Genomic DNA, 60,948 nt, shown 5'->3' with positions numbered 1-60,948 from the left:
ATAAATAAATAATGAAGACCAATTGAAAAGTTGCTTAGAATTAGCCATTCTACATACGAAGTGCAGATTCGAGGAGATTGTCGCCCAGTGACAAATCTCCTCTTCTTCGGGCAACTAATCTCCCCGAACTGCCTCCCACCGGCTAGAATGTAAATCACTGGCGGGATGGCAATCGGTGGGTTTCGTTTTCCAAAGTTGCCTCACAAGAAAACTTCAGAAAACTTCAAAGAAGTGCTCTGAGTTCCAGTGATTTACATTCTATCCGGCGGGAGGCAGTTCAGGGAGATTAATCGCCCAAAGAAGAGGCAATTTATTGATGGGTGACTAATCTCCCCGAATCTAAGCGTGTGTCTCTGCCCTAAAAATTAACTTTAAAGGTGAACCACCTCTTTAAGATTCACCACACACACACACATTAGACAGGGTTATTGTTTCAAATGACGCCTGTGTGGCAAAAATTATCTCAGAAATGCCCGAACCCTATAAGAAGCCTATTTGTTGTGTAATGTAATTGTGAGAAACAGATAAAGTTTTTTTCTTTTTTTTTTTAAGAAAAAAGAAGCAGTGACGTAGGAAATCGGGGCGGAGCGAGGTGAGGCAGGGCTGAGCCTGCGCGCCAGGAGGCAGGAAAGGCTGGGCTGCGCGTGCGCCCACGGATGAGTCGTTCGGGATAGCGTCGCCGCGCGTGCCCGGAGAATCCGCGCTCCCGCTGGTTGCGTCGTGCCGTCTGTGTGTGCGGGGGGGAGATGTATCGCGGGCGCTCGCCCCATTAAACACATCGAACCCCCTGTATAAAGTCTTTAAATCTTCTCCCGAGCCTTTCCGAATACAAACCACCCACTTGTCGGACACCTCCGTAGGTTTCCGAGTCCCGCCGCCTCCCGGTGGTCGGGTTTATTATTATTATCTCCTCTTGTCTCTCTCTCGCCTCCACATCCCACTCACACACGGCATTGATGGTAATGTATGCAAGGAAACAAGCGAGACTCAGTGATGGGTAATGCACCGCTTTCTCGTTACCTCACCCCCTTCTCCCTCTTTCCTCCCCTCTGACGGAGTCGCCATTTTTGTTGCGAACCCCCCGAGAAGTGGAGGCAGGAGGGAGCCCCCGACCTCTCTCTTTATCCACCTCATCGTCTCTAACAGGCCTTCTCTCTTCTTCTTTTTTTGCAGCTGTCACGACCGAAGGGACTCCCAACCCTACCAGGTATCGTCTCGCGAGCGCCGCCGCTACTCTAGCTCAGGCTTCGGCCTGTACACTAGGCCCCGGATCATAGATTTGGCTCTAGCACTGCAGCAAAGGGGTAGTAGTCTGTGAGACACCAACTTGTCAGTATTCTCTCCAGCAGACCCAGGCACCTTGTTAACCCAGGCCTGTCTAACCTGTGCCTTTCCATCTACAGCTACATGGAACTCTCTGGGCAGCTGCAGATGAAAGGGCTAGTTTCCTTATTATGAACTGTTACTATCCTGACAAATCATCAAAAGTTGGCCTTTTTTTTTTTAATTATTTAGCACTTTTGTTGGTTTTTTTTTCCAGTTTGGAAGTCAGCCCCTGAATTACAAACTAGTATGATTTTTAGGGGTTCATTTACCCTAACAGTTGGGCAGTGCTTTGTATGACACACCTGGACATGGATAGAAGGGTGTCTGATTAGACGGAGAAGTAATTCTAATAAACCTGTACCCTTAAAGAGATACTGACACCACAAAGTAACGTATCATAATATTGTCTTTGCCATAACAATATTTACAGATGCTTTTACATTACCCATCTGATCCCCCATGCTCCTCTATGAGGGGGCTGCCTTATTTGAGCTTCAGCAATCCGTTAGCATTAGAAACTTTAATGGACTTGTTGAGTAGGTTGGCAAAACGGTCAGGTTTAGGAACTTCAAGTAACAATTACTTGCAAAAACACAACTATCAGTAAAAAAAAAGATCAACCTGAGCTATAGGTAACGTTTTTTTTTTTAAATTCAAATCTGCTTTTATTTAGATACATCGTGCAAGGACCTTTACACATCTTACATGCATTTGAAAAAATACAAATCCTGTTGTGAGCTATAGGGAACGATGTACATTCATATTTTGAATAGCTTTTTAGTGTCGGTATCACTTTAAGCTGGCCATAGACGCAAAGATTTGATCACACGAATCTCTGTTTCGTACGATTTTGGAGACATGTGTGGAGTGTCCCGACATTTTTCGCGAGATGGTAATCGGTCATTCAGTTGATCGGAGAGGTTAGAACATTTTTGTCAGCTACCGATAATATCTCTGCATGTATTGCCGATCTGACAATATCAGTGGGAGACTGTCACCAGCTTTTGTCGGAAATAACTTTTGTAGGAGTGCTGTCGGTCAGAACATCGTCTGATCTGTTCTTTTTGTACTTTAAATTGATCTGAATGGTTGTGGCAGGTTTGGAGATGGCGCCAAACGATCTACATACGGTATGAAGGTAAATATGTACGTCTATGGCCACCATAAAGCTGACCATAGACATGCAGATATAGCCTTCATATCGGATGAACGATCGTTTGGTGCCATCTCCGACCTGCCACTAACCATTCAGATCAAATAAAGTAGTAAAAATAACAGATCAGACTATGTTCTACCCCTGACAGCAATCGTACCAAAGTTATTTCCGACAAAATCTGCTGACAGTCTCCCACTGATATTGTCAGATCAGCAATACATGCAGAGATATTATCGTTAGCCCGAAAATCATATGAAACAGATTTGTGTGATCAAAACTTTGCGTCTATGGCCTGCTTTACAGTGTAACATGTTTTCATGGGACAATCACCTCCCCTGCACACTGCCGCCAGTAAGAATTTTAGTTGTAAAGCTGGAAAGAGGCAGAATATCACCCAGTAAAAAAAAAAAAAATGAATACCAAATAAAAAGTTGTAAAGAACAGGCAGTTCTGAAACTTACTAAGTTAAGTGTATGATGAACTACCACCTTTATTGATTTTGTTTAGGACCAGATTTAGATTATTTGCCATGGGTCTGTATGAGAGACAAAGGGTATATTGTGTTTAATTTGTTAGATGTTTTCAGTGTTTACATCAGGCATAACATTAATATGAAGCTCCAGCTTGAACCGTAACTACCAGCTGCTATTTTTGTTAAAACTGTAAATGGCACAGTTTCTAAAGTTTTATTTTGAATACTGGCCATTATTTTCCAAAACATTGCTAGTGGATATTTTATCTCCAGTTTGTATCTTTCTAGACGTTCAGTGGCAGTTCGAAGAATTAAAAGTAAGGCAGCAGTTAGTTAACCCAGGCAAGACAGACGAGAATGTATTTTTCTATGTACACCTCTGAGCGTTATGGGAACCCCTAAAAATTTATCCTAAACTCTATGGAGATGCCTAAATACTAATCATAATATCTGTTGTAAACAGGCAGAATGAGAAATCAAATACTTAAATGTAGATTTTTATAAAGCTTGATTGAGCCTTCACCACATTTGCTTTGCCAGGGAAAACTGCAGAGAATTTAGACTAGCTGGGGGACCACAATTTGGGTTTGGTTCTCACTTATAAGCTAGAGGGGAGGAAAGGGCAGTATAAGTGGTGTATTGACTTGCATTTCAATTGGTTATTGAACTAACAATACAGAAAAGTGGAAGCTTTATGGGAAAACAATTAGAATTTGGTAGACAAAGATTGCTTAGAATGGCAGATTGTGAATGGAGTTAAATATCTCTAAATTGAAAATAGAACATTATTTTACATATGTAAATGCTTGAAGGGATTTAGGCTGCATGTTCATTTCGCAAAGGAAAAAGCTTTCTTTGCACTCCTTATTTCCTGGTCATGAGGTTGTTCACATTACTGAGCAGGAGAGGAAAAATGCAAGTGAAATGTGTTGGCAAAGGAAGGTGGTGCACACTTAAAGGTCTGTCAGTGTACTGACTAACCATTTGTAATATTAATGTAGTAAGCTGGTTTACTGGTTACACATGATTAGTATGGTAACTCCATATAAATTGTAATTATTTGTCCAACTGGTTGAATTAGACCACATATGCATTATAATGTAGCACATGCACTATATTTGCTTTGTGCTCCTGATTCATGAGTTTTCCGCTGGAATGCATCATGTAGTTTCTGAGCCATGTAAATCAGATTAAGACTGCTAATGTGCACGTTTATAAAAACATATGAGACATTACACTAAAAAATGCATATTTTTTAGTGTAATGTCTCATATGTTTTTATAAACGTGTCCTCTAATTCTTCATATAGTTAACAATTACAAAGTACAAGGAATACAGTTCCTGGAAGAACAAATAAAAGTTAATTCAAGAGAAAAGGATCTCTTCCAAAAGCTTTTAATGTAGCCTCTTCATAACAATGCAGGTTTTTTAGCTTGACTCGTTTGTTGTGTGCTTCATAATTTTCCCCCCAATAAGCTAAAATGTTTGTTTTAATTTATGAAGAATGATTTCATTCACACTAAACCAAAGTTATTGGTTGCAAATCTTGTTTATTTTCCACTTATAGGAAAGCTGAAGGAAAGGCAGCAATACATAAGCACACTGATTGGTTGCTCTCATGATTGCAGACTGAGCTGCTATATTTTTTTTAAAGTGTGCCCTTACTTTAGTTATTGAGATTATAAGCGCTGCTTTTATTTCTCCATTACGGTTGCATTACTGTGCAGGCTTTAAATTTGTCAGGGCACTCCAATTGGACTTTCGAGACAGGGCTTATAGGATCAGGAAGAATTCTCGCAGTTAGCAGATGACCAATGTGTCCCAAAAATACAGGTATGGGACTTGATATTCAGAATGCTCGGGACCTGGAGTTTTCCAGATAAATGTAAAAAAAAATAAAAATAAACCCAACAGGCTGGTTTTGCTTCCAATGAGGATTAATTCTATCTTAGTTGCTATCAAGTACAATCTACTGTTTTAGTATTACAGAGAAAAAGGAAAATATTTTACAATATTTGGATAAACGGAGGGCTTTCCTTAATTTGGAGTTTTCTGGATAACTGGTTTCTGAATAACTGATCCTATACCTTTATTATACAAATTAAAGAGGGGGAAAAAAGGAATCTTAGGACTACTCTGGACTGCAATACACACACAGTAGCCCTTGCCCAGAAGAGCAGAGGAGGCAGCACTTATTGAATACATGTAGTTAGTTGTACTATTATATTATCCAAATAATTCAAAATTTTAAAAATTAGGGTCAAAATGACCATAACAACCATGCATTGATTTGAATAAGAGACTGTAATATGAATAGGAGATGGCCTGACTAAAAAAAAGTATCAAAAATAGCTATAACTATAATGTGTAGCCTTAAAGAGCATTTGTTTTTAGATGTGGTCAGTGACCACCCCCCCCCCCCCTATTCGAAAGCTGGAAGGCCAAATAATTAAAAACCTGCACAAAATAAACAATGAAGACCAATTGAAACATTGCTTAGAATTAGCCATTGTATAACATATTAAAAGTTGACTTAAAGTTGAACAACCCCTTTAAGGTATAAAGATCTAAATTATGGCTGGATAACATGTCCTGTACCTGTACTTGGTGCCACAATTCTAAGCTATTTAGTTTCACACCCATTTTTAATGAAGCTTTACAGTAAGCTTTAAAACAGTACATATTTTTTACAATCTTCTATTCCTTCCTTTGTAATAGTAAACAACTCTTGGGCTTCTGGCTGATGAAGATGGTGATTACCCTTAAATTGTACTCCAAACTTTCATAACTACAGCAATACCTTATTTTTTCTGTCCAAAAAATTCTGTTTTGAGAGCGTGATATTTTCTGGAGAAGGTGCCACATTTAGGGCTTCATGCCTTCAGCTTTGTACCCGTGTGATAAGATAAATTTCCATCTTCACGGTGTACAAATGTTTGTGTGAATGAGGAGTCTCTACATACAACTGCCAGTCTCACTCAATAGCACCTTTGAGGACAAATGTACTTTAACGACTGGATTCGTCAGTTATTTCAATTCAAGATCGGGAGTCCATATCGTTAATCAGCCAGGCCCAAGGGACTCGCCCCAGTTCAGAAAGGCATTCAACTACAAAAAGGTTTAGATCAAAAACCCCACCTGGGGTATGTGGGGGTTGTATGTACTAGCTACTGTTTTAATGTGAATTACAATAAATTAATATTTTTTATTTGAAGAGGCCTTGGGACTTATATCGTTTTTGATATAAACCTTTTTGTGGATTCGTCAGTTGCCACTATCTGCTGGTGTTGTGTACATTTAAAACACATTTAACACTTTTGTGGAATGCTCTTTTGTGCAGCACTATTGATCGTAAATGCAACTTGCAAAATAAGTGTATAAGCAGAATTATATAACACTTTGGTGTGCATCAGGCAGACATTATTCACATATGGTTAACTGTAGCCTTTTAAAATGAATCCCATGTAGAACACTGTCTTCATTTTCTCCATATTGGATGTGTTGGTATTATTTCCTAAAGTTATACCTCTATGAACTCATCATTTTTCCAGACTCTTAAGTATTCATCCAAGAGTCATCCCAGCAGCAGTGATCACCGTCATGACAAGATGCGAGACTCCACCGATCCTTCTCCACCAAACAAAATGCGAAGATCAAACAGTCCTGAAAATAAGTATATTGATGGTGCAGGACATGGGAAAGCCAAAAGTGTGCACCTTCACAGAGTCCGTGAGAGAGATGGAGGTATGTTTAGGCACATTCCACTAACTAGTTATGGATTTTGACATCAAAGAAAGCAGTATGTGTTTCCCTTTTAAAGGGCTTGTTAAGGCAAAAAAATAAAATCCCATTTTTACTTTCTTTAATGAAAAAGAAACCTATCTCTAATATACTTTCATTAAAAAATGTTTTTTTAACATGTTTTTGTAAGTAACTGTTTTTGTAAGTAACCTTACTGTATGCAGTGAAATCCTCCCTTCATTTACTGTTGTGGATAGGAATTGTCAGACGGTCCCTAACTGCTCTGCAGGGAAACAATCATACTTATGAACAGCAGGGGGAGCCCCCGCCTTACTTCCGAGCCATGCAGAACTCAAGCAGCTTTGTTTGTTTCCCTGTAGAGCAGTCGACGGCTGTGTAGACATTTGTATTGGATTTTATTTTTGCCTTTACATCTCCTTTACTGTTTCCAACTCCAGCTGCAGGGACAAGGACCATGGAGCCAGATTTAAACATATAAACTGGGATTCTATTTGGAGGATTATTTTGCTGCAGCCACTGGTTTTGCAGAGTTGGAGAAAGTTTGTATTAAACAATACAAAAACTATAGTGCAGACCCAGTGCAGTCTGTATATTCTGATTATTAATCAGTCTTGCTGTATCGGCTTCTGGCAGATATTATTGGACTTGTGCAGTTTTGATAATTTATGACTATCCCTAAGCAGTCCAGACCACACTGAGCATGTGCTTGGTCTTGCAAATATGTTTACAAAGTTACAAGATGGTGACCCCCATATGGCCAACTTTGAAAGCATGAATCATTTGTTTGATTAGACTTGTGGTGCAGCAAGTTCATGTTTATGTTTAGTATACAAACTACAGCATTTCTAGCCTTATTCTATTTAAGACTATAGTTGCCCTTTAAATAGATTAAATGAGTTGTTCCAAACACTTTTTTTTCAGTTTTTGAGTTATCAGCTTGATCACCAAAAATAAATGCTTTTTTTTTCCAATTGCTTTCGATTTTTTATTGTTTTTCCAGAATTTAAAGTTTAATGTGCCTATTTCTGGCATCTGTCTGGCAGCTCAGTGATCCAGGTGCATATTCTGAGATGTTACATTTTGATACATTTACTGGCTACATTAATACATTTCTCAGAAATATCTGTGAAATATTGGCAACTATTGTATCAATTCTAACAGCTGAAACTCAGGGATTCTGCTTAGCTGGTAGAAAGATGAAAAAAAAAGTATCAACTAAATGAATCAATTTAGAACAATTAGTCTGTGATCCCCTTTCCCAGAGTTGCTTTAGAAGGTGAAAATAGAAACGTACACGTCAATATTAGAAAAAACAATCCCAAATAGAAAGTAATTGCAAAAATAATATTTTTTTCTGGTGAACTATCTGAAACCATGCAAACTGAAAATGTTTGAAGGTGAGCAATACCCTTTAATTGTACTTTCGTTTTAAAGGCCGTTTTTTTTTAAAGGGCATTGCTTGAAAAAGCAGAGCAAACCTGCAAATTTTCATAATAAATTGAATGTGTCCACACATTTTTATAGATAAAAACAGACGTTTTAAACCAATTTTAAGAAAAGTTCTTGTAGGCCATGTCAGAATATCATGTTATATTACTGGTTCCTGCTGTGAATCCTGTTTTCTTTTCTTTTTTATCTCGTAATTTACAGTGATCTCACAACTGGGTTTATTTGCAGCAGAATAATGCTAGACACAAATATCAAAATTTCATCTCTACAGTACGAGTACTCTAGAGATCAAGGTGCCATAAATGAAATGTACTTGTAGAATATGTTGAGTTCTTTCAGGTAGTTATGGCACTAGTCTCTAGTTAGGTCAAAGAGAGCCCAAGAGATTTGCCATAGATGTAATGTAGACAACAGTCATACAATACAGCTGTCAGTCCAGCTTTGTTGGAGACAAATAAACTCTTAGACACCATTCCAGTTTTTTTTCTGGAGAAGCTGTGGGAGAAGCTGTCTGTCTCCCCATCTTGAGTTTTGGAGAGTAGTCACCACTATTTGACTTTGCTAAAACAAGAATCCTGGGGGCAGATTTACTAAAGTACGAAGTGACTAATGCTTTCGAAAATTCGCCAGAGTTACCACTTTCAGGCACTTCGCCAATTTACTAAGAGGTGCAGGCGTAACTTTGCTAGCGAAAGAGACAGATCCTAGCGATCATTCGCACTCTTATCGCCAGGCGAATTTTCGGTCTGGCGAAAGTCCCAAAAAATGCTGGCGTCTTTTCCTTTTTTCAGAGTGAGCCTGCAAAAAAGTCTGTAAAATTTTTTTTTGGGTAACCGGGTTCCCTCATACATTTTCTTACATATGGAACATTAACTATACACTGGGCTCATGTGTAGGGCATTATAAAAACTCTATTTTCTTAAGGTTCCCTGTACTTGTGTAATGTATTTGCTGCAACATATATGTCCATTTAACTTTATAATTTCTCGTCACATGCAAATTAGCCAGCTATAGCGCATCTTTGCTTTGTTTTCCGAAAGAAACGCTAGCGAAACAGGACACAACTTTGCATTTTAGCAAATTAGCGTTGTCTAAGCGAATTTTTCACCTGGCGAAGTGTTGGGATGGCTGCGAAGCCATCGCTGGCTTATTTTCGCCGCTTAGTAAATTTGCCCCCATGGTGTTTTGTTACCATATTTTCATAGTCCTAAAGACACTTCTCATTATTTGACTTCAGCTTTAATAAGATATAGAGATGTGAGCAGTAGTCTTTAAAGCCAAAATGAGAGGTTGCAGCTGAGCTGACTTTTAACGTGTGCTTTGGTTTCTTAAGGTGGCCATACACAGAGAGATCCGCTCACCCCGATATGCCCACCTTGAGGTGGGCAATATCGGGCTGATCCGATCGTGGGCCCTAGGGCGCACGATCGGATCTTAATGATGGGTAACGGGCGGTCGGATCGCGGGACCTCATCAACGAACAGATGCGGCCGTGATCTGACGGGATTTTTAGTCCCGTCTGATCGACATCTGCCCGACACGGCCCAGTAAGTCCATACACGGGCCATTAAGCTGCCAACTCAGTCCGTCAGCATCTTTTATCGGCCTGTGTATGGCCACCTTTACATGTGTGCTCTAATAAGCCACATAACACGTCTACTTTTGAACTTTAAGGCCAGTTGCATACTGGGCATTTTGGCTACCTCTGTTCTCAAGGTAAACACAGCAGTCAAATGTCATAGCAGTGACTGGCTAATGAACGATTTGGGCTTTTCCAATGTATCACCTAGGGATGCACCGAATCCAGGATTTGGTTCGGGATTCTGCCTTTTTCCGCAGGATTCGGCGGAATCCTTCTGCCCTGCCGAACCGAATCCTAATTTGCATATGCAAATTAGGGTCAGGGAGGGAAATGGCGTTTTGTCACAAAACAAGGAAGTAAAAAAAGTTTCCTCCTTCCTAACCCTAATTTGGATATGCAAATTAGGATTCGGTTCGGTATTCGGCCGAATCTTTCATGAAGGATTCGAGGGTTCGTCCAAATCCAAAATAGTGGATTCGGTGCATCCCTATAGTATCGCCATTCCCAATCAGTTCTGCCATAGACACTACAGTTACTATGTTTCTTTATCAAAACCAGTGACAAACAGAATATTTGACTGCTAATGTTTTTAACCGAGCACAGCCTCTGTCAGTATGTCCTCGTTACATTAAGCATTTAAATGGGTTGCTCGCTTTTATTATGTTATAGAATGGCAAATTCTTAGAAACTTTTCAACTTGTCTTCATTTTTTATTTATTTTTTTAATTATTTGGCTTTTTCTTCTGACTCTTTCCAGCTTTCAAATGGGGGTCACTGACCCCTTTTAAAAACAAATACTCTGTAAAGCTACACCTTTTTTGTTATTGGTACTTTTTATTGCTCCTCTTTCTATTCAAGCCCTCTCCTATTTATATTATTATTCAAATCAGTGCATGGTTGCTAGGGTAATTGGACCTTAGCAACCAGTTTGCTGAAACTGCAAACTGGAGAGCTGCTGAATAAAAAGCTAAATAACTCAAAAACCATAAATAATAAAAAATTAAAACCAATTGCAAATTGTCTCAGAATATCAATATCTACATCATATTAAAATTAATTAAAAGCTGAACAATGCCTTTAAGGAAAAATTCTCTGCTAAAACACATTTAAATGTAAATGACCTTGTGTGATAAATGTAATAATGGGTTGATTTGTGAAAATTCATTATCTTTCCACTGCAGTGTCTTATGCTTTTGGAAAGGCGCTTCATGTGGAATACTGCTGGCATACAGCCACTATCCTCAGCTGTGATGTATAAAAATGTTTAATAGCATTTAAATGCTGTTGCAAAACGAAAATATTAACTGCTCATTTTCTATCGCCTAATTGGACAGTGCCGTGGGTCACATGTCCAAAATGAGTTCTTGAAAAAACGGGCTGGCCTGTTTCCAACTGCAAATACTAGTGCAGTCAAAACAATGCATGTGCCATAGTTCTGCATATAGCCATCACCATGCCCGTGAACTTCTGCCAGCAATGTCTTTGTTTACTAATTTCTTCACTATTTTGTAAGGCACTTTAATAGACTTCTTTAGGATTCAAAATATGCCCCTAATTTAAAGTGGACCTGTCACCCAGACACACAAATCTGTATAATAAAAGTCCTTTTCAAATTAAACATGAAATCCAATTTCTATTTTTTATTAAAGCATTCATAGCTGTTGTAAGCTCATTTAAAAATCTCAGCTGTCAATCAAATATTTTCTGCCCCTCCTCTATGCCTTAGGCATAGAGGCGGGGCAGACAATTACTTTCACTTTCCATTCAGCACTTCCTATATGTCACTGCTCTCTACACACACCCCCCTCTCTCTTCACCATTTAATTGTGTAGCCAGGGCATGGGGATGGACATCAGGTCCCCCTTTCTGATGCACAAACAAGATTATGAGATGATGCAAAGCTTTCCTTAAAACAGTGTCCACAAAATGGCTGCGGCCTGCTTGCTATCATTTTGAATTCCCAGACTGAAGGAAACAAGATTCAAATAATTTATATAGTGTAATTAAAGTTCATTTTGCTTGACTACTGTGATAGAATAGGATTTTGAATACATTTTTTTGGGTGACTGGTCCTCTTTAAAGGGGTTGTTCACCTTTAAATTAACTTTTAGTATGATGTAAAGAGGGATATTCTAAGACAATTTGCAGAGCATTTGTTTTTAGATGGGGTCATTGACCCCCCGTTTGAAAGCTCGAAAGAGTCAGAAGATGATGGCAAATAAATACAAAACTATAAAAAAGAAAATATGAAGGTTTATTGAAAAGTTGCTTAGAATTAGCAGTTCTATTACATACTAAAATTTATATTAAAGGTGAACCACCCTTTTAACAGGCATATTTTGAGCTCAGGAAGCTGACAGTTTGTTCATTCTGCTTTTTGTTCTGAAAATGTAGTTTTTTTATTTATTTTTTTTATAGCTGTGTCCAGACTGAAGTTCCCTTTGCTTAGTGTACATACTAATCTATATAAATTTCATGGTATTGGATTAATTCTCATTGTGCTCAGCCAAACCGTCTGTATTTCCTGATCAAAACAATAGTGTTCAGCATTCAAGCCCTGGGCATTGAATTAATGATAGGCGTGCACTGTCCCTTTATTGTTTTGGGCAGGGGCACACGGGCAGATTCGGGGAGAATTAATCACCTGGCGACTAATTGGCCTCTTTTTTGGGGTGTCAATCTCCCCAAACTGCCTTCCACCTGCTATAATGCGTAAACGCCTGCGCCAATGCACTCACGACGATTCGATTTCCGAAGTTACCTCATGAGGAAACTTCTGCCAGTGTGCCCCTGCCCTTATTTTCACTCCTCTTTATTGCCAGCTATTTTCTACCTGTCATGGGACTACTAGCTGTATGGCAAGTGCTTGTTTCTGCGTTGGATTTAAATGCTTTGCTTTCTTCCCACTTACATCTTCCAGTACTCCCTTGTCTAAGCAGCAGCCCTTGAGCAGCTTATTATCAGAGACTTCTCAGTGGACTGCCAATTAGTTTTATCAGCTCCTTTGAAGTTCTGTTTGATCAGCAGTGAAAGGAAATACTAAAGTGGAACAGGCTTAAAGCAACAGTAACTTTAAAAAATTAATGTGTTAAAGTAATGATAATATCATGTAGTGTTGCCCTGCACTGGTAAAACTGATGTGTTTGCTTCAGAAACACTACTATAGATCATATAAACAAGCTGCTGTGTAGCAATGGCGGAAATTGAAAAAAGTTTATATGGCACAGGTTAAATAGGGGATAACACCATTATGTTCTACAGAGCTTATCTGCTGTGTAACCTGAGCTTTTTCTCCTTTGAATGGCTGCCCCCATTGCTACACAGCAGCTTATTTATATAAATAACTAGTTTTTTTTAAGCAAACACAGCAGTTTTACCAGTGCAGGGCAACACTGCATTATATTCGTATTACATTAAAGGAAAACTATACCCCTCAAACAATGTACGTCTCTATAAATAACCGCTCATGTGTAAAACCATGCTGCATGTAAATAAACCATTTTCATAATATACTTTTATAGTAGTATGTGCCACTTAATAATCGTAAATAGAAAATTGTCATTTTAAAAAATGAGGGCTGCCCTCTGTGATCCTACGATTCACGGTGCACACAAGCAAACCATACATGTTAGGTCACATGAGCCAATCAACAGAGAGTTCTGTGTTTTGCTTCAACGCTTCTTCCTGTTAGTTAGATTTGTAGTATTTCTGGTCAGGTGATCTCTGAGGCAGCACACAGACCATCACAAAATGGTGATTCAAGGCAAGAGATGTAAAAGGGCAATATTTACTTAAAGAGATGGAAACCCCCCACCCCATGTAGACCCCCCCCCAGACGAAGTGCCCCATACTTTATACTTACCCCTCGTCGCAGATTCTGGCTGCGGACTTCACGGCATTCTTTAATAAAGATTCTTTAATATGCCATTTAATTTGATATAAACTATCTGTTGCTCAAGTAATTCATTTTCGGGGTATAGGTTACCTTTAAAACACTTCAATTTTTTGATGTTACTGTTCCTTTAATATTCTTGTTTAGTGCCAGAAATAAAAAATAAAAACCCCAACAGCTAAAAAGTATGTTCAGCGCAAGTCCTTTTGATTTATGCAGGCTTGTTTTCATAAGGGAGTGTGTACTTTCCCTTCAATTTAAATCGGAACCATAGGTTAGCACAAGCCTTCTTTTAATGCATAGTACCCAGCTATACAATGCTCTTGCCCTTTGTGTAAAATCAACACTGAGTGACCCGCTCTGTAATGTTGTAAATGTCTCTGCTGTGCTATGCAGTCTCCTTTCAATGAATTCTGTACAAATCAGCTGTTCAGTATATAGAGTGGCTATCAGCAGTATTCATTTATGGGCATATTTATTAAGGGTCGAATAGTAAATTCAAATTAGAATTTTCCCCAATGTGAATGTAAATTCAAATGTGAGATTGATCACACCTCTACCATGGAAATCGTTCGCCACCTCAAACCTGAGTTAATTTACAAGTCAATGGAAGAGGTCCGTTGAACTATTTGAATATGTTAATTGCCTTTCTGACATTCAAGGTTTTTTTTTTTTTTTTTTCAGAGGAAAACTCGATTTAATTAGAATTTCGTGTCCGGACTATTCCATCGGATATTAGTCATTCACATTTTTTCTTAAATAACCTCCCAATCGAGTATATTTGAATATATTAGAGTTAAAAAAAAAAGAAGACATTAATTCTACCTTTGATACATCAGACTTTAGACTTGTACACACTGATTTCATTGTAAATAACTATTGTGACGTTTTTGTATTTTATTCCCATCTGCAGGGACCAGTTTTTCTCCACAAGAAAATTCACATAACCACAGTGCTATTCATAGTTCAAATTCACATTCTTCTACTCCAAGCAAAACATCTGATTCTGTAAGTTCACACTAATCTACCATAGTTTTTATTTTATTTAATTTTTATTGGGTATTTCCTTTCATACATAACCTGCGTCTCGAGTTGCTTTGTTTATTTTACTTCCTGTCACCTTTCTTGATCTGCTTCTCAGTTCTTATTAGTTATAAGCACACTGTACGGTGGTCCATAACGGTTTACCTCCAGTCATAGTATCAAAAGACTTGTTCCTCCCTGCATGGTAGCATTTCTTCTCCTGACCTTGGCATTGATTTCAGTCTGAAGGCTTGGTCCTCCTCCACTAGAGTCCTGCGCGGAACCAATTTGTTAAACCCGACCTGCAACCAGGACCCCGCATACTTACCCACTTGGACCCGCATGTACCTTTTCGGCAACCCGATCCGCAACCCACTGACCATCAAGAAACCGGAAGTGATATAATTGGAACTTGGTGTGATCAGAAATAAAGGAGTAAAACTCGCTATTGCAGAACGGCGACCCGGAGAACTGCCGACCCGCGTCTATACTCGCTCCCGAAACTTCTACCTGCAACTGAATAACCCGCGGGTACCAGACCTGCTGCAGGACTCTATCCCCCGCCACTCGCTTTTGCGGCTTTAAAGAGTGAGAGAGAGACTGCCCAGACCAACACCCATTTTTTAAAAGCATAGGACCACCATTTGTTTAAAGGGGCGGGTTTGAGGTTGCTACAAACCACATGAAGCTTAGCCTACAGCTTCTGGCTACAATACAAAATACAAAAGTGGAGGGTTATGTACTCCAAGGCTAAGTAAACGTGTTTAAATACAATGGAAGTGCTACTGATTTGGCCAGTAAATCAATGCACATTCCCTGGTCCATTGTCTCATAAGTAATTCAGTATATATTCAAGTATTTACAAAACGGGTTTTTAGTTACAAATTTATGATCATTAAATTGATAATCTGAGATTCAACCTCAAATTATTGCAAGAATTAAAGTTTATGAAGGTTTGCCCCTGCAGCATTTTTTTCCATGTCAGACTAACATGGTTGCTCCAGATTATACTTGGGTTAAACAAGTATAGATAAATCAGGTCTGTTTGTGGATGATTTTTAAGACTGCAGTTGTACATAGAAATATGGTCATAAGGAGCTTCATATGTGAAATACAATCAACCTGATTTTTTATTTTTTTATTTTGAAGGCATATGATCCTGCAGATGACTGGTCTGAGCATATTAGTTCTTCTGGAAAAAAATACTATTATAACTGCCGAACTGAAGTTTCCCAGTGGGAAAAACCCAAAGAGTGGCTTGAAAGGTGAGAAGTGTTTACTGTACAAACTTATCATTTCTTTTCCCTCTTTCTACTTACATTGAATTGATATGTTTTGCAGAGAGCAAAGACCAAAAGAGTCTAGCAAAGTGGCAGTTAACAGTTTCCCCAAGGATAGAGATTACAGAAGAGAAGCAATGCAAGCTGCTGCAGCTGGTGAGTGTTTTCACAGAAGTTCAAATTCTGTTAAAAAAAAAAAAAGAAAAAATCTTATCCTATTCCAGCTTTAAGATGTTTATCCTGTTTATTACTTATTATTCTCTTCAGGCCCTCTCCTATTTATCTTCCAGTCTTTTATTGAAACATCTTTCTTGCTTCTAGGGTAGAATTCTCATTGTACAACATAATAAAGGTTATTTTAAAGGTCAACTAACCCTTTATTTTCCTAGATTAGCAGAACTCAATGCAGTCAATTTTCAATATGCTTAATGACTTAATTGATGGTGTACATCTTTGGTCAACCTGTGAATAGAGCACTTTTTTGAAAATGCAGAATCTTTGTTTTTAACAGTGGACTTGGAACTTGAACTCTGCTCCACTTGCAAGGAGAGAGACTGTATTTCTCTCCTCCTGAGCTGCTCGTGTGTCTTTGAGGAGCTAATGTTGTCCTCTATTTTATAACAAGTGTAGGCATTCTAGTGTCTTTAGATTTTATATAGTGACAAAAGTAAAATATTGTAAAATATATGGCTTATATAAGTTGTCATGGAACTCCAAGGAGACTTCTAATATCCTCATATTTTGCAACAAGGGGTATTTTATGTATTATAATACACGGAAGTTTTAGTGAGGCATATGACAAAAATGACATCACTACTCACAGTTTATAACTGATGACATCACTAGTCACCATTTATAAGGATATCATTTACAAGATCTATATGGCTTTTGTGTATTATATACACTAAATATTAATAATTAGTAATTATAATTTCAGGACAACCTATAATTCCTTGTATACAGTGTTTGTACTTAATTTGATAGAGGAATTTATAAATCTGGTTTTGTATTCTGCCTTGCATGTGGAATCCTCTTTCTTTCTGTCAGTGTGAATTTTCATTTTGTCCAGTCTTGATGTACTTATCCGAGCAAGAGGAGTTGGTAAGTTCAAAGTATGTCTGAGACACCGGGTCTCATGCTCATAGGATGAGACTTCCCACAGTATTTGTTTGTGCCCCCTTCAACAATAATTAACTGAGAATGTATTATATTGTAGTAAGCATACTCGAGTATCCGTAGTATTTCTTGTATTTCAAGGGGACGTTACTACAATAAAATGTTGCAAAAATAGAGATTGCTTATATCATTTATAGCTACTTGGCACTGTAAATGTTATGTAGATGTTAAAAAAGTAATTTATTTATGCTTTATTTATTTTTTTTCTTCACTCTGTCAACTAACCAGTGGAGGAGAAACATTCCAGTGACAACAACACGATGCTGCCACAGAATATCTTGTCCCAAACAAGCCGGCACAATGACAGAGACTACAGACTCCCAAGAACAGACTCTCACAGTAGTGCTGCCACAGTGCAACACTCAAACACTAAAACAGTGGTTCACCCAGCTTCTGCTCCAAGTACAGTCCCTTCTAGTCCTTTTACAGTACAGCCTGATCATCATCCTCCTCCTAAGAAATCTACTGATGCAAATGGAGCTGCTTTATCCAAACTGCCTACACCCACATCTTCTGTACCAGTGCTCAAATCTGAAAGGAAAGGTATGTTATAAATGGGTCAGTTAGAGGTTGTTCACCTTTGAGTTAACTTTTAGTATCATGTTGAGAGTGATATTCGGAGACTATTTACAATTGGTTTTCATTTTTTATTATTTGTGGTTTTTAAGTTATTTAGCTTTTTTTTTTTATGCAGCAGCTATCCAGTTTGCAGTTTCAGCAATCTGGTTGCTTAGCTCCAGATTACCCTAGCAACCATGCATTGATTTGAATAAAAGACTGGAATATGAATAGGAAAATACATAAATAGAAAATTTAGTAATGAAAAGTAGCAATAATAATTTGTAGCCTTACAGAGTATTTGTTTTAGACGGGTCAGTGACCCCCATTTGAAACCCAGAAAGTCAGAAAACTAAGGCAAATAATTCAAAAACGATAAAAATAAAGACCAATTGAAACGTTGTTTATAATTGGCCATTCTGTAACATACTAAAAGTTAACTTAAAATTGAACCACAGCTTTAAAAGATGTACAGGTTTTAGTTGTAATCATTTGCAAATGTTAACTGCTGTTTGCCATTACAATATACAGATTCTAATATCTAGATGTGTGGATTTGGGGGAGCTGAGGGCCGGATATAATTGGGGAACCAGTGGTATAACTGACCGGCCACCAGAACATTGCTATACATAATGACAGTATGCACTAGTAATGTACGGGCCGACCCGGGACCTGCGGGTCAGATGGTTTTGGGCCGACCTTGGCTGCTTCTTTGTGGTTGTGGGTTGAGCTCTTCTCCTGCTCTCTCTCCCCCGATTTATTTTTTTCACTGTAATAATAAAACGTTACCTTGTACTTGATCCAAACTAAGATATAATTAATCCTTATTGGAAGCAAAATCAGCCTATTGGGTTTATTTAATGTTTATATGATTTTCTAGTAGACATTCAGTATGAAGATCCAAATTATGGAAAGATCTGTTAACTGGAAAACCCCTGACCCCGAGCATTCTGAATAACAGGACCCATACCTGTAATTTGATAAAATTCACCGGTCATAAAATGTTGATTATTTTACCTTGCACTACACTTCTCACTGGAAGTTATTGGATTTAACTAGGTCTGATCAGGCAAACAAAGCTTGGTTATCATACATTATTGGCTGTATGCAAGTTTCAACATTTTATTTTATAAAAAACCTCAGTGTTGTCTTAGCAGATGTTTTCTCCTTTTGTGTTTTGTCTCCCACCACGGAGCCACAAAATAGAGTGATGTAGCACTTGATATTGCCCCATGTACTCTTGTTCTTCTGGTGTGTCAGCCAGTCAAAATGTTACTGTAACGTGGGAAAGGGCACAGAATTTGTATTAAAGGCGCAATTATTATGATAAACCAGACCCGCACCTGCCGATACCTGCCGATTTTTATAGGAATGTGTCAGTATCACTTTACGGTTGGTTGCTGTGGGTTACTACTAGACATGTAGCCTTTACTGAAAATAAACATCTGGGTGTTATGGGTTACTAGAAGTGGCAAAATTATTACATTACACTGTATATTATATAGTTTGTCCCATCTCTCCAGTTGGGATACTCTTCACCATAGCTTTCTCTTAATTGCCATTTAAGTACCATAAAGCAATGTTGCTGAGATTTTATTCGAACCACTTGTCAAGTCTGAATGTGGCCAGAAGAGAGCTTTTTCTGCCTTTGCATGGGCGGGTGCAATTCACTAGAACAATGTGTGCAGTCATTACATATTTAAATATTTTAATTTATACTAGGGATGCACCAATCTAGGATTCGGTTTTGGCCAGGACTTGGCCTTTTTCAGCAGGGTTCGGATTTGGCTGAATCCTTCTGCCCAGCCGAACCAAATTCAAATCCTAATTTGCATATGCAAATTAGGGGCAGGGAGGGACATCACGTGACTTTTTGTCACAAAACAAGGAAGTAAAACAAGTTATCCCCTTCCCACCCCTAATTTGCATATGCAAATTAAGCTATGTTTCAGTATTCGGCTGATTCTTTCGCGAAGGATTTATTGGTGCACCCTAATTTATACGTGTGCATATTTACACATTTCTCTCTGAATTGAATATATCTAATTCATATGTTCTTCTCTCTTGTAGAAACTGCATCCTCTGATAAATCATCCTGTACAACTCCTTCTACATCATCTGCACCTGGATTAAACCCCTCTGCTGCTCCTCCCTCTTCCTCCTCCACAGTCCCAGTCTCTCCTGTGACGCAGTCCCCAATCCCCCCAATTCTGCAGGATCCAAACCTTCTGCGGCAGCTTCTTCCTGCTCTGCAAGCCACTCTACAGTTAAATAATTCCAACGTGGATATATCCAAAATTAATGAAGGTAGGCTTCCACTCTAGGATTGGTCTTAAGTTAAACTGTATAATGTGACTTTAAAGTTCTGGAAAACTGAAAGCGTATATTTTTTTGTTCACTGTTGATTTAAAGGATAACTAAATCCTAAAAATTAATAAGGATGAAAATGCCATATTTTATATAGTGAATTTATTGCATCAGCCTAAAGTTTCAGCTTGTCAATAGCAGCAATGATCCAGGACTTCAAATTTGTCACAGGGGGTCACCATCTTGGAAAGTATCTGCGACACTCACATGCTCACTGGGCTCTGAGCAGATGTTGAGAAGCTCAGCTTAGGGGTCGTAGCAAATTTTCAAGCAGAAAATGAGGTTGGACTGTAATATAAGCTGATGCTACAGGGCTGATTATTAAATTCTGATACTAGTTGCACTGCTTTCTGTGCTGCCATGTAGTAATTATCTGTATTAATTACTAATCAGCCTTATATTGTGACATTTCTATTCTATGTGTACTGTATATTGTGAGTGGGTCCCTAAGCTCAGCAAGTGACATCAGCACGGAGCATGTGCAGTGAATCAGCAGAAAAGAAGATGGGGAGCTACTGGGGCATCTTTGGAGACACAGATCTTAACTGCTAAATGGCTGTATTTGCCTTGGGCTGGTACAGAAGCACAAAACGTAATGTACAACATTTCTAGCTGCTTCTTTAGTTAGGGCTTAGTTCTCCTTTAAATGTGCCAATATAGGTTTGCTCTTTGGCTAAACCTTGTGGAGAATTTGGTGTTAAAGGAACAGTTCAGTGTAAAAATAAAAACTGGCTAAATAGACAGACTGCAAAATAAAAAAAATGCATCTGATATAATTAGCCAAAAATGTGATGTATACAGGCTGTAGTGACTGGATGTGTAACACAACAGAACACAACTTCCTGCTTTTCAGTTAGTCAGCGTCTTGAAGGGGGGCCACATGCAGGGCCGCCATCAGGGGGGGACAGGGGGGACAAGCGTACCGGGCCCGGGCATGAAGGGGGGCCCGGCAGCGCTGCATTTTTTTGAAGATCCGGGCCCCCCTTACGAGCGCCCGAGCCGTACGTCATTCCTCTTGAGTGCCGAATGCGGAAGTGCCGAAAAGCCGAAGCCGATGCGCCGAAAAGACCCGAAGTCACGGAAAAAGCCGAAGTCACGAAGCGCCGAAAAGACCCGAAGTCACGAAAACAGCCGAAGTCCTGAAGCAGCGCAAAGACCCGAAGTCACGAAAACAGCCGAAGCCGAAGTCCTGAAGCGGTGAAAAGACCCGAAGTCACGAAAGGAGGCGAAGTTGAAGTACTGAAGCCATGAGTTCAATTCTACTGAACACCAGTTTGTGTTTTTTTTTTTTTTAATCCCCTGGCCACCAATGTATTATTTTAATATTCTATAGGCCCCTGCCACCAATCTTTTTTTTAAAACTTTTTTTTGGGGCCCCAATTTTTTTTTAACTCGTAAGGGGCCCCTTGCCACCATTGTTTTTTTTTGTTTTTTTTTAAAAAAAAAAAATTAATTTTCTTTTTGGTGGTCCCAAATTTTTTTAACTTGTAAGGGGGCCCCTGCCGCCAATGTTTTTTTTTTTTTTCAAAAAAAAATTAATTTTTTTTCAAATTTTTTTTTTGGGGCCCCAATTTGTTTTTAACTTATAAGGGGGGCCCCTGCCACCAATGTTTGTTTATTTTTTAGTTTTTTTTACATTTTTTTTTGTTGGGGCCCCAAGTTTTTTTTAACTTATAAGGGGGCCCCTGCCACCAATGTTTTAAAAAAAAAAAATTTACATTTTTTTTTTTGGGGCCCCAATTTTTTTTATAAGGGGGCCCTGACCATCAATAGCTTTTTACAACTTGTGTGGGGGGGGTTACTTTTTTAGCGCTGATGTCTGTGTGGTCTTTTAACTGCGATGTGGGCGGGATATGGGGCGGAGCTTGGTCGTCAGTGTGGGCGGGGCCCCTGATTTTGTTGTACGGGGCCCCTGATTTCTAATGGCGGCCCTGGCCACATGGGACATAACTGTTCAGTGAGTTTTCAATTGATCCTTAACATTCAGCTCAAATTCAAAAGCAACAGTTGTGACCCAAGTCACTGGTTACTGCCTGGTAACCAATCAGTGGAAACCAAGAGAGCTGCAAAGCAGGAAGTAGTGTTCTGGCTATTATGTTACACATCCAGTCACTCCAGCCTTTATACATTACTGTTTTGGTTAACTATAATAGAAACATTCTTTTTATTTTGCACAGCATATCTATTATTTTATATTTATACTAAACATTTCCTGTAAGCCAAAAATTATGTATTTGATACGTGGCATAGAAAATTTGTACTTGCCCACAGTCTGTGTAACCTGTCCAGTGGGGTCTGTATAAATAGCCTGATTTAGTCATTGTCCAAACCTAATTTTTTTTAACCCTCTGTTGGACAGGGAGAAGCTATGGCCCAGCTTAAATTTCTAAGCAGAAATGACAACTGTATTTGAGAAGCTAGAACAGTGTATTCTGTTGGCAGCCTATAATATGACTGATCTGGTTTCTGGGTCCTTAGTCCTTGCCCTACAGGAATTTCATTTGTGACCAATCCGCAATCGGATATTGTTTGAACTGGTTGTAATTTTGGAGTGGTACTCAAGAAGCCAGTGTCTGCTTGTGTATGGCTAGCATTTACTGCTGTGTGGGCCTGGTCAGCACCCACAGGATTTGCTAGTTTACCCATAGATTGGACTGGTAGTGGCTTGCAAATTATCCCCAGGGTCTGGGTCGACAGCAATGTGTTGTATGCTTTGCCCCACCAATCCGTGACATTATCGAAAGGCTGAGACGAGCACAGGTTTAAATCTGTCATTGGATGACAGTTTGCGTTTCAGCCTGGTCGGCAGAGGTCAACCATTAGTCCACCCAAGCATAACATTTTTTTTTTCATTTTAAATGTTCAGAAAATAGAGCGAAAATAAAATGTCTTACATCAAGGTACATGTTATCAATTTCAGTACAGGTATGGTACATATTATCCAGAATGCTCTAGACCTGGGGCTTCCCAGATAACGGATCTTTCCGTAATTTGGATCTTCATACCTAAATTCTACTAGAAAATCATGTAAATATTAAATAAACTAGGGATGCACCGAATCCAGGATTCGGTTCGGGATTCAACCTTTTTCAGCAGGATTCGGCCGAATCCTCGTGCCTGGCCGAACTGAATCCGAATCCTAATTTGCATATGTAAATTATGGGCGGGGAGGGAAATTGCATGACTTTTTGTCACAAAACAAGGAAGTAAATGTTTCCCCTTTCCACCCCTAATTTGCATATGCAAATTAGGGTTTGGATTCGGTTCGGTATTCGGCTGAATCTTTCGCAAAGGATTCGGGGGTTTGCCCGAATCCAAAATAGTGGATTCAGTGCATCCCTAAAATAAACCCAATGGGCTGGTTTTGCCTCCAATAAGGATTAATTAGATCTTAGTTGGGATCAAGTACAAGCTACTGTTTTATTACAGAGAAAAAGAAAATCTTTTTTTAAAACTTTGGATTATTTGGATAAAATGGCGTCTATGGGAGACGGCCATTCCATAATTCGAAGCTTTCTAGGTAGCAGGTTTCTGGATAATGGATCCCATACCTGTATATTGCAGGAATTTGGGTAATGTTACATAAAGAACTAGCCTTTTAAAGTGGTTGTTCACCTTTAGTATGTTATAGAATGTTCAGTACTAAGCAACTTTTCATTTGGGCTTCATTATTTATTTATTTTTATTGTTTTTTTAATTTGCCTTTTTCTGACTATCCAGATTTCAAATGGGGGTCACCGAACCCTTCTTAAAACAAATGCTCTGTAAAGCTACACATTTATTGTTATTGCTGCTTTATTACTCCTCTTTTTATTTACGACCCTCTTCTATTCATTTTCCAGTCTTTTATTCAAAACAATGCAAGGTTGCTAGGGTAATCTGGACCCTAGCAACCAGACTGCTGAATTTGCAAACTGGAGAACTGCAGAATAAAAACCTAAATTACTCAAACACAAATAATAAAAAATGTAAGCCAATTGCAAATTCTTAGAATATCACTCTTCACATCATACCAAAAGTTAACTGAAAGGTGAACAACCCCTTTAAAGTATAACATTCACTTGTCACGTAGTTGGAGAATGAATTATTGATACGGACATGTTTCTATGAAAATAAATAGGAACCATGTCAGCATTACTGGTAGCTACTTGCACTTATTGTAGGGTAAGCTTCGGCTTATTTAACTGCAAAATATTGCATTCATGAAACGAGAGAGAAAATTCTCTTACCTTTTACGTGTTCATTAAAGGGGATAAGACTAATTATTTTTAATATTTTTTATTTGATGAATAGACCCGTATATGTAGAAGCTTTTATAGCATTATTTCCCTAGTGTTGCCAGTCCTTATAATGTTTGAGCTCTACATATCTTTAATAAACCAAATGCATTTTCTGTAATATTTCAATTAACATCTTGGAAAAGTGAATTCTGTACAGTTTTTGTTGTAAGCATTTTTAACCCTGGAATATTTGTATAAAATCAGCTTTATCTGTCAGTACATAGGTATTGGCATACTCTCTTCTGCACTCATGCTGCCATCTAGTGGTATTTTAGCAAACTTGAAGGGATTCTGTCATGATTTTTATGATGTAGTTTTTATTTCTAAATTACACTGCAAATAATTCACTCTACAATATAAAATTTAATTCCTGAACCAACAAGTGTGTTTTTTTTAGTTGTAATATTGGTGTGTAGGTGCATCTCAGGTCATTTTGCCTGGTCATGTGCTTTCAGAAAGAGCCAACACTTTAGGATGGAACTGTTTTCTAGTGGGCTGTTGTTTCTCCTACTCAATGTAACTGAATGTGTTACAGTGGGACCTGGATTTTACTATTGAGTGCTTTGTTGGGTTAAGGTTTAGCAAAATAATTGTACATCAGTACGTGTTTAACTTTTAGTTTTACTAGAAGGTTTCTGTCTATTCACTGGAATGGAAAATACTTGGCAGTGCGGATTTCAGCTGTACAGGACCTTATACATTTATGGGATCCGTTATCCAAAAAGCTCAGATTACAGAAAGACCGTCTCCCATAGACTCCATTGTATCCAAATAATCCAAATTTTTAAAAATGATTCCCTTTTCTCTGTAGTAATAAAACAGTACCTTGTACTTGATCCCAACTAAGATATAATCCTTATTGGAAGCAGAACCAGCATAATTGGTTCATTTAATGTTTAATTGATTTTCTAGCAGACTTAAAGGAACAGTAACAATAACAAATGAAAGTGTATTAAATTAAAATATAATACACTGTTGCCCTGCACTGGTAGAAACTGGTATGTTTGTGTTGGCAACTCAACTATAGTTTATAATATAAACAAGCTGCTATGTAGTTGTAGGGGTAAGGGCAAGGCCAGACGTGGTGTTTTTACATTGCATTTCTAAAAATGCTGTTGGGCGTAAAAACACAAACTGCACTACCACTGAAACAAATGGGAAAACACACTCTTAGGGATGCACTGAATCCAGGATTCGGTTCAGGATTCTGCCTTTTTCAGTAGGATTCAGCTGAATCCTTCTGCCAGCCTGAACCGAATACAAATTTGCATATGTAATTTAGGGGTGGGGAGGGAAATCACATGACTTTGTCACAAAACAAGGAAGTAAAATTTTTTTCCCCCTCCCACCCCTAATTTGCATATGCAATTATGGGGAACGAGGACAATGAGAAGTGCATGTTGGGAAAAGAAACCCACGTGCTGAAAAACGCATGTTGGCGATTGCGTGTGGTTTCATTGGTGTATTTACGCCCGATGGAGCTTTTTTAAAAATGCCACGTCTGGCCTTGCCCTAAAGCTGGAGAAAAGGCACAAATAAGCCTTGTATTATACAATGTGATTCTACATAGCTTATCTGTTATCTATTTGTCTTGGGCTTGAATGGCTGCCCCCATGCTACACAGCAGCTTGTTTATATAAACTATAGTAGTACTTATCTATTATCTACTGTGTATCCTATGCTTGATTGGCTGCCCCCATGGCTACACAGCAGCTTGTTTATATAAACTATAGTAGTGTTTCTGAAGCAAACAAACCAGATTTACCAGTGCAGAGCAACACTACATTGTTTATTCATTACTTAAAAACACTTGCATTTTTTGATGTTACTGTTCCTTAAAGGTTTCATTGCAGAAAGATCCATTATCCAGAAAGTCCCATACCTGTACTGTGATAAGTGTTTTTGGGTTGCAGAATCCTCACACCTTCCACAGTTCTGTGTTCTCATTTAAGTTATGAGGAATCAATCACAAGCATTTTGACTCCAGCTAAAATATGCCTGACTATAAAATATCACATAGGCCCATTTACTATTGAAAGCAATTTAATATTTTTTATTGCTGGTTTCTCCTACTAACTTTTAATTAGGGATGCACCGAATCCAGGATTCAGTGCGGGATTCGGCCGAATCCTTCTGCCCGTCTGAACCTAATCCTAATTTGCATGTTCAAATTAGAGGCGGGAGGTAAATCATGTGACTTTTTGTCACAAAACAAGGAAGTTAAAAATGTTCCCCCTTCCCACCCCTAATTTGCATATGCAAATTAGAGTTTAGTTCGGTATTCACCCGAATCTTTCACAAAGGGTTCGGCCAATCCAAAATAGTGGATTCGTTGCATCCCTACTTTTAATATTCTGTACTAGATTACAAGCATTACTTGTATTTGATCATTTACAGTGATTTGATGACACTTTTTAAATTAAATTTTAAAGCAGCAGTCAAAACCATTCTGCGCATTTCATTCATGGAACAGGTTAGCCACTATAGTCCCATTACAGACCACGGTCACATATTTGCTTCTGGGGTGCTGGGCATCATGTCTAGTTTTATAGGGTTTGTTCCCCTTTAAATTCATTTTTAGTGTGATGTACAGAGTGATATTCTGAGACAATATGCAATTGGCTTTAATTTTTTATTTGTGGTTTTTGAGTTATTTTGCTTTTTATTCAGCAACTCTCCAGTTGCAATATTAGCAATCTGGTTTCAACCATGCATTGATATGAATAATAGACTGTAAAATGAATAGGATAGGACCGGCATAGACCGATGAATGATAAAAAGTAGCGATAACAAATGTGTAGCCTTATAGCGCATTTGTTTTTAGATGGAGTCAGTGACCCCCATTTGAAAGCTGGAAAGCAGAGGGCATTTATTAAACAAACTATGGAAAATAAATAATGAAGACCAATGGAAAATAAATAATGAAGACCAATTGAAAAGTGGCTTAGAATTGTCCATTCGATAACATACTAAAAGTTCACTTAAAGGTAGGGATGCACTGAATCCAGGATTCGGCCGTATCCTTCTGCCTGGCCGAATCCTAATTCGCATATGCAAATTAGGGGCGGGGAGGGAAATTGTGACTGTCAGAAAACAAGGAAGTAAAAAAATGTTTTCTCCTTCCCACCCCTAATTTGCATATGCAAATTAGGATTTGGTTCGGTATTCGGCCGAATCTTTCACGAAGGGTTCGGCGGAATCCAAAATAGTGAATTTGGTGCATCCCTACTTAAAGGGGAACCACCACTTTAAGGGAATTGCCCCTTGTCTGAGGGTATGGATGGTGGTGTGTTTAATATGTGAGTCAGACTAGGTTGTGGATTGTCAAGTATGGTTGGTTGATGGATTCCACACCTTTTATGGCCTTTCTTCTTTTTATTGTTTTTAATCCATTCCAAGATGCAGATATATATTAAATGAAAATGAGAGATTACCCGTTTAACTAAATCTTTATACAGGATTGCTGTTCTAAAATACTTTATCAAAATGTTTTGTTTAAACAAAAACAATATATCCTTGGTGTTCTATATATTACTGAGATATTGGTATTGGATTAACTCTGTTAATTTCTAATGAATGTGAATGTCACCAGCGTGTGTCCATTTAGTTTTCACCTTCAAACCTATTAACTTGCTTATTGTGGTCAGTCCTTACAGCAGCTGTGACACAGGCCTCTTTGCAGTCCATTCTACACAAGATTCTAACTGCCGGGCCATCCGCTTTCAATATCACCTCTCTGATCTCTCAAGTTGCACAGCTATCAGCGCAAGGTGAGAACTAGACATGCCTTTTTCTATGAGCTTTGCACAAACATGGGCATTTTGACATATTCTCTACTCTTCCCCCAGTTGACAGCTTGTTTTAAGTTTGCAGATAAGGAGGATGCTTTGCAAGGATTCATTTGCGTTACTGCCTTTTTCCTAGCCACACTAAAGGTGGCCATACACGGGACGATAAAATTTGCAGAAAATCGGCAGCTTATTGGCCCGTGTACGGGGCCCTCCGATGGGTTTCCCCGATCAATATCTGCCCGAAAGTTGGGCAACTAGCCACCCCGGGGGCTAGTTGGCCTGGGTGGGGGATACAGGGTTTTTTCAGAACAGGTTGAATTCTCCTTTAAAGAGCCAAAAAGATGTAATCAAGTTTAATGAGCGTTTCCCTTCAACAGTTCGGTGTTGCTTAGTGACTGAAACTGATATTCAGAATAGGCAGTTAATTTACAGCCCAAGTCCTGTTTATTGGGTTCATGTTACATAAACGGGTTTGTGTTGCACCATTTTAGTGAATGTGAATGTTTTACAGACACCTGCCAAAATAATAGGGCTCATTTATAAACACTAGGCAATTTTGCGCCTGGGCAGTAACCTATAGCAACCAATGAAATGCTTGCTTGCATTGTTCAACCTGCAGCTGACTTAATAAGCTAATCACTGATTGGTTGCTATGGATTACTGGCCAGGTGCAAAATTGCCCATTGTTTATAACTGAGCCAGTCCCTGTATCTTCTGTATAAAACGAGCCAGATCAACAATTTGGCTCAACACAGGGACTTTTTTTTTAATGTGAGAACGTGTTGAGAATGGCCACACATTTACAGCTTTTACAAGAAATATCTCACCATGACCCTTTACATTAACTAGGAAGCTATTCTTTATTCCCTCGACACAGACCAGTAAGCTGCCAAATTTGGTTGATCCCTTAAATTATTTGTTTACCTGATTAAGTACAGTGGGGAAACTTGTATAAATCTTTTTTTTTTAACTTGAAAGATTTGCAGGTATAAGACTCTTAAAGGAAAACTTTACCCCCCCCAAACAATGTAGGTCTTTCTAAAAATATATTGCATAAAACAGCTCATGTGTAAAACCCTGCTTCATGTAAATAACCATTTTCATAATAATATACTTTTTTAGTAGTATGTGCCATTGGGTAATCATAAATAGAAAATTGCCATTTAAAAAAAATAAGGGCCGCCCCCTGGGATCGTATGATTCACGGTGCACACAAACATACCAAACAGTTATGTCACATGAGCCAATTAACAGACAGCGTTATGTGTTTTGCTTCCACACTTCTTCCTGTTACAGTCAGAGTTGTAGTATTTCTGGTCAGGTGATCTCTGAGGCAGCACACAGACCATCACGAAATGGTGGCTCAAGGCAAGAGATGTAAAAGGGCAATATTTACTTAAAATATATATACCAGTTTGGTGAGATTTTTTTAATATGCCTCTTTATTTTATGTAAACTATCTGTTGCTTAAATATTAATTTTTTTTTTTGTCCCCTTTAAAACTAAACAAAACCCTTTTTGTTTTTCAGCTGCTCAGTCTAATCAGTCTCCAATGTCTCTGACATCTGATGCCTCATCACCAAGGTCATATGTATCCCCACGAATCAGCACCCCACAGACAAACACCGTTCCTCACAAACCTCTGCTTAACACCCCACCTGTGACATCACAGCCAAAGGTAATGCTTACATTCCTTATAGCAGAAAATATTTTATTCTTGTCCCAGTGTATAAGTCTGTTCTGCTTAGCAGATAGGAAAGATCATTAGCTCGTTGTGATATTGCAAAATATTTCCCTTCAAGGGATGAGCTATTCTACACTGTATAGTGAACTAGGCATTTCATATTTTAGAACTTTATGGCTGAATATCATAACCTATTGCTCCACAGTGGGTGACTAAAGGTGTCCATACACAGGCAGATTTATCCTGCCAATTCGGGTCCTTTAGACCGATTCGGCAGCTTATCTGCATGTGAATGGGGCCCTCTCCAATCAATATCTGGTCAAAAATCTTCCAGGTCTCGATTGGGCAGGCTTGATTATTCTGTCGGATCGATTACCGCATTGACTCACTGATGTGGTCCATCCTGACTTTTGGTATTCCCTTCTTTGCAATACAATTGTTTGACTCTGTAGCCAAATTATCGCATTGGAGCTATATCACCCACCCAAGGTGAGCATAATGGGTTAAAGATTTGCTTCTTTGGCCAAATTTTAATATAAAGCTTTATCTTCAGGCAAAAAATTAAAATAAGCTTCAGCGTACTGAAGTTAGAGACTTTCTAAATACAATCAGTTAAAAATTCTAAATAAACAAGTTTATCTTCACTATCCCTCTCTCAGTATCTGTTTCTCTTCATTCTATCCTCATGCAGCAGTTGGGTGTTCGATGAATGATCCAATATATCTTATAGGGGGGTTTCCTAGCAGATGTATTAGAGCTCACTCAAATAACTGATTCCAGTACACACAAAATCTAACAAAATAACTGCCTTTTGCATGTAGAGAGACATGATGTCTGGTGATTTTAAAGGGGTTGTTCACCTTTAAATTAACTTTTTGTATGATGTAGAGAGGGATAGTCAATTTGCAATTTAATTTTTTTATTATTTGTGGTGTTTGCGTTATTTAGCTTTTTATTCAGCAGCTCTCCAGTTTGCAGTGTCAGCAGTCTGGTTGCTAGGGTCCAAATTACCCTAGCAACCATGCATTGATTTGAATGAGAATGTGGAATATTAATAGGGGAGGGTTGGAACAGAAAGATGAGTAATAAAAAGTAGCAATAACAATAAATGTGTAACTTAAAGGGGACCCGTCACCCAAAAAAAAACATTCCAAATCCTATTTTATCACATTAGTCAAGCAAAATGAACTTTAATTACACTATATAAATTAATTGAATCTTGTTTCCTTCAGTCTGGGAATTCATAATTATAGCAAGCAGGCAGCAGCCATTTTGTGGACAGTTTTATTAAGGCAAGTCTTGCATCATCTCAGAATCTTGTTTGTGCACCAGAATGAGGGACCTGATGTCCATTCCCATGTCCTGGCTACACAATTAATTGGTGAAGAGAACGGCGGAATGTGGGGAGAGCAGTGACATCTAGGAAGTGCTGAATGGAAAGTGAAAGTAATTGTCTGCCCCGCCTCTATGCCACTGGCATAGAGGAGGGGCAGACAATATTTGATTGACAGCTGAAATTTTTAAATGAGCTTACAACAGCTATGAATGCTTTAATAAAAAATAGAAATTGGATTTCATGTTTAATTTGAAAAGGACTTTTATTATACAGATTTTTGTGTCTGGATGACAGGTCCACTTTAAAGGAGAAGGAAACAAAAAAAACGATACTACCTCAAATGTGTTTTCTATCAGGCCCCCTCCTGAAACGCCATGCAAAAAACTCAGAATTTATACCTGCTTCTGTGCACCATCCTTCCTAAGTTTCGCCTTTTTGCACAGTTTGACACCGCCATTTTAATATAGGCGCGTCACTTCCGCCCTGCATATAGTACAGACCTCAGTCAGACAGTGCCGATGCTTGGCTGCAGCTCCCCTCCTCAGCTCCTGCGCTCGCTCACTGACAGAGAGTAAATTAAAACCAGAGCGAGCGCAGGAGCTTCAAAGCTTCCCCTAGGTTCCTGGAAACACGAAGCTGCATAGCTAATAAAGCTCAGATTAATGAGGCGGGGGCAGAGAGGTCAGTGATGACGCACTGCTGTGTCATGTGACCGCATCTTCATCGCTGCACAAGGAAGATAAAACACTCTTGTGCGCATGCGCAGGGCACTGATAGAAGCTATTGCGCATGCGTGTGCCCTAATCATAAGGATTTCTTACAGAAACAAAGGTAAGCTTTCTCATACATGTCTATGCTTTTTCAAAAATCGATTGCAGCTAAAAGATTTAGGGGAAAACCAATGAGGGAATGCTTGCTGGCAACTATATATACTATACATTGTCAACGCTTACAGCTTAAGTTATTTTTTGGCTTTCCTTCTCCTTTAAGAGAGGATTTGTTTTAGAGGGGGTCAATGACCCCTTTTGGAAGCTAGAAAGAGTCAGGAGAAGAAGACAAAAAATTCCTAAACTCTAAATAAAGAAGACCAATTGAAAAGTTGCTTAGAATTAACCATTTTATAACATACTAAAAGTTAACCTGAATGTGAACCACTTTTTTAATAGAGTGAGCTCTAATACATCTTCTACCCAAAAGGAGCCCCCCTATAAGATATATTGGATCTAACTGTCAATGAATATGACACCCAACTGCTGAATGAAGACAGAATGAAGAGAAACAGATGCCGAGAGAGGAATAGTGAATATGAACTTGATAATTTCAGAAATAGTACAGAATTGTTTTCATTGATTGTATTTAGAAAGTTTCTTCTTTCAGTATGCTGAAGCTTATATTGCATTTTAATTTTTGTGATCGTTCCCATTTAGCAGTCAGGCTTCTTTATATTGTAACCCCTGCAGCTTTCAGGGTGTAACTGAAAAATACCTTGCTTCCTAACAATCAAGAACTGATGTTTAATTTTAATTTGCTGTCCTTCATTAACACAGTTTTTGGTTTTAAATTCTATAACTGTAGGACAAAGAATTGGCCCTCCCTAATAAAAGGTGTCATTTCCACATATTAAGTGCAATATATATATTTATAATTGATATTTTGTAGGCCGGTACCAGTTCCAAGCAAGGACCATCTGCGCAGACAGGATCTCAGCAGTCGTCAGCTGCTGACAAATCCCAAGGGCATGAGCCTACATCCCCTCGAAACCTTCAGCGTCAAAGGTAAGATGTGTGTGAAGTTGACTTGGGCTGCTGCAACTAAACACACTCAAGTTAAAGGGGTAGCTCACCTTCAAGTTAACTTTTAATATGTTATAGAATGGCTAGTTCTAAGCAATCTTTCAATTGGTCTTTCAAATGGCGGTCACTGACTCCATCTAAAAACAAATATGTAAGGCTACAAATAATTTATTTTTTATTATTTGGCTTATATTCTCCTATTTGTATTCCAGGATTATTCAAATCAGTGCATGGTAGGGTGATTTAGACCCAAGCAACCAGATTGCTGAAATTGCAAACTAGAGAGCTGCTAAATAACTCAAACCACAAATAATAATAATAAAAAAAATGAAAACCAATTGCAAATTTATTCAGAATATCAGTCTCCACATGGTACCAAAAATTTATTTAAAGGTGAACAATCCCATTTAAAGGGTGTGTTTTGTCTGCTCTACCTAAATTTTTACCTACACACGGGTAGTTTATCTGTTGAATGCAAATATAGTCGAAGTTCGACTGGGGGGGGGGTTAATCATAAAACAAAATCGAATATCAAAATCTCTAATTTTAACGACTTGAAAAACTCGAAGCAAATTCGACTAAACTCGGCTCGTTTTTTTTCTCTGAAAAAAGCTAAAATTTAAGGAAGGCTACTAACATGTCCAAATTGGTCCCTGTACCTCTCCCATTGCCTTATAAGTGAACTCAGCGAGGTGGCGAATAGTCAAAATCGAGCTCTTAAAGGCCCAGAGTGTGATAAATCTAGAAATTCTAATTGAAACGAGTTTGGATAATTAACAGTTTGAATTAGAACATTTTGACCATAAACAAAATTCCAATTTTTAATTTGACCCTTAATAAAGTTGTCCCTTAAAGGAGAAACAAACCCATAACATAAAAAACCCCTACCCTTTGTAGACCCTCCGCCCGAGCAACTAGTAGTGAGATATCTGCAACTTTCAAAATAGGCATGCGCTTGCCAAACAATCATTAGATTCAAGTTAGAGTCCCAAATTTGGACAGGGGGTGTGAAGTTCGATTTAGTATTTCTTAAGCTGTTTGATAAACATGTTGTGACTGCTGGCTGGGGACATTTCCATATCCAAGGTAACCCTTTGTTTTCTCCCAGAATGCTGAGTGTGCAATTTTTTCCTCCCAAATTGTAGTAGTCAGAGAAGCCCTTCTCCTGCTCCAAATCACAACTCCAGCACTTGTGCATCAAGTGCATCTGCACCACAGAACTCATCTGCACGATCTTCGTGTTCGTTGACACCTACACTAGCTGCCTACTTCAATGAAAACCTTGTAAAGCATGTCCAAGGCTGGCCCGCTGATCATGCAGAGAAGCAGGTAAACACATTTTGTTCTGCTCCGTGACTTCATTAGTTATCAGTGCCTTGATTGTATGCATTCCTCCTGTAGTGTGTTATTCTACAGATCTTGGCGCAGCTTTTACCTCTTAGTTCTAACCATCAAAACTCAAGTGCACAGAAACCAGAATGAGTTATAGCGAACCATAAGCAATAATATTTTGGTTTTTTCTGTCATTTTGCATCTGATACTGCCAGCTGTATGGCATCTTTGGATTAATGAAATCAAATTCATAAATCTTAAAGGGATTCTATCATTATTTTTAAGATGTAGTTTTTATTTCTAAATTACATTGTTTACTGCAAATAATTCACTCTACAAAATATCATTCCTGAACCACAAGTGTATTTTTTTAGTTGTAATATTGGTGTGTAGGTGCATCTCAGATCATTTTGCCTGGTCATGTGCTTTCAGAAAGAGCCAGCACTTTAGGATGGAACTGCTTTCTGGCAGGCTGTTGTTTCTCTTACTCAATGTAACTGAATGTGTTGCAGTGGGACCTGGATTTTACTATTGAGTGCTGTTCTTAGATCTACCAGGCAGCTGTTATCTTGTGTTAGGGAGCTCCTACCTGGTTACCTTCCCATTGTTCTGTTGTTAGGCTGCTGGGGGGAAAGGGAGGGGGATGATATCACTCCAACTTGCTGTAAAGAGTGACTGAAGTTTATCAGAGCACAAGTCACATGACTGGGGGCAGCTGGGAAACTGACAATATGTCTAGCCCATGTCAGATTTCAAAATTAAATATAAATAAATCTGTTTGCTCTTTTGAGAAACTGATTTCAATGCAGAAGTCTGCTGGAGCAGCACTATTAACTGATGCTTTTTTCCCCATGACCGTATCCCTTTAATGCAGTACCCTCATATAAAGTAGTACATGACCACTAAAGTTCTCCCCACACTGCAGCCAGCCAGGTTGTTCAGTTTTACAGAATAAACCATACAGAACCGTCCGATGTTGTGAGATATCCCAACTGATATCCGTGAAGTCAGCCATTCCATGTTTAAAGGACCAGTAACATCAAAATTGTTTTTTTAAAAAAATTGTTAGTATATAAAGAAAAATAAACACCAAGACAAATTAAACTTTTAAATTGCATAGCCTTTATTCTGAAATAATTTACCGAAACTCCACTTCACCTCCACTTCAAAAAAGGCGACAGGGCGACCATCCATCCTTCAGTTCTCGATTTCTCCTCCCTGGCTATTCTACTGAAAGAGTCTGCAGCGCTTCCCTATTCCCAACAGCAGGTACTGGAAAAGCCAGATCAGTGGGGTGTGCATGCCACTTGCTCCCCATCGCTGTGCCCATCTGAGTGTGCCTGGGGCTAGCAGTGCCCGCTGCTGAAGTAAAACCCAATTACAAATGGTCTCAGAATCACTCTCTACATCATATTAAATGTTAATTTAAAAGTGAACAACCCCTTTAAAAGCACTATTATAATTGCCAGCTAGCGTGTAGTGTTACTGTAAAGGTATTGGACCTGTTATCCAGAATGCTTGGGACCTGGGGTTTCCGGATAACGGATCTTTCCTTAATTTTCATACCTTAAGTCTGCTATAAAAATCATATAAACATTTAATAAACCCAATAGGCTGGTTTTGCTTCCAATAAGGATTACTTATATATTTGTTTATATCATGTACAAGGTACTATTTTATTATTACATAGAAGAAGGAAATCATTTTTGAAAAATTTGGATAAAATTGAGTCTATGGGAGATAGCCTTTCAGTAATTGTGGGGCTTTCTGGATAACTGGTTTCCGGATAATGGGTCCTATACCTGTACTACGTTGTATATGTTAATGAATGACATAAAATGCATTTTCTTATTGGATCAGGTTCTGTGTTGGAACCTCTGTGCTTTGTAAAGTACAATGTTTCTGCCTGGGCAGATTAATTCATTCTGTTATTTTGCGGCAGCCCTTCCATTGTATTCAAAAAATACCCTGTTCTTGTTCTAGGCATCAAGATTACGGGAAGAAGCCCACAACATGGGAAGCATACATATGTCTGAAGTTTGTACAGAGTTGAAAAATTTAAGGTCTTTAGTTCGAGTTTGTGAAATTCAAGCAACTTTGCGTGAGCAAAGGTCAGTGGGAATTTATTCTTAGTAATCAGGGTGTATTAGAGGGGAACTATTGCGAAAATGAATATAAGCTTCAGCATACTGAAATAAAAAACGAAATCTAATCAATTAAAAATTCTGTATAATTTCTGAAAAAATCACGTTTATGTTCACTATTCCTTTCTCAGCATCTGTTTCTCTTTATTCTGTCCTCATGCAGGAGTTGGGTGTCAGGTAATCATTGACAGATTCAATATATCTTATAAGGGGATTTCATTTTGCCTAGAACAGGGGTGCCCAGACTTTGTTACACTGGGATCTACTCTCGACGCCTGGCCCCCATCAGGAGATCTACCTTGATAATGTGCAGCGACATTTTTATGACCACGCCTATTTTTGTGGCCACACTCCCTAATTACCATGTTCATTTTACAAAATTTGGCAGGTTATGAAAGTTTGAACACACTCCCTTCCCCTCCATGCATGCTGCTCTCGGTTCTCAGCCCTCCCTCCCTTCCGTGTCCCTGCCTGCAGCCTGTCCTCCCTCCCCACATGTGTCCTTCCCCTCCGTGCCTGCAGCCAGCCCTCTCTCTCCTTCCCTCCGTGCTGTGCTGCTCTCCGTTTCCCTCAGTGCTGTGCTGCTCTCCCTTCCCTCCGTGCTGTGCTTTCATACAGAGGGCATTGTCTGGAGCGGATTGTTCTGCTCTCTCCCGCATCGGTAAAATAAAGATGGCGACTGGGCTGCATTAAGGATTCGGCCTGAAGTCTCATCTCGCGAGACTTCTGACATCACGACCAGGAAGTGCCATTTAAACCTTCGTGCAGGTCATGATCTACCAGGAAAATGACGGGGATCGACTGGTATACTGCAATCGACGTCCTGGGCACCACTGGCCTAGAAGATGTATTAGAGCTCACTCTATTGCTCACTCTATTAAAATCACCAGACACCATGTCTTTCTACATGCATGATTTGTGCAAAAGGCTGTTATTTTGTTAGATTTTGTTTGTACTGGAATCAGTTTTTTGAGTGATCTCAAATACATCTGCTAGGAAAGGGAGCCCCACCTATAAGATATATTGGATCATTCATCTGACACCCAACTGCTGCATGAAGAGAGTGAAGAGAAACAGATGCTGAGAGAGGGACTTGATTTTTTCTGTAACAATGCAGAATTTTTAATTGATTGTATTTAGAAAGTGTCTTTAGTATGAGGAAGCTTATATTACATTTCCATTTTCACGATAGTTCCACTTTAAAGCAACATGCTGGGGTGCATGTTTTTATATTATATATAATCCATGATCTGTCTTATTCCTTGTCTTCTGTTTCAGGATACTGTTCTTGAGACAACAAATCAAAGAACTTGAAAAACTGAAAAACCAGAATTCCTTTATGGTGTGAACCTGACTTGCACAAGGTTTTAGAACTGTAAAACTTAAGAGCCCAGTCGTAAGATTTATGGAGTGCTCACGCGCAAGCTTTGGACCGCCGAGCCGGACTGTGGACTCTTCATCGGAAGTGGGGACTGGAGGAAGTCCATTCAAGGGAGGCAAATACAAGATTTGTAAAAAAACAAACAAAAAAACCCCCCCTTGAAATGTAGATTTCTTGTAGATGTAACCTTCGCGTTGTAAATAAGTTTTGTAGATCGAAGCCATGGGAAGCCCACGTGTATCAGAGCTTTGACATCCAAAACTAATCAATGCTGAGGTGGTTAAATGCCTGAGCCTTTTTTTTTTTTCTTCAATGTACGCAGTGTCTGCAAATGTAGCTGTTTTTCTGTTAATTTATCATTCAGAAATCCTCGCTTTTCCACAAATTAGATGCCAGCAATGTATCCATGTCTGAGATCTCGGAACAGTCAGGGCAGTGTACAAATAAAAAAAACTAGGGATGCACCGAATCCACTATTTTGGATTCGGCCGAACCCCCCCGAATCCTTCACGAAAGATTCGTCTAAATCCGAATCCTACGGATGGGATGGGGAAAACATTTTTTATTTCCTTGTTTTGTGACAAATAGTCACTTGATTTCCCTCCCTGGCTTAGGATTCGGTTTCAGTTCGGCCGAATCCTGCTGAAAAAGGTCGAATCCCGAACCGAATCCTGGATGGTACATCCCTAAAAAAAAAAAATGTTCTCATCTGATCCACCACAGCCTTGTTTAAGAGCAGTACTTTCGTTATGTTATTTTTATTTTTTGCAAAGAAATATAATCCTGTAATTGTTCCTCCCCAAGTTCTAGACTCAGTATTTTTTTTTTTCGCCCCCATGCATCTAATTTCCTCGTTTATGGCACTTTTTTTCCTATTCTCTTTTTCATTCCTGTGTACAGTAGCTTCTATTGCAGTGATTGAGCGAAAGCCACTCGTTTGTATAAATTATTGAAAAGCATTTCCACTTGCACCCTATAAGGATCTACTTGCAGCAGTTGAGCATGTATCATTTGCTCAGTCATAAAATACTGGGGGAAAAAAAAAACGGTAAAAAAAAAACCCCTAGCCCAAATAAGATATACATAATATGGTTGCGTGGGGGAACAGAGGAAAGCAAGCTAGTCAGATGTGAATTGTATCTGTTGTAATAAACATGTTAAAAGAGATCGGCCTATTTACTTCCTTCCTGTGTAAGAAACGAAATTACGAATCCGTGCTTTTTATTGCAACTGCCCAAGACTGTGCGATCAGTTTTTTACAGTCCAGTTTCCAACCTGTTCTTGGTGTGTCCCCAGCAGCTGTGTAATGACTTATCTGTCTTGTTGGGTGTCCTCTCTTTTTATTTTATTATAATACTGTTTGTGCCTACTGTTGCAGTCTGCCGTCGATTACTGTTTTTAGCCATCTCCAACCACTCACGTTTGTCTACAGATAGTGGAAAGTCTCGGCTTTGTATATTGTTTTCTTAAAATATACAAATAAAACAGAAAAAAAGTCTTCTGTTGATACTAAAAGCTTTTTACATTTTCTTTTTCAAGGTCATTGTTAAAGGGTCAGCTTGCTTTAAGGGTTAGGACAAACGGGGAGATTAGAAAACTTAGTTTCCCAAAGTTTCATCACGAGGGAACTTCGGAAAACGAAGCGTCACGTGTGAATTGCTGCAGGTGTTTTTCATTTTAGCCGGCGGAAGGGCAGGGGAAAGGCAGTTCAGGGAGATTGTCGGCCTGAAGAAGAGGCGATTTGTCGCTGGGACAACTAATCTTTCCGAATCTGCTCCTGTGGACTGACCCTAAGGGTAAGGACACACGGGCAGATACGGGGAGATTAGTCGCCCAGGCTGCAAAATCTCCTCTTTGGGGCGACTAATCTCCCTGAACTGCCTTACCCTACCTTCCCACCGGCTATAATTAAAACCGCCAGCGCAATTGCAGCTCTTCGTTTTCCGATGTTGCCTCACAAGGAAACTTCGGGGCGACTTCAGAAAATAAAGCGCCACAAGTGCCATCCCGCCGGCAGGAAGGCAGTTCGGCCCCGAAGAAGAGGCGATTTGTCGCCGGGGTGACTAATCTCCATGTGTCCTTACCCTTAGATGGGGGTATCCATACAACATACAGTCGCAACTTAATTTTTCTCAAAGTCAGCTTGGGGGACACAGGGACAATGGGGTATAGCTAGTACCATTAGGAGGCAGGACACAACTACAAAAAAGACAACTGGCTCCTCCCCCACTGGCTATACCCCCAGCAGGCTGGAGAAGAGCCCAGTTTTAGTTGTGTCCTCAGGAGGTTAGGACAGAAGAATTTTTTATTTTATGCTTATTGTCTTTTAGTCAGCCTTGCTGACACCAGGGGGTTGCTTGAACCTTTACACTGCGTAAAGTACCTCATTGGCACCTTCCAACGTGGGATCTGTCTCTGGGGTCACAGGTGTTTTGCACAGACCACTCAGCCATTTCCTCTCCTCCCTTTACAGGAGGAGACCAGGCTGGCCGGCAGACAGAACTGGGAGAGCGGTCTACAGGACAGGTAAGTCCCAGTGGGCTCCCTCTCCCCCTTCCCTTCTCCCTCCCCTAGCTATGGAGGGCAGATTGGATTCCCTTCACCCCCCTAACAAGCTCATTGGAGAGGTAAGGGGAGGGGTTTTTTCCCGCGCTGTGTTTCCCCTACATCCCTGGGGGCAGCCACAGCGAGCAGGGAGGCACTCCCTGATATAAGCGCAGGGGCCTCCTACACACGCGGTTCCAGTCGCGGCCCCTAAACACAGGGGACTCGCCAGCCGCAGAGAGCTCTCTCTCTCTCTGCCGCTCAGACGCGGTTGGATGCGCTCCGTAGGCGCAGTTTCCGGACGCCATTTTGGTATTGCGGAAGTATATTTCCGCGCTCCCTGGCCTCTCGCGTGATCTTGAGCGCGCCCTTCACACTCGCGGCCGCCATTTTGGATCGCGCACACGGGACTAGCCACGCACAGACGCTGCTCCCAGACTACCATTCTCTGGCAGCAGAGACACAAGGCACCACTGCAGAATTGACAACTCGATTCTCTCCTACTGCTAAGCTAAGTGTCAGGCTATATTCTACTGGGTTATTCTCCCAGGTATTTTATATATTTTTCCAATATGTCTGATGGACCCAGTGCCAACCTCTTCTCTAGGGGGGCAACCACAGCCCTGGTCACTTTTCTGTCCTGTGCCAAATGCCGCAAACATTTGCCCACAGGGCACAAATCAGCCCTATGCAACCAGTGCTCTCCACAGCAGGTTTCTGAATCCTCACCACCTTCTCCACCTCTGGTGAATCAGGCTGCCCAGGGGGATCCCTTGGCATCCAGTCCTGAAGCCTCCCCACGCCGAGTACAGGCAGCACCTGAGTGGGCGGCCCAATTGGCCACAGGCATTCCAAAACTAGCACAGTCTCTAGACAAATTGCTCTCTCGCCTTGACAGTCATAAACCTAGACCCTCCAAACGCAGGGCCCCCTCCCCGTCAGATGAAGATAGCGATTCTCCACCGAGGATTTTTTCACCTCCTGATTCTGGGGATGAACAGGATCATTCAGACGGGGAATGTTTTTCTGATTCGGACCACGATGATCCTAAAACCTCTTCTGACACCGTGGACTCCCTTATCTCCTCGGTACTAGAAACCCTCCACCTCCAGGAACCGGAGGTCCGTGCGGAGTCTTCCAAGTCTCTCTTCAAGCGACGCAACAAGACTTCACCGATGTTTCCTTCCCACAACCAGCTTGAACAAATTATCCAACAAGAGTGGGACACACCCGAGAGACGTTTTCAAACAAACCGTCGTTTCCTGAAGTTGTATCCTTTTCCACCTGATCTTACTGAAAAATGGGCTGCTCCTCCATCCGTGGACGCCCCAGTATCCCGCCTCTCTAAGAACACGGCCTTACCAGTCCCTGACGCGTCCTCCTTCAAGGACTCTATGGACAAAAAGTTAGAGAGTTTACTACGCTCATCATTCGCAGCTTCCGGATCCTCGCTGAGACCGGTCCTAGCGACGGCATGGGTTAGCCGAGCTGTTCAATCCTGGTCTGACACTCTTATCACCGCCATTTCAGACGGAGCACCACGGCACGAACTCTCACAGCTGGCATCTCAAATCAAGGAAGCCAATGACTACATGTGTGAAGCCTCGCTTGACGCCACTCAAGCTATCAGCAGAGCCTCCGCTCTCTCGGTGGCAGCCCGCAGATCCTTATGGATGAAACTATGGTCAGCGGATCTATCCTCTAAGAAGTCCCTGACCTCCATCCCGTTCAAAGGGAAGCTCCTCTTCGGACCTGATCTTGACAAGATCATTAGTCAAGCTACCGGGGGCAAAAGCACTCTTCTCCCCCAACCCAAGGCACGTCCCTCCTTTCGGAAGAACAGGTTTTTTCGTGGCTCTCAGACCAAGAGCGCGAGATCCTCTCCTCCAAGACAGTCCTTTGCAAACAAGGGGCGTTTCGCCAACAAACATCGAACTCCCTGGCAGAACCGAAAGCACTCCTCCAAGCCCACCGACAAGACTACTTCGGCATGACGCCGTACTCCCCGCCCCGAACTTTATAGGGGGGAGATTGTCCCACTTTGCAAACACGTGGGTATCTCTTGTTCAGGACTCCTGGATTCACGAGGTGGTTACTCGAGGCTACCATCTAGAGTTTTCATCTATCCCACCTCACCGATTCTTCGTGTCAAGACTTCCTCAAGAACCAGGCAAGCGTGCAGCCTTTCAGAGGGCCATCTCCAACCTTCTCCTAGCAGGAGTGGTTACTCCCGTCCCCCCGGACGAACACTTCAGGGGCTACTATTCAAACCTGTTCATAGTCCCCAAAAAGGACGGCTCAGTCCGGCCGATCCTAGACCTAAAAAAACTGAACAAGCTCATTCGTCCAAGGAAATTCAAAATGGAATCCCTCCGGTCTGTCATTGCAGCGATGTCTCCAGGGCAATTCCTCATGTCTCTCGACATAAAGGACGCTTACCTTCATGTTCCCATTTTCCTTCCTCATCAGAGATTCTTGCGCTTTGCCTTCCAAAACTTCCACTACCAATTCACAAGTTTACCGTTCGGACTCACGTCAGCTCCCCGGGTCTTCACGAAGATCATGGCGGCTGCCACTGCACTGATCCGCAACGAGGGGGTCTCGATCACCCCGTACCTGGACGACCTTTTGATCAAAGCGCCTTCCCCCCAGGAGGCCCAGCGGTCACTCCAGGTCTCCATGGAGAAGCTTCGGGAATTAGGTTGGGTTCTCAACCTTCACAAATCCTCCCTAATCCCCAGTCAATCCATGAACTTTCTGGGCATGAACTTCAACACTCTGACTCAGAGGATCTCCCTCCCTCAGGAGAAGATTGTTCATCTCCAAGCATTGGTTCGGTCACTGCTGCAGAAGCCTCAGCATCCTGTCAGGTTCTGCATGAAGGTGCTGGGTGTCATGGTTTCCACAATAGAAGCGGTCCCCTTCGCCCAATTTCATCTCCGGGAGCTCCAGTGGAACATCCTCAGCACCTGGAAACGGAAGTCCTTACTGCAAGAGTTAGTCCTCTCTCCTCAAACTCGGACGTCCCTTCTGTGGTGGCTCAACTCCACTCACCTCTCAAAGGGAAAGCGCCTCGGGGACCCCAGTTGGCGCATTCTCACGACCGACGCAAGCCTCTTCGGCTGGGGAGCGGTGCTCGAAGGCAGGTCGGCCCAAGGGCAGTGGAACCTCACCGAAAAGAAGTTGCAGATCAATCTGCTCGAGATCCGCGCAATTCGGCTAGGCCTCATCCATTGGCAGCAAGACCTCACGGGCCAGGCGGTGAAAATACAGTCGGACAACTCCACGGCGGTGGCCTACATCAACCACCAAGGCGGCACAAGGAGCAGGGCGGCTCTAAGCGAGATAAAAATCATATTCCAGTGGGCCGAGGCTCACAGCGTACAGCTGTCCGCCATCTTCATACCGGGACTACTGAACTGGGAAGCCGACTTCCTAAGCAGGCAATCCCTGGATCCAGGCGAGTGGACACTAAAGGACGAAGTATTTCAAGAGATAACTTCAAGATGGGGTATTCCAGAGGTGGACCTCATGGCGACCAGGCACAACAGAAAGGTGCCACACTTCCTAGCTCGTTACAGAGACCCACTAGCCCTAAACGTGGATGCTCTGACAGCCGACTGGCCCTTCCAGCTGGCGTATGCCTTTCCGCCCACTCCGCTAATCCCCAGGACGATCAGAAAGCTCCAGCGGGAACGGTCCACCCTCATCCTCATAGCACCGAGGTGGCCTCGACGAGCTTGGTTCACGGACCTTCTCAACCTCTCCGTCGCAGAACCGTGGCCTCTGCCTCCTCTTCCAGACCTTCTCACTCAGGGTCCGATTTTGCATCCAAACCCGACCTACCTCAATTTGACGGCGTGGCTCTTGAGACCAAGATTCTAACTCAAAAGGGCTTTTCTCGAGCCGTGGCACGCACCATGTGTGCGGCTCGGAAACCGGTTTCAGCCAGGGCATATCACAGGGTCTGGTCCACCTACCGCCAATGGTGTTTCACTCGCAAGGTTAGCTTCCGGCTATTTTCTCTACCTACCTACCTTACTGGAGTTCCTGCAGGAAGGCCTATCGCTAGGACTCTCTTTGGGTTCCCTCAAGTCTCAAATCTCAGCTCTCTCAGTGCTTTTCCAGAAAAGACTTGCCCTGCTTCCCGACGTTAAAACCTTCATGCAAGGAGTGGCTCATGTGACTCCGCCTGTCAGGGCTCCCGCACCTACCTGGGACCTCACGTTAGTGCTCCGGGCACTTCAACTTCCTCCCTTTGAACCCCTGGGATCGGTGCCCATTCAGTTCCTGACCTGGAAAACAGTTTTCCTCCTGGCTATTGCTACTGCAAGACGGGTTTCTGAGCTCGGCGCTCTCTCCTACAAGTCGCCTTACCTCGTCTTCCATCAAGACAGAGCGGTCCTTCGTACCATACCATCCTTCCTACCTAAAGTGGTCTCGGATTTTCATATAAACCAAGAGATCGTGGTTCCTTCCTTCTGCCCGTCTCCAGCGAATCAGAAGGAACGGGCACTGCACACTCTGGACCCAGTGCGGGCCTTAAAGTTTTACCTCTTCCGAGTTCAAGACTTCCGCAAGTCCGATTCCCTGCTGGTACTACCCTCAGGCTCCCGTCGAGGCGCATCGGCTACCAAACAATCCATTTCTCGCTGGATCAAACAAGCTATACAAGGCGCATACAAAGCCCGGGGTCGCTCACCTCCGTCCAGGGTCACAGCCCATTCGACCAGGGGTGTGAGTACGTCTTGGGCCTTCAGAAACCAGGCATCAGCTGACCAGCTATGCAAAGCAGCGACTTGGACCTCTGTCCATTCATTTGCAAAATTCTATCATTTTGACACCTTTGCGGCATCTGACACTCGCTTTGGCAGAAAAGTGCTTCAGGCCGCGGTGGCTGACACCAATTAAACCTCTTCTTCCCACCCGGTTGTTAGGGGACAGCTTTGGTATGTCCCCATTGTCCCTGTGTCCCCCAAGCTGACTTTGAGAAAAGGAGATTTTGTGTACTCACCGTTAAATCTTTTTCTCTTCAGTCACTTGGGGGACACAGGGCTTCCCTCCCTGGGTTGAGGTTTTTCACTTCCGTCAGACAAGTTAACTGTTTTTTCTCGTTAGCAGTTATTGGCTTTTTTTTTTTTGAAAAGTTTTCATTGCGTTATGTCATATCCTGTTGACTTTGGTACAAACTGAGCTCTTCTCCAGCCTGCTGGGGGTATAGCCAGTGGGGGAGGAGCCAGTTGTCTTTTTTGTAGTTGTGTCCTGCCTCCTAATGGTACTAGCTATACCCCATTGTCCCTGTGTCCCCCAAGTGACTGAAGAGAAAAAGATTTAACGGTGAGTACACAAAATCTCCTTTTTTCCCCCTGGATTTTGAAGAATCTGATTTTCCAGCCTGACACTTAGGAGCAGAATTATCAAGGATCGAAGTGAAAATTTTAAGTAAAAAAAAAATTCTAATTTCGAGCTATTTTTTTGTACTTCGACTAGGGAATAGTCCAAATTCCATTCGAATTTGAAAAAAAATGTAAATATCGAAATTTATCATGTACGGTCACTTCGACCTCGACCATTCGCCATCTAAAACCTGCCGAAATTGCTGTTTTAGCCTATGGGGGACCTCCTAGAACCTATATGGAGTCAATTGGTGGACTGAAAGTTTTTTTTTTTTTTTTGAAAATACTTGAATCAAATTTGATCTTACTTCGATTTGATCGATCGAATACAGCCTATGCACCCGCAAAAAAACAAAGATTTTTTTAAAATTAACTACGTTTGGTCATTTTTAGTTATGGTGTTCAAAAAAACTCCCATTACTTCAAAATTCAACCCTTTCTAAATTCTACTAGGAAATTATCCAAACTCGATTAGAGTTTTTTTATAAAAAAAAATGTATATTTGATTAAAGGAGAAGGAAAGTTTAAAACTAAGTAAGCCTTATCAGAAAGGTCCACCTAAATATACCAGTAAACCCTCAAAGTAGTGCTGCTCTGAGTCCTCTGTCAATAGAAACACTGCATTTCTTTCCTTCTATTGTGTACTCATGGGCTTCTGTATTTGACTTCCTGCTGTCAGCTTAAACCTCCTTGCCCAGGGCGTGAGCATGCTCAATTTGCTCCCCTCCCTTCTCTGCTGTAATCTGAACCCAGAGCAGGGAGAGACTCAGGCAGGAAGTGATGTCACACCATGTTAATACTGCAGCGCCTATCCTAAACAAACAAGAGAGCTTCTAGAGCTTTTTACTCAGGTATGGTAAAATATTCTACAGAATAAATATAGCATTCTAGCTTTCACTATTGCAGCTAATCTATTGGCAATAAAATGCCTCCACAGCTTTCCTTCTCCTTTAAGACTTATACTCTGGCCTTTCAAATTCAACTATTTGCCACCTAAAACCTGCCAAATTCATGTATAAGTCAATAGGAGTAACCAATTTGCAGATGTTTGTAGCCTTCCTGCCATTCAAGTTTTTTCGGAAAAAACACTCAAATCGAGTTTGTGCAAATTCAATTTGAGTGAGTCTGTAAAATTTGTCTAAGTTTTAGATCATAGAACCACCCCAATCTAATTTACAGTATATTTAAATTTAAAGGAATTTAAAAAGAGAAAAAAATTGAATATCTAAAATTTATGAATATTGCCTATCTGTAAACTCAAATCAAATTCAATTCAACGCGAATCGAGTTTTTCTCAGAAAAAAACTCGAATGTCAAGAAGGCTACAAACATGTCCAGATTGGTCAGTGGACCTCTGCCATTGACTTATACAAGAACTCTGCAGGTTTTAGGTGGTGAATAGTCGAATTGTAATTATTCCCAGGGTTTGATACATCTCGAAATTAGAAATATACTAAAATTTGAATATACTATTCGACCCTTAATAAATCTGCCCTTTGATTGGGTTCTGAAGGCAGCAATGCCTGGCAATAAGAAAAGTGCAGTTATTCTGGGGCTACATTTGCTTTTTAATCATCTTTCTTTCTATGTACCTTATATTCACCTTCCTATCTGACATTTAATCCACTGTCTTGTTGTTCATTTATGTTGAATCCTAACAACCAGGTAAAGACCTGCTCCTGTAAAAAAAAAAAAATATTTTAAGCAGGGAATAATGACACTATTGCAACTATAAGGATACTTGAAGGCAATAAAAGTGTTCCATAACTGTGCAAAATATATGATCATATTAAAGGATAAGTAAACCTTAAAAATAAGGGAATGTAAAATTGATGAGGGGGCTATTCTAAGCACTTTTGCAATGTACATTCATTATATTTTCTTAAAGGACCAGTAACATCAAAAAATTAAATTGTTTTAAAGTAATAAAAATATAATGCAGTGTTGCTGTTATATACATAAGCTGCTGTGTAGCAATGGGGGCAGCCATTCAAAGGAGCAAAGGCTCAAGTTACACAGCAGATAAGCTCTGCAGAACATAATGTTATCTTATCCATTATTCATCCTGGGGCCTATAGCCGTTTTTCAATTTCCGCCATTGCAACTCAGCAGCTTGTTTATATGAACTATAGTAGTGTTTCTGAAGCAAACACATCAGTTTTACCAGTGCAGGGCAACACTACATTATATTGTCATTCCTTTACTGCTCTATACAAGTAACATTGCTGTATATGTGGCCAGTGCCTCCAATACCTACATCTACCTGAGCCTTCCAGCTAAATATGTCACTCTTTTCCCAAGCACTTTTCCCCCTGGATACAGTTCTGCGAGTCACTGTGTTGCCTGAAAGCTGTAGGAGATGTAACTAGAACCAACAGGCCAAAACTAGATTTAAACTAGTCCCACTTGGACTGACACGGAGTCATCTGGCCATTCAGCTATTCTAATAGACGCCGCTCGCAGCACGGGCTCCACATTCTATGATCCTACAATGGACTGAGCCAAATCACACTGTATAAAATGCATGCAGGCTGCACAGTAGGTCATGTTATTGGCAGATGAGAAAAAGTAAAGGGAAAGTAAAGTCTAAAATAGAATAAGGCTAGAAATGCTGTATTTTGTATACTAAACATAAACATGAACTTACTGCACCACAAGCCTAATCAAACAAATGATTTATGCTTTCAAAGTTGGCCACAGGGGGTCACTATCTTGTAACTTTGTTAAACATCTTTGCAAGACTAAGACTGTGCACATGCTCAGTGTGGTCTGGGCTGCTTAGGGATCGTCATAAATTATCAAAACGGAAACAAACAAAGCTGCTTGAGTTCTGCATGGCTGGGGAGTAAGTGGGGGGATCCCCCTGCTGTTCATAAGTATGATTGTTTCCCTGCTCAGCAGTTAGGGACCATCTGACAATTCCTATCCACAGCAGTAAATGAAGGGAGAATTTCACTGCATACAGTCAGGTTTCTTATAAAAACATTACACATTTTTTAATTAAAGTATATTGGAGATAGGTTTCTTTTTCATTAAAGAAAGTAAAATGGGATTTTATATTTTTTTGCCTAGCTGGTAAAACACCTGCCAAGTCCGGGGCCGATATTACAAATTTACCGGCAATTAAGTTGTCGGTAATTTTAATACCCTTAAAAAAAAGCCCTTGGCCTGCCCCCAATTCACTCTGAACGTCGCTTTTTTTTTTTCAGCCTTCTGACCATCGCACGTGTTACTCCGCCCCTTTGGCATCACGGTCAGGGCTGGATTTACATAGTGGGAGCCCCTAGGCCCACTGCTGTTCATCATCCCTGTCCCCTTCCCTTTATTTGTGCAAATTTTCATCATCTGGACTGGAGCAATGGGGATTGGTGCACAGGAAATTTAAAAAATGATTGTCTCCAGCGCATCCCCAGTGTTTTACAACCAATGTGGGTGTGGTTGGGCAGCATGCCACCCCCCTAAAATCCTGCCGCCCTAGGCCCGGGCCTAGGTGGCCTTTCCACAAATCCGGGCCTGATCACGGTGTGTGGCTCTGCCCCTTTTGCATCACAAACCACCCCTTTTGTTTCCACCAGCCAGTAAGATTTTTAAGAAAAGGTGGTAACCCTAGCCCCACCCCTTTTGTGATGTCATAATAAAAGGAACCAGGAAGTCAGATGCGGGCTGGTGCGGGCTGAGGGAGGGCGGGTTATACTAATACAAGCCAGTTTTTTTCCTGGGAAACAGAGAAGCTTTTGCATTTTTTCTGCAATATTCTGTTTATATGCATTTTCATCTGTACAGAAAGGGGATGTTTATTATGGTTTTGGTATCTGTATATCCTTCTCCAGCTAGAAAAACAGTCAGCTTTTCCCCAGCCAACACGACTTGCCATTTGAGTGTCATACACTGCGGATGTGTTTGGATGACAGAACAACACTGACATATGGCATAAGTGTGTGTAGAGTCGGCTATCACTTTACCCAATGCTGGTGGTCTCCCAAGCCAAGAGCAATACAGAAACATGAGAGAGCCTTGATGAAGGGGAACTTGTACTACCATTATGATTAATGATCATGGGAGCAACCCACTTACCAGTAGTCATTATCTACCCATTTCATTATAAACAGCGCACAATGAAAAAACTAACGGCAAGCCAGCAAACGATTCCAACGTATGGTCAGTGCAAGTGAATGAAAAGTAAAACTAAGGTCCACGGTACCTTTGGCTGATTGTAAAAGAACATATTGCAATGTGAGTGAATGAAATGTTTCCATTTGTTTTGTTTCACCTCTGATGGCTTTATTAATGCTGTCGGTAATTTCAGCCTTGCACAAGACTCCATTGTCCATCATGGTCATGGCCGGCACCAAAAGGGATGAACTGATTTGGACACAGGCCAATGATTAGAGCAGGGGTCCCCAACCTTTTTTTACCCCTGAGCCACATTCAAATGTAAAAAAGAAGAGCCACACAAGCATGAAAAAAATTGCTTAGGTGTGTCAAATGCTGTGATTGGTTGGGGATCACTGGAAGATCTTTTTTTTTTTTTCAAAAAACAAGCATCGGGGGAGGGGGCCTGGCCCGGCGGGGGCCCACTGGGTTTTTTCCCGGTGTCCCGCCGGGCCAGTCCGACTCTGCGAGGGCCCCATCAATAGGCCACTGACTCTTTGCAGAGGACCCAAATCAGTGGCTTTTATTGGCCTGTGCATAGCCATCTTCACCCAGCATTCTACTCAGAAATCCAGTGTAAAAGCGGGCACTCAATATAAGCAATATGTAACAGGACCACCATCATTATATTTTTATTGGCCCTACTGTAAATGTGTACAGTTATTTTACCGTTTGCCTTCCCCCACTCCAGGGGGTAAATTTACTAAGCGGGGAATATTTGCCAGCGACGGCTTCGCAGTCGTCGCAACACTTTGCCAGGCAAAAATTCTCTCAGACAACGCTAGTTTACTAAAATGCAAAGTTGCGTCCAGGGCGCCGAAAGCTGGCGAATTTTCGCTAGCATTACTTTGGCAATCAAAGGGAAGATGCGCCAGTGTTCAATTATGCCTGGCGCAACTTTGTTAGAGCTCTTCGCTCAAGCTAATTTGCATATGGCAGCAGTGTCAGACTGGGATGCCAAGGGCCCACCAGAAAACCCAAGACCATGGGCCCACAAACTATTATTCCTCCTCTCCTTACTCAACCTCTTTTTTCTCCTAGGCTTTTATATCTACTAACTATATTCTTCCATTATTATGCAGTATATTAGTATTTTTCCCATAAAGAAATAGGGAATGACCTTGAAATAGACTAAAGGGTTAGAAGCAGGAGGGCCCACTGACACCTGGGCCCACCGGGAATTTTCCTGGTATCCCTGTGGGCCAGTCCGACACTGTATGGCGGGAAATTCGAAAAGATGAATGGACGTATATGTTGCAGCAAATGCATTATATCACACAAGTCCAGGGAACCTTAATAAAAAAAATAGAGTTGTTATAATGCCCTACACATGAGCCCGCTGTATAGTTAATGTTAGAAAATGTATGGGGGAACCCGGTTACCCAAAACAAATTTAAGCACTTTTGCAGGCTAACAGAAGATTGAGGCAGATCTATATACCCCAATGCACTTGCCTGGCCTGGCGAAAGAGGTAACGTTCTGTAAAATTCATTCGCCAGAGCAAAAATTCACTTGTCGATAGAGTGCGAATGACCGGTAGCGTCTGTCTTTTTCGCTAGCAAAGGTACGCCTGCGCCCATTAGTAAACCGGCAAATTATCTGAAAGCGGTAACACTGGCGAATCGTCGCCAGCGTTAGTCACTTCGCCCTTTAGTAAATCTGCCCCCAGGTTCTATACTCAAGTTTAGCCCTTCCTAACCCGTCATTTTCTCAGAATGTCTGATTACATTCCCTCTCTTTACCTCCCATAGCCCTCCTATTGTGTTATAATATATTACAATATGTTAGCTAGCTGGGGACCATTGCTCAGCAGCCTAGGAAAAACAGCATATGCCAATAAAATATGCTGGCATCGTTATAACCCTCTACTAAGTACAGCTCTGTATTAAAATGTTGTGGTGCAGTGGCATCAATATACTCCCCCATTACTTTAGGTAGTGTAATATCTGTTTTGCTCAGACAAGTATGACATTTCCCCTTACAGCCTAATTACTCTGCACTGTAGGGAAATGGGCCCTATGATTTGTGTATTACTACAGTACAATAAAACCATTAGAAATTCCTTTTCCAGTGGAGCAGGGCACAGACCCAAAGCAAACGATACAAGATCGCACGCCTTAAAGGGATACTGTCATGGGAAAATTTTTTTTTTTCAAAATGAATCAGTTAATAGTGCTGCTCCAGCAGAATTCTGCACTGAAATCTATTTCTCAAAACAGCAAACAGATTTTTTATATTCAATTTTGAAATCTGACATGGGGCTAGACATTTTGTCAATTTCCCAGCTGCCCCAAGTCATGTGACTTGTGCTCTGATAAAATTCAATCACTCTTTACTGCTGTACTGCAAGTTAGAGTGATATTACCCTCCTCCCTTTTCCCCCCCAGCAGCCAAACAACAGAACAATGGGAAGGTAACCAGATAACAGCTCCCTAACACAAGATAACAGCTGCCTGGTAGTTCTAAGAACCGCACTCAATAGTAAAAACCCATGTCTCACTGAGACACATTCAGTTACATTGAGAAGAAAAAACAGCAGCCTGCCAGAAAGCATTTCTCTCCTAAAGTGCAGGCACAAGTCACATGACTGGGGGCAGCTGGGAAATTGACAAAATGTCTAGCCCCATGTCAGATTTCAAATTTGAATATAAAAAAATCTGTTTGCTCTTTTGAGAAATGGATTACAGTGCAGAATTCTGCTGGAGTAGCACTATTAACTGATGTGTTTTGAAAAAAACATGTTTTCCGATGACAGGATCCCTTTTGACTTTTTTTTTTTTACTTCTTTTAAACTTTTTTTCAAAAGGAATTTAGGAAAAAAAGTCCCAAATCTTATCAGATAAAATAACATTAGATTATGGGTTTTTGGGTAATTCAGTTATACTAAAATATTTAATTTAGGGCTTTTTGGCTTCCCATTCCAATTCCCAAGGTTCGCCTGTAAAGTGATCTTAAGTGACCAGATGGAGCTCAACCCTAACAACTGCTTTTACCTGTCAGTTCCTTGTCCATTAAACGAGAGAAGGCTTGTGTTCTGGTAATTTAATTACCTGCTGAGTAAAAGGAGGAGAGGGGAAAGGTCAAGAGCACGTTTCCCTGGGCGCCTTTGTGAAAAGCTTTGTGAACTCCACGAGAAAGGTGAGAGGGGAAATAACGCTCAAAATTAATTGTCACCAGCCAATACTTGAAAGGCCTTTTGCAGACACATAAGCTGGGATACACGTAGTCAATAAACCATTTATAGGGACATTAGACAGTTATGGATTCAGTAGGTATTTGGTATATGGAGTAGAACAAGGGAACTGCCACGCTTTATACATACTACATGTAACCATGATCTGGCTACAGGATACCCAAGGTGAGGAGCTTCAATATAAAGAGGAACTGTGGGCCACGGAGATGACCATGTTGCTATTTCTCTTTATGGGGCAAGTTGCACCAGCGTTAACTTTGCCACACTTCTTCAGGCATAGATTCGCCACAAAGACTTGCTCACAAGTTACCGATCATTTGCGAAGTTGTCCTAGCGATATTACGATCAGCGGTTCGAAGTTACGCTAGCGATGCCTAATACGGCGCCAAGTAAAAGTACAATGGACGTATATGTAGCAGCAAATACATTACACTACACAAGCCTGGGAAAGCTTCATAAAATAAAATAATTTGTTATTTTGCCCTATACATGTGCCCACTGTATAGTTCAGGTGCCATATTATTTCCCATAACCCTACTATTGTGTAACACCAAACACATTAAAATCGCACATACAGATCACAAAAAAACTTGCCTCTCAATGTGAATGTCTTGATTAAAAATAACCTTTATTTAAAGGTGCAGTGGAAACAGGCAGGGGAAAGCACGGCTTAATGCATTTCGTGACTGCGCTAGTTACTTCATCAGAAGCCAGCGCGCCCCCTGCTGACAATATACTTATATAGCAACACATATGAAATTAATGGATCACAATCAATTGAGAAAAATAAAAAGTTCACACGTCATTTTTAAATATATTAGCGAAAAGACCAAATGTCTCAACTAATGAGCAGTAATAAGCAGCTTAATAATTAAATATTATATTGCAGGCTGATATGCATGTCATGAATAACATCAAATGATCTTTCGATTTATTAAAGGACAAGTAATAAATCAATTCTCGGTGAAAAAAATCACATAAGACCTATTGATCTGATAGATTGCTAATAAATTATGTTCTGTTGTGTTACACTCCCCTCACTAGAAGCCAGACTAGTGATCCAGGTAGTGTGGTCTGATGTCTTTAATAGAATACCCTAAAACAGGTAGCCATAGTTCTCATAACTTTTACAAAGAGATAGCCGGCATAGGAATTACCGCATATAGGGTTGCCACCTTTTCGCTTAGTGGAGACCTGGCAGGGGGCGGGGCCATGACATGGAGGGTGCGGGGCTGTGATGCGGCAGGGGAGGGTCATGGCATCGGGGGTGGGGCTATGCCATGGAGATCAGTGATTGGCTGATTGCCTTGTCAATCATGGGGAATCCTGCCCGGCTTACTTGGAAGTTTTGACCTCAATACACAACTAGGGTTGCCAGGTATTTTACTGGCCTGGCCGGTAAAAATGATTGTTGATCCCAATGTTATTAATTTGGAAAAAAGATAAATATATAGGAAGGCCGGTATTTTTTTCCAGAAAAGGTGTCAACCCTAGTGGCAACCCTAACCCCATTCCAAGTACAATTCTACAGGGAAATCTCAGACACTTTGATTAACTAAAACTCCCAACCTTGGATAACTGCAGGCCGCAAATTGCAAATAAAAAATTCTAACAAAATTTATTTTGAATCCGCGAAACAGAGATTTTGACTTGTGCTTCATCCCATTCGTTCAGCAGGAAACAGTATCTATGAATATCCTTGAATGTGATTATGGGATGTGACAAACGCAGCCTCCCCAGATTTATGGCCACTTTCTGTTTATAAGAATCCGGCAGAGAATCTCCATTCACCAAACAGATGTTCCCATCCGTAAATCACAATGCGATGGCACATTAAAGTGTGGATGACGAGTTTAATTTAAAGACATGACCTCCCTCTGGTTCTTAATAAAACATTAAACAAAACCTCCCCCGGCTTGTTAACACAAACGAGACACAACATTGCCCCGGCCCGCCATAAACACACACAGAGGGAAGATTTAGACTTGTCTATTGCTTTATATGTTTGGATCCGGTTTTGTTTGAGTAAACTCTCCTTCTAGATGAACTTGCACTGAGCCCCAGGCTTTCAGCAGGCCATTGAGCCCAAACCTTGAACTCCATAGACAAAACAGGAAAAAAAAGATGGCAGGGATAGCAAAGTGACGGCATTAAAGACCAGGGCCAAATAAATTTAGAAGTAGGTAGAAATGTTGTACATTATGTTTTGGGCTTCTGTACCAGCCCAAGGCAACCACAGCCCTTTAGCAGTAAAGATCTGTGTCTCCAAAGATGCCCCAGTAGCTCCCCATATTCTTTTCTGCTGATTCACTGCACATGCTCTGTGCTGCTGTCACTTACTGAGTTTAGGGACCCACTCACACTATACAGTACACATAGAATAGAAATGTCACAATATAAGGCTGATTAGTAATCAATACAGATTATTACTACATGGCAGCACAGAAACCAGTGCAATTAGCATCAGAATTTAATAATTAGCGCTGTTGCATCAGCTTATATTACAGGGGAAGCTCATTTTCTGCTGGATAATTAGTGACGAGCCCTAAGCTTAGCTTCTCAACAGCTGCTCAGAGCCCACTGAGCATGTGAGTGTCACAGACACTTTCCAAGATGGTGACCCCCTGTGACAAGTTTGAAGTCCTGGATCATTGCTGCTATTGACAAGCTGAAACTTTAGGCTGGTGCAATAAGTTCAGTATATAAAATATGGCATTTTTACTCATATTTGTTTATAGGGTTTAGTTATCCTTTAACATACACAGGATACACAAACATTGCAGGTCAATTCAAATGAGCTATTTTCATTTTTTGGTGTTACTGGGCCTTTAATCCTTATAATAGTTGCATTTTCCATCACAATGGGTCAGACATGATTAATATAGAGGCTCCAACAACTGAGAAAGGGCATTTTGTGCCTCCGTAGAGGCTGACATCCTAGAAATGTTCTTTGCTGCATATTATTCTGCTTGACTGGTATTAGACTCAATGCGATGTTTCCAAATACAACAATGACAGATGTTGGAGGGGCTGTAAACAACAAGGCACACTAGTACAATTCATTTGGCACTTCCCTGTGATAACTCTCCTATTAGAAGAATATAGCAGAAAGTACCACCAGATCCCTGGGTCTACATTTTGGGTAAGACCCTCACAAATTAACTTACCATATACTTACAGCAGCTAGGAGGCTCATGAGCTCAAAATGGAAACAGAGGAGAATACCCACAATGAATGCCAGAGGGGCTGCTGTAAGATGCCATAGACGGTCACTATTTAGTGGGCTGGTAGGGGGCTGTTTGGGCCTCTATGTACTTGAAATATAAGGGCCTATTTCATATCCCATACATCCCTACATTTAAAAAATGTAAAGAGGGACAAAAACACCAGCCACGCATAGCGCGGCAAATTTTTTATACCATGGCCATTTTATGACAACACCTCCTAATTAACACATCCATTTATGTCCGTTTGAACACATTTTTAGGGCGATGTTTTAGGGCAGAGACACACGGTCATATTTGGGCAGATTAGTGACAAATCTCCTCTTCTTTGGGGCGACTAATCACCCCGAACTGCCTCCCGCCGGCTAGAATGCAAATCGCTGGCGGGATGGCAATCTGTGTGCTTCGTTTTCCGAAGTGGCCCAACGTTGCCTCACAAGGAAATTTCGGACGACTTTGGGTCCGAACTAGGGCAAGGCGTCAGAAGAGGTATGTGCCTGGCGACCCTCTGCCTAGGCACGTGCCTCTTCTGCCTACCCCTAGTTCTGGCCCTGGATGGGGGTCAGTGACCCCCATTTGAAAGCTAGAAATAGTAAGAAGAAAAAAGGCAAATAATTTAAAAAATAATTTAAAAAATAAATAAAGGGCAATTGAAAAAGTATTTCGAATTAGCCATTTTATAACATACAAAAGGTGACGCATCCCTTTAAGTTTGGCAAATTGCATCAGGCGCAATGCCCCCTTGTGCCCACTAATTTTATGGGAAAGAAAATGACAATTGTGCTCAAAATTTCACTACGGATGTAATTGACCCCTAGTGTTATCATAAAATATACTTGCAGTATTTATATATTATCTGTCTCCATGATTTCTCTAGGAGTGCATCTTGCTAAAATGTGCCTTCTCTACAGGTTGTCCTTTGTCCTACTGCTGGTATGCATTGTATTTCTTTTGTATTTCCATATATTGTATGGGAGCCCTGTACTGTATGTAAAATTCACTGTTTATGTAACATAGCTGCATTAAAATGTAATGTATTTAAAAGGGAGAGCTGTATTGCCACAAGTCGGCGATTTCTGCTGTATAGTGCTTTGCTCTCAAGTAGCGCTATACAAATAAAAATATTCATACATAGCTGCAATTTAATGGTTAATTCTGACCCTTGCTACTGTTGGCTCATGTTATACCTCTCGTCACCACAAGGGGGCAGCAAACACACAGCAAACTCCCCTCTGCCTGAGACTCCAACCTCGTCCTTGAGCCCAAATGAGCAGATTTAGCCATTAATCCGTCTCGTGCCGAAGCCCCGCTTGTGCTTAACATTTTTTTTCCCACAAACAAATATTTAAAAGCTTAGTCTGAAAACACTCTGGCATGTTCCAGAGCCCTGATAAAACTTTACTCATAAACTGTAGTGTCTGAGACATTCATCTGGGATTCAAAAATGGAAGGATTAGTTGAGCTGATTAATAAAACAAGAAACTATTAATACATTGCTACCATAATGCACTTTTATTATGAACGCAGACATCTCACATCTAGAGATAGACCTGTTCTGCACTAGCTCCATATCCAGCTTAATCTCGGCCTTCATTTCTGCTTGCCCTATAGATTTGTCTAATGGGGAAATAAAAAGCTAAATGTAAACAGTTCCTGTAAGGGTGTTAGTGGCAATTATAAGCACCCACAATTTATGATGCTTTTTTTTCTTTGTGAGAATTCCACAACATGTTGCTCCCCAACCCCTTGGATGTTGCTCCCAATGACCTCAATGCAGGTTCTTATTTTTTAAGGCAAGTTTTAGTTGCCAAAAAAACAGGTGTTCTGCCAAATAGAACCTCCTGTAGTTTGCCATTCCACATAGGGGCTACCATATGGCCAATGACAGCCTTTATTTTGGGTTTTTGGGTGCTGGTTTTGTGGATTACAGTCGAGTGCAGGTTGAGTGTTTCCTGACTTATACATCACTACTAAGAACCACATTGGGCCTTGAATTGAGATTATTGATCTGCTCAGACCTCATTGTGATCTATCGTTGGTCACCATATTGGTGACTGTAAAAAAAAGAAATCTCAGTAAAATTGTTGATGAGACCCCAAGAATTCTTACTATGGTAGGCTGCACCAATGAGTATTGCGGATGTACACTGAGAACTAACACCATAGCGTGTGATCTTTGTAGCCATATGTACCTGAAATGAGTTTATTTTATCTGCCCTAAACTAGTGCCGATATTTCACTCATGAGAAATTGGCCTCTTAAAGGGCATGTAAAGTCTAAAATAGAATAAGGCTAGAAATGATGTATTTTGTATACTAAATATAAACATGAACTTACTGCACCACAAGCCTAATCAAACAAATGATTTATGCTTTCAAAGTTGGCTACAGGGGGTCACCATCTTGTAACTTTGTTACATATCTTTGCAAGACTAAGACTGTGCACATGCTCAGTGTGGTCTGGGCTGCTTAGGGATCGTCATAAACAAAGCTGCTTGAGTTCTGCATAGCTGGTAAGTAAGGTGGGGGCTCCCCCTGCTGTTCATAAGTATGATTGTTTCCCTGCTCAGCAGTTAGGGACCGTCTGACAATTCCTATCCACAGCAGTAAATGAAGGGAGAATTTCACTGCATACAGTCAGGTTTCTTAAAAAAACGGTACACATTTTTTAATTAAAGTATATTGGAGATAGGTTTCTTTTTCATTAAAGAAAGTAAAAATGGGATTTTACTTTGCTGTTTTTACATGCCCTTTAAGTCCATTTTAAAGCGAGAGGCTATCGGTTTCCCTTGAATGAGGCAACTCTGGTTCAGTTTTCATTCTGACATGAAGCAGAGCCGCTTTATCTGCCTGGGTTTCTTGCATGAGTGTTCCTATGGAGAAATTCAGGACCCATGGAAGACATTTAAGCCTTGTGTATTCAGTCTGGGCAGGACAGTTGTAGACAATTACAGGAGGCGAATGACTCCCATTGTAACCTAATGTTCATTTGCGTGGATCTAGGAATTACACCTAATCGTCATAGCTGGGGACACTTCAGGCCTGGGCTTTCAGGATCACAGGGGCCCCTTTGTTGGGAAAAATAACTAAAAATATGAAGTACTTAAAGGGCAAGTTAACACCAAAATAAATTTTTGCCATAATTAAAGAAAAAAAAAATTCTAAGCAACTTTACAAAATACATTTATTGAAAACTTTCAGTGTTATTAATGTTATTCATAAAAAAACAATTGCTATTGAAAGCAGCATTTGCTCAACTCCTGGTTGTTCCTTTTAAAACAATGTTGCAAAAGTCTTCGTTCCCCAGCAGCAAAGACAGGTCTGTTAATCAGTTGCCTTGTTTTACATTGTTTCATCAGTCTGAGCCATCAGGGCAGAGATTAGAAAGGGACAGACACCGCTTTCAATATCAATACACCTACAAATAATGTAAAAACCATAGGGAAGTTGTAATGAATGGATATTGCAAAGCTACTTTTAGATTTATGTTTTCTTTTATTAGGAAAAACATTTTTTTTTGGAAGACATTCCCTTTAAATATATTTTTACCAGTTGTTACATATTTTCAGAGTATATTGGGAGTATGTGTAATATGTAAGTGGTCTGGGGCGGGACATGGGCATTGCAATTTAGTCTCATTATGTACGCATTTCTTTCTTGTATGCAGAAGAGGCGACAATAAATATGACTATGACTATATCCAACCAGTAGCTTTGCCGCCTACATGTATGAGAATCCCTCTGTACAGTTCTGCAATAATATTTGTGACCTTTTAAAAAGAGTTCTAGAATTCACATACATTGCAGAACAAACTGCCGGCCCTTGTGCCTGTGGCATGGGGGGGCCTCACCATTGACTAGAATGTTTGTAGGGTCCATTAAGTGCAAAAGAATTTAAAATTAGACTAGAACCTCTAAAATTATTGGGATTCTTGTTGACTGGACCCTCAATTTATACATTGTACTGTTACTTTTTTAATGTTCTTTAGATTTTTAGAGGGTTTATGCATATGTCGGGGCAATTTTGGCATCATTAGACCAATGTTGCAGTTATTTGGGAGGTGCCAGCACCACTTTAAAGGAACAGTAACCAACAAAAGATGAAAGTCTTTTAAAGTAATGAAAATATAATGTAGTGTTGCCCTGCACTGGTGAAACTGGTGTGTTTGCTTCAGAAACACTACTATAGTTTATATAAACAAGCTGCTGTGTAGCCATGGGGGCAGCCATTCAAGCACAGGATACACAGTAGCTAACAGATCAGTACTACTATAGTTTATATAAACAAGCTGCTGTGTAGCCATGGGGGCAGCCATTCAAGCACAGGATACACAGTAGATAACAGATAAGTACTACTATAGTTTATATAAACAAGCTGCTGTGTAGCCATGGGGGCAGCCGTTCAAGCACAGGATACACAGTAGATAACAGATAAGTACTACTATAGTTTATATAAACAAGCTGCTGTGTAGCCATGGGGACAGCCATTCAAGCACAGGATACACAGTAGATAACAGATAAGTACTACTATAGTTTATATAAACAAGCTGCTGTGTAGCCATGGGGGCAGCCATTCAAGCACAGGATACACAGTAGATAACAGATAAGTACTACTATAGTTTATATAAACAAGCTGCTGTGTGGCCATGGGGGCTGCC

General features: G+C 40.6%; 1 protein-coding gene across 3 annotated transcripts; it reads left to right on the top strand.

The window, feature by feature from the left end:
* Positions 1 to 605: 605 nt before the first annotated feature.
* wac.S (WW domain containing adaptor with coiled-coil S homeolog) lies at positions 606 to 38,951 on the top strand. 3 transcript variants are annotated; one of them, XM_041567395.1, is made up of 14 exons: positions 608 to 959; positions 1,174 to 1,207; positions 6,506 to 6,698; positions 14,553 to 14,647; positions 15,812 to 15,927; positions 16,004 to 16,098; positions 17,347 to 17,661; positions 19,747 to 19,983; positions 27,971 to 28,093; positions 29,644 to 29,792; positions 32,794 to 32,909; positions 34,073 to 34,256; positions 36,243 to 36,370; positions 37,682 to 38,951. In XM_041567395.1, exons 3-14 carry the CDS (start codon positions 6,563 to 6,565, stop codon positions 37,749 to 37,751), a joined length of 1,764 nt encoding a protein of 587 aa, XP_041423329.1. In that variant the 5' UTR covers positions 608 to 959; positions 1,174 to 1,207; positions 6,506 to 6,562; the 3' UTR covers positions 37,752 to 38,951. The 3 variants fall into 3 exon arrangements, with proteins under 3 accessions (XP_018124565.1, XP_041423329.1, XP_018124564.1); XM_018269075.2 differs by having other exon boundaries at positions 608 to 997; XM_018269076.2 differs by lacking the exons at positions 36,243 to 36,370; positions 37,682 to 38,951 and having other exon boundaries at positions 606 to 997; positions 34,036 to 34,173.
* Positions 38,952 to 60,948: the final 21,997 nt, after the last annotated feature.

Source organism: Xenopus laevis, chromosome 6S, assembly GCF_017654675.1.
Source record: "Xenopus laevis strain J_2021 chromosome 6S, Xenopus_laevis_v10.1, whole genome shotgun sequence".
Lineage (NCBI taxonomy): Eukaryota > Metazoa > Chordata > Amphibia > Anura > Pipidae > Xenopus > Xenopus laevis.
This window is presented reverse-complemented; position numbering and strand designations above follow the sequence as displayed.

Bases quoted from the DNA above. Each gene is read 5' to 3' on its own strand.
- wac.S (XM_018269075.2), top strand. From the start codon at position 957: ATGGTAATGTATGCAAGGAAACAAGCGAGACTCAGTGATGG. The intron at 17,662-19,746 runs GTATGTTATAAA...TCTCTCTTGTAG, and splicing joins GCTCAAATCTGAAAGGAAAG to AAACTGCATCCTCTGATAAA. The intron at 32,910-34,072 runs GTAAGATGTGTG...CCCAAATTGTAG, and splicing joins CGAAACCTTCAGCGTCAAAG to TAGTCAGAGAAGCCCTTCTC.